The sequence below is a fragment of the Podarcis vaucheri genome (genome assembly GCF_965113315.1).
Source record: "Podarcis vaucheri genome assembly, chromosome: 10".
Taxonomy (NCBI): Eukaryota; Metazoa; Chordata; class Lepidosauria; order Squamata; family Lacertidae; genus Podarcis; species Podarcis vaucheri.
Window position 1 is genome coordinate 34485867 of NC_138748.1, and position 72089 is coordinate 34557955.

Genomic DNA, 72089 nt, shown 5'->3' on the forward strand with positions numbered 1-72089 from the left:
GCCTTTCTGGGAGAGTAGGGGGGGACAATAACTCCATCTCATGCAATGGTTCCACGTATGAAACATGAATGGTATGTGAAAAGCAACAGGTGAATTTTTTGCACTTGTGTTAGATGTGGAAGCTTCACCAGGAGGTTGCAATTCATCTGCCAATAGGCCTTTCGATATACTCTGGATATGGTTCAATATCATTATGGGATGGGAAGCTTGGTTGAATGGTCTCTTGGGGTCCCTTCCAGCTCAGTGGTTGTTGATTCTAAGAGAGAGAGCTAATGGGCCTGAAAGATGCCAGCCACATGTGGCCCAAGTAAATCATCTGACCAAGTCATAACCATTAGATTAGAGTTGATCTCAGAAGGGGCCACCATTGCTGCAATTTTCATCTAATTCTGGCAGAAAATAAAAAAAGAAACTTCTTTTAAAACCGTTCAATATTCACTTAGGGTTAGGGAGCCCTAATATTTACATTTGGATTCATTATTTATAATTAATGTTTTCTCCCCCCCCCCCAACTTTCTCCCATAAGAAGATCTGGCCCAGCAAGTTTAAAGACTCTCTGTGTTTTGCTGCTGCTTATTCCTAAGCTTCCTGTCGATATCTGTCTGTGCTCAGGATGAATGGCAGGCAGATGTCTGGAGGTGCCATTTTCCCTATTACACTATCCTTCCTCACAGGGACCCTCCTATTTAGCTATCCATAATAAGCACAGCCTACTTGCACATCTTCACTCGTGCACATAGCAGTCCACATTGCTAAGGTGATTTCAGTTGGCTGCAAAAAAGGTTAACCGTCAGTGACATGCCAGAGGACACAAAAAACATGCTTGGCAATACTTGTCTTTCACCTACAGCTAGATCACATCTAATAACCATCACTGCTATGGCAGTATCCTCCCACACTGACAGCTGACATATAGAGGACAATGCCATTAATCTAGCAAGACTCGAGTGAAAGTGAAAATCTGAAGTTCTGCAAGGAAACTCTTTCAATGAGAAAGGTGTGCACACACACACACACACAGAGAGAGAGAGAGAGAGAGAGAGAGAGAGAGAGAGAGAGTGTAGAGCAATTTGCTGCACAACCCAGTTTGCCTGAGTAAACCGACATAATCCCATGGCAATCAATATCATATGAATATCATATATAGATTTCCCAAGTTTCTTTTAAATTGTGTCCTGCTTAAGTGTCATATAACTTTGTCCTGATTGCATTCCACTATATTTTCGAAAACGTAACAATAAAAATCTACAATAATGCCTTGCCCCCGCAAAAAAATACCCCTTAGCATGGAAAATGCATCAGTTTGTTAATCACATAAAGATGTGCAGTGCAGATTCTCTTTCCTCCCTATAAGTGTGAAGGAATCTTCCTAGCTAAAGGGAGAACCACAGTACTCTCACCTATTTATAGAGAGAGCTAAGGAATTCACTCCCTTAACCTATGAGCTGAGATGTGTTGATTCCTCTAAGCACAGGGAGCTCACATGTGGAAGAATGAACTACCCAACAGGAAAGTCCTGCCCTAGCAGCATCAGGGGACATTTTGTGACTGCAATGGCTATAGCTTCACTGCTCACATAAGGTCCCAGTACTGCATGACATCGGACTGTGCAGATATTCCCTCTTTTGTAACAATACCATAATTCACGCCAATGTGCTGATGTCAGGGCTCAAGTCAGGCATAGGCCAGTAAGAAAAACAGTGAATCACCTGAAGCCAGTGAACTTAAATCTTTATTCAAGGAAACAAACCACAGCTTGGGTCCAGGGCCATCTTAAGCATATCTGGCGCCATGGTGCAAAGATCCCTCTGGCGCCCCCCCCCTTTCCCAGAGATAACCTTTCTTTAGGGCTGAAGGAAGCGGGAAGCGGGAAGCGGCTGGAGGGTGGCGGAGGCTGGATGCAGCACCTCCTGGCTCAGCTGGCCGCTTTGTGCCACGGTGGCCATGGCAGGCAGCACACCGAGCAAGCAGGCCAGGTGAGAGTCCGGGGAACACCAAATGAGCACCGAGCAAGCGAGGGCGTGTGCGCCGCTCCCGCCAAGAGTCAGCTCGGTTTTTTCCCTTTTAGCCTTCCGGCGCCCCCCCCCCCAAATTCAGTGCCTGCAGGCTAAAAGGGAAAAAACTGAGCCGCAGCTCGGTGGGAGCAGCGCACGCACCCTCGCTCACTCAGTGCGCTCATTCGGTGTTCCCCGGACACTCGCCTGGCGCCCTCCAGAACTTTGCGCCCTGCGCCACTAGCCTCAATGGGTAAGATGGGCCTGAGTGGTCTCCAGCAACTCTTTCTAGGAGGTCTTGCCCTGATGAAGCAGTTGAGAGGACTGATGGTCCCCACCCTCCCATTGCCCACTAGGACTCCTCCTCTCCAGGGTCTTTCCCACACAGTCTCAGGCTGCTGCAGCCTCTTCCGGTTCATGAAACCCTGTCACCTCTCCTGCTGCTGTCACCTCCCCCCCCCCAGTCTGCTTCTTTTGTCTCTGACCACTCATCATCACCGTACCACCAATCCCCTGTCTTGCAGCCTTCTTCCCTTGGGGTTTCCCTAAGGGGTTCTGTGGCCGGTGCCTCCCACCACTGCTTTGCATCCAGCCAGTCCATGGCATCTGATAACCAGAACACATCCTTAGACCCAGCTGCCAATGTTGCTGCTTTACTGCAAGAAACAGATTACAAGCTGGCATCACACAACGGCTATTGCCCTGAAATAGTACCAGTGGCTTTTGGATCAACCAGAACTGCAGAGGCATGCCTTAAGGACAGAGAACTGCAGTGCTGCATTGACCACTGGTCTGACGCAGGACAGCTATTCTTATGCACAAATCTATCTTCTCTTGTTTTCTCATCTCTGTTTCCTCCTTTAATCCCTAGAAATTTGAAAAGACTGCAAAACACAAGTTTGAGAAGCCTGCAAAATCAAACACCCATGAATTAAGCAAAGCGCAGATTATACTTATTATAAATTTGGAATGAAGGTTACTGTTCTGTGACATGGAACTGGGGACACAAATGGATAGTATAAGTGAGCTTCATTCTGGGTTCCACTTATTCTTTTGCAGATATTAGTCATACTTTGAGTAAAGGGAGAATGTGAAATAATGGTTGAAAAGGAGGCAAACTGTTGAAAAGTTGGCCTCCTCAACTCAGTCCACAAGCAGAAGAATGTAGACAAATTCTAAGAAGAGATTCTCAGACCAGCAGCAAGGAAAGACTAGCTTTTCCCAGCATCAGATGACTTGGGAGAACCAATTACTGAAAGATGTGGATATTGGCTAATAAGTTGGAAGGTTGCAGGGTACTCTTTTATCTCTTCCCACCCCAGTCTTCAGCACTTGCCTTTACCTTCAAGATTGTCCCTTCCTACCTCCTAAGCATCTCCTCTCATCATCAACACCTGGGGTGACAAACCATTGGCTCACCAAATGTTTCTAGACCCCAGCTCCCATCAGCACCAGTCAACATGGTCAACTAGCAAGGACGATGGGAGTGAGGAGGGCCTCAGTTTCCCAACACAGATCTACATCTCTGAACATCTGTTTGCATTTGGAAAGCTATGAATCTGGCTTAAGTAACCTTAACTCTGTCCCTTGTCCTAATACTTTGCAAAAGTATTTCCCACCCCCCAGCATCCTGTCTTGTTTTGTTAAGTGATGGCATAGCCAAAGCATTTTGACAGGCAAAGAGCCACCACTTGAAGCAATCATTCACATAATTATAGCCCAGAGTGCCTAATTTGAAAGTACAGAAACCAGCAAGTCAAATTCCAATGTTATTTATTTATCATTGTTTGTCAGCAATTAAACAGTATTTAAAGCTAAGGAAGGTCCACAGGGAATGCCGAGTGAAGCATTTATTTAGATTTGGTAGCATGAAAGGCAGGGAGCCATTATGTGGGACAAGAACAGTTGTACACTTTGCTTCCATTAGCAAAAGGAAAATAGCCTGTGTGGAACATAGTTTGTGAGGTCTTGATTAAAACACACATATGCACACTCACACAAGTGTAAGCTAGAGATTCATTTATGACTGGCAACCTATCATTAAATATGATGTGAAGGAGTGTTATAAATTAAATAGAGATTTGTGATAGTGTTGTTGTTGTTTTTAAACAACAAACAAAAAACAGATGTATAATATGTTAGTACAGTATTGAGACAAAACACATGTAATTTTCTCAGCATGGTGTTTTGGAATGCCCACATGCATATACAAATTTGCATCCTAACTCTGGTCACATTCCCACCATACATTTAAAGTACCATGAAACCAGTTTAAACAGTCATGGCTTCCACCATTGGCAGACTTGGGGTTTTGAAATTTCAGCAGCACCCTGTGGAATGCCAAAATTTGGCACCTCCTTGCCTCTAACCTTCTGTTGTTCATCATTGTTGCAGCGCCCCCCCCCCATGGAACCCTCTTGGCTTGGTGTCCAGTGTGGGTCACACTCCCCTAAATCTTCCACTGCCTCCCCCAAAGGATTCTGGGAGTTGTAGTGTGTTAAAGGTGCTGAGAGTTGTTTGGAGACCTCCCTACTCCCCACAGAGAGCTACAATTCCCAGAGTTTCCTGTTAAAAGAAATGGACTGTTAAACCACTGTTAGGTAGTACAACGTAGTGAGAAGACAAACACTTTTCCTCTTGGTTAAAGAGAGTGAAAAGCAGCTCAGAAAGAATATAGAGAGGGTCAAATCTTGCACATGTGTCCCAAATATGGAATAGGCACACCAATGTGAGAGGATGCCAGGTTTGTGAGAAAGAGTGATATGATGAGCCCTCTATGACTCAGACTGGGGCAGTTAATTGGTTGGGCCCCCTCAGTAACATGGGATTTGCTTACAGAAAAGTGACTTCCACATAGCTAGGGTGATGCTTAAAGCAGGCATGGAGGACTTCAAGCCTGAGGGCTGGATGTGACTCTCCAGACTTCTCTGGCCTTCTGGTTTTAAACACCCTTACAACCTCTAGATACCAGTCCAGCCATACCATTAGCCTGAGCTTGCCTCATTCTGCTAAACAGGACCCCTGCTCCAAAGATTCTGTATTAGGGAAGATGAACTGTCCCTCAGGGATCCCACTGTCCCTCTCTCCTCACATTCTGTTCACAGCCAGCCCCATCTATGGAAGAAACAGCTGTAGAGAAAATTTGGTTTTATCAGCACTCAGATAGTTGGAATTTAATTGGGATTAACTTCTAGTAGTTTCTTACAAGTGAAGCTAGAACTTGCTCTTTCACCTATAAATCCCCCACACTGGCAGTGCTGTATCTCCTTTTTCACAATCGGCAGTTCTTCTCAGCTCTTATTGAATTATGTGGCATCACCTCACTTTGAGCACTGTAAATAAATGCACCAGTTACAGTAACTCACTCTAAAAGTCTGCCTTCTATTATATCTTGCCATCTGGTACATGTCAAAGACTATGTAGTTTTAGTCTTACTATCCAATTACCTGAGCAAAAAGAACTCTGACCAAATTAATTTTCAGCAGAATAATGGCCCTGTCTTTTGCTTCTCATGGCTGAGTTCTTCTTTTTCAACACAGAGGAACAAGCACATCTATAAGACCACGGACAGTGTAATCCAAAGCATGTCTACTCAGGAGTAAGCTGTACTGGGTTCAGTAGAACTTATTTCCAGGTAAGTGTGTACAAGATTTCAGACTAAGTCTCACAGAACCAGCATTCTAATACCTTCTTTTTAATTAGTAGTGATCTAAATTGAGAATGTTACTGTTTTTACATGCATCATTTTACATTTTCAATATACATACATACATGCATACATAATTTTATGTTTATGCCTCCTATCCACAGTTCAAACCATGCTCAAGGCGGGGTGGAAAGGCCTGTGAGGCAGGGAGCAGGTCTTCCAGGACTCACAGCCAGGATGTGATATTATATCACATGTGTTCTTAAATGTTATGTAGTTATTTGCAAACTAATATGTATTTCTTCCATTAATATACATTTATTTGCAAATATTTCTGTACTGTCAGGCTAATATAAGGAATGAAGAATATAAAATCATAAATAAAATTACATCACAAAAAATAAAATCACATCAACAAGTCAGATACTTTAAATCATTTGTTTGCATGTTTGTACACACACAACACTTTATTATGTATGCAGTGCCATACATTTATATTCAATCCTTCAATATTATTTCAACTTCCATTAAGTAGTCCACATTTTAGAAACATGCGTGCTTGGGTTTATTTTGCAAGGTGTGTGTGGGAAAGTTCCATACATCTCATCTGGGTACTTCCCAGACATGAAGAAAAAAACTGGGCGGCTTGTTTCATTGAGGACTGAAATAGTTACATCACTTCTATATCCCATAGTTCCATAGCTTGAACAACTTTAGACTAATGGCACATTTTAAAGCAACTTTCCAAAATGTAAGTTGAAACTGAAACTGAAAAAAATACATTTTGTCCCTTCTGCCCCTGTTCAGTTCTTGTATGGAGAATTCAAAGTATAGAGAATAAGTATTGGACACAGAATAGGTTTTACACAGTGCTACTCAAATACAGTTCTCTTGGTGGATAAAACTGACTCACTAGCAGGCGATTAGCAAGATATACAAACATTATTAATGTAGGCTGTCAGTAAGCCTCTCATGTATTAAAGTATGGGGCACATGTGGTACATGATGTATTTTCTTCTATAATTGTTGTTGGGTTTGAAAAAGTATTGCATGCATAATGGTAACACCCAGTGCTATCGGAATATAATATCACACTGTATTAATGGGACACATCTATTCTGTTTCTTGAATAATCCATGCCAGGAAGTAACTATTCTTATGGGATAAAACAGCTATATATATGGTAGGCAGGCAACAAATGGAATCCATTACCTAGAAGGCTTTAGACTGAATGTTCTGCAGAATGTTTTGTACAGGATACATGATAGGCAGACTACCTCTCTCATGAGCGCACTGGGAATTTTTGAAAGCTGCTTGCATTAATGTGTGAAATGTGGGGCTCAAATAGGCTCTTCCTGTCTACAAAGCAATCTCACCTCTGGAGGGCAAATGTACAGCAATATAAAATGATAACATGCATATTGATGAGACGCATACAGATTAGTAGGTTCAAAAGTAAATGTCTACAGCTAACCTGAAAAACCAAGAACAAATGTTAACAAGTCATTCTGACCAAGATGTACAGAGACAGTCCTCCATCATATTTTAATAGCTAGATATGGGTAATTAATAACAATTAAAAATGTATTTCAGACAGTTCTCAAACCCTGGCGGCATTTAGCAGAGTCAAAGTTCTAAAAGGCTCTTAAATCTAGGTCATGCAGTTAGAAACAGAATATCTGTCATGATTCCTTTGTCTACTAAATGGCTACATCTATGGATGGGGAGGCACATTTTGGCCTTTGAATGATAGAGCAGATCCACACATAATGCCAAATAAGAGCTAAACAAACTATGGCATACTGGGAATGAAGAAGCTTGCTGGTGCATGCTGCCAACATTGCACCCATCCTCTTTTTTTGCTATGCTAGGAAGAAACAAACCAGGATATTGACTTAGTGTAATGTGCTAACAAGGACCTATGGTTTGCTTCTCACCAAACAAACAATGAGAGCCAGCCAGGAACAAACCATTATAGGTTCCCACCCCTCTCGGCTCATTCTAATTATTTGTTTGAAAGTTAGAGCTCTTGTTTCTTCTCTTTCAGTGAGGTTAAGGAGAGGAGGGATGGGAGGGTGCTATCTGCACAGTATGCATCAGCTTACCTGCTCATTCCTGGCAAGCCATCGTTTGTTAAACTACAATTTACCATTACAGGCCATAGTGCTGATACAATGGAACCTCAGTTTTCAAACGTAATCCATTCTGGAAGGCCGTTCGACTTCCAAAACATTCAGAAACAGAAGGATGCATTTCCGGAAGCCTTTACTTACGAAAAACTCAATACAGAAGCCACGTGGCATGCTTGACTTCTGAAAATTGTTCGGAAACCGAAACGTTCGACTTCCAAGATGTTCGAAAACAGAGGTTCTACTGTAGCCCTTTGCATGTTCTACACACAAAAAGTACACCAAAAAAGTAATTCCATGTTCAATTATTTTTTAAAAAGCATTCAGCAATTTGTAAACTATCTTTGGGTAGCCTTGGGAGTAGAGTACAATTTTGCAATTAAGCAAAATGTATATGAACATTTCACTTAAATGCACATCCTGGCCCTACATATTTGCTCTGAAATACCTGCCTACAATGCTGCTACAGAATTCTGTCAATGAAAAATCAGGTTTAGTGATGCCATGTTGAATTCCTAAATACACAGACATTATGTGGAAACTGAATTTTCAAAGCCAGCCCCTGCTTCTCTGCTGAAAAGTCATATCAGGGAGGTGCAATCAGCAGCGGACAAATGATTGGCAGGAAGGTGCTTAATTCCCCCTCCCCTGCTTTCAGCCTGCATGGTTTGAGCTATATGTTTCCAAGTCCTGGGATAGACTGCTGTGTAGTAGTGCCCAATAAAATTCCCTTTGGGAGGACTTGATGGATATAAACATGTCAGAAAATGCCAGAAGCCAGATCCAGAAATGGTATAAATATGTATAGCCAATGAACACAAGGGCTGCCTCTTTCCCGTTGTGAAGTTACTCTTTTTTTAAAAGGCTATTTAAAAGCACACAGTGATTACGACTTTAAAATGTTTGTGTTAGTCAGATATTCCTCTTGTGCCCATTGCTCTCTGTCAATTGCTCCATAGACTAGATGAAACTGCAATTTTGTAATGGGTGAATTGATTTCTGGGTTAATAAAGCATTCTGGAATCAATTGGTCTGGAATGTCTTACATAAATATGAGAGAAAATCTGATTGCACTGGAATAGTTGGGAAATGTCCTGTGATAATTTTAAGGTGAATACAGTATTTGGTTCTTTTTGACAGTTTTGTGAACAACAGCCTAGGTACTTGCAGTGGATGTAGCCCACCTTGATTTCAGCAAGGCATTCGACAAGGTGCCCCATGATATTCTTGTAAAGAAGCTGGTAAAATGCAGTCTTGACTATGCTACCACTCAGTGGATTTGTAACTGGCTGACTGACCGAACCCAAAGGGTGCTCATCAATGGTTCCTCTTCATCCTGGAGAAGAGTGACTAGTGGGGTGCCACAGGGTTCTGTCTTGGGCCCGGTCTTATTCAACATCTTTATCAATGACTTGGATGATGGACTCAAGGGCATCCTGATCAAATTTGAAGATGACACCAAACTGGGAGGGTGGCTAACACCCCAGAGGACAGGATCACACTTCAAAACGACCTTGACAGATTAGAGAACTGGGCCAAAACAAACAAGATGAATTTTAACAGGGAGAAATGTAAAGTATTGCACTTGGGCAAAAAAAATGAGAGGCACAAATACAAGATGGGTGACACCTGGCTTGAGAGCAGTACATGTGAAAAGGATCTAGGAGTCTTGGTTGACCACAAACTTGACATGAGCCAACAGTGTGACGCGGCAGCTAAAAAAGCCAATGCAATTCTGGGCTGCATCAATAGGAGTATAGCATCTAGATCAAGGGAAGTAATAGTGCCACTGTATTCTGCTCTGGTCAGACCACACCTGGAGTACTGTGTCCAGTTCTGGGCACCACAATTCAAGAAGGACACTGACAAACTGGAACGTGTCCAGAAGAGGGCAACCAAAATGGTCAAAGGCCTGGAAACGATGCCTTATGAGGAACGGCTAAGGGAGCTGGGCATGTTTAGCCTGGAGAAGAGGAGGTTAAGGGGTGATATGATAGCCATGTTCAAATATATAAAAGGATGTCACATAGAGGAGGGAGAAAGGTTGTTTTCTACTGCTCCAGAGAAGCGGACACGGAGCAATGGATCCAAACTACAAGAAAGAAGATTCCACCTAAACATTAGGAAGAACTTCCTGGCAGTAAGAGCTGTTCGACAGTGGAATTTGCTGCCAAGAAGTGTGGTGGAGTCTCCTTCTTTGGAGGTCTTTAAGCAGAGGCTTGACAACCATATGTCAGGAGTGCTCTGATGGTGTTTCCTGCTTGGCAGGGGGTTGGACCCTTGTGGTCTATTCCAACTCTATGATTCTAAAAAAATATATAAAAAAATTAAATTACTCAGTTATGTTAAAGCCTTTAAAAATAACAAGCTCATTATCCCTAGATATTATAGATCACAAGCAAGCTGCACAGGAACAGTAAAAACCCTTCAATTCAGGAGAGAGACCTGTGTGTCCAGTGATTGCTGGATCAGGATTTTGAAGCACAGATCAAAGTGCACTTCAGAATGTGCATCCAAGTGAGTTGCTTTCAATGGGATACAAAAATTATTTTCAGCAATGCGATTTTGTGCTACATAGCAATGCTTCTTCTTCTTGGGGACTATCTAAAAAGCCGGGTTTTATGGACAGCTTGAGTGACACAAGGAACTGGAGAAATATGATGACCACTAGGTGGAGTTCTGCATGAGCTGGCTGTTACACAAGAGCTACTCACCAATTGGATACTGCCAGAGTAGGCTATCACTGCACAATAATCTCCAATAAAAGTATCTCCCCACCAAACTCAATGGGACAGTGTTCTGCTTCTTGAGCATGCAATGAGACAACTATTATTTTCTGCATCATTATTTTCTGAGGTCATTCCTATCAGGACACAGTTACAGGCAGCAGTGGAGAGAGCCATGGAACAGAACTGTGCCAGGGAATCAGTGGTTAGGAACCAAGCAAGGAATTGGAGCTGAAGAATGTCAAAGCCAGAGCCATTGTTGGTCAGGCAAAGTCCCAGCCCAAACAGGAAGCTTTTACAGTCCCTCTGGGTGGGTGGGATCAATCCAGAGACTCAGAATACTTTATGTTAAGTTGTGGGTGAACATATCAGACGACACAGTGGTTCTACAAACAGCTCTTGTTTATTCAGGCCAGAACAGAACTGACTGAAGGGCACAGTCAGCCTGCTTATATAGAGCTCCAGTACAACATTACTGTAGCAACTTTCTAAAACTTTCCAATCACTGAATGTCACTTTCGATCCTTCATTTGCATAAAAACTATCCAATCACTGAACGTCACTTTCAATCCTTCATTTGCATAACTATCTACAGTATCCCCCTGCTGGCCCAGGGTGAGAACTTCAGTACATAACACTTTACTACCAAGGAAGATGCTCTAATATGTAGCTAGAGTTGGAAGGTCTCTCAAGGGCTACCGAGACCACTGTCTTGCTGATGCAGAATATTTGCTGCTACAGTATCCCTGATGGGTGGCAAGTCAACTTTTGATTTAAAACTTCTAATGAAGAGCTTCTACCATCTGTGGCAGTCTGGTCCACTGTTGAACAGCCTGTGCCATCATGAAGTACTTCCTTATGTTTAATTAAAATTCCTTTTCTTGCAATTTGAATCTTGATACAGGTCCCACCATATTGATTCAGGTCCTACCATCTAGGCACATTCCAGTTTTTATTGATAGCCTTAGTGGTTCACCGTCTACTCCAGATAAGTTCTGGCAATTCACACCACACTGGTCGGTTGAATACAGACAATGGTTCCCAGTTTAAGCCTTGCGGCTTCTGACAATTTAATTACACCCAGCCATTGGTCATATTAGCTGGAGTTAATGGGAGTTGTAATGCAAAACATTTGGAGGGAAGCAGGATGGTCACCTCTGGGCTAGGGAATTGTGTATACACACCCTCCATTCAGCTTTGCTTCTTTCTATTCTTCAGCACAGATTTCTCTACATGCCAGCAATAATGGATTTCCATGGTATCCTTCCCTGTTATTAACATGGTGCTCTGTGTGTCTGTCTGAGCAATGAACACCTCAGTGGCTTCCTATCACAAACACAATAGATGCCTTCAGTGTAATACTGCAAATACTTGCTTCCTGTCATTTAAAAATAACAGCTGCCTTTCAAGCTTGCTCCAAGAGCTCTGAAAGGTCACAGGGTGGTATTCTGCAATGTCTGGAATGAAAGCAGCTAGTCTTCTAAATCTGCCATGCTCCTTCAAAACTTTCCTCCCCAACTCCCATCCCAACTTGGCTTCTTTTCTTTTCTTGAGTTTTACTAGTTAAAAAAAAAATTCTTAGCTATTTATATAGCAAGACCATTGCACACCTATATTTGATGTAACATCAGTGCAAACAAGAAAACCATCATTAGCAAAAACTGAAGTGAAAAAGGCTATTTAAAAAAACACACAATCAAGTAGTCACAGACCCATCCACAAATCTTGTACCGAGAGAGCAAAGTTTAATCTCTATCAAGAGCATTTCATTAAGCATAAAAACACACAATCAAATCTAATTAGAGCATAACCAATTATTCAGTTTTTATCTGGTCTTACTGGGCCTCGTTGCACACTGAACATCTGTAGCATAAAATGGAAAACTGGCACATGCAATTTCATTGTTTAAAGGCTGACAACTCCATGGAAAATAAAGATGAATAAAATCTCAAGTTGGGGAAGTAGCCAATATGTGACAAGTTGGCTCTCATTTATTCTGAAATCTTCCAGCGTTTTGCATCCGTTCTTGAGGAGAACACTCAGTTATGAGCAATCTCTGTGGCCTTTCCTCCACCCCCAAGTTTGCAGAACCAGAAAACAATATTTAATATGCTTGCTCTGCCAAGCTTTCCATATGTGTAGCTATTTGATATGCAAATACGATGCCCGTTATCAAGGGTCTGTGGAAATCTGTTGCTGCCTGTTAAAGAACCACAACAGTACAAAGGAACTCAGTGGTGAGCCAAGAAAAGCTGAATTGGGCAGAAAACAGCAATTCATGCCAATCACCTCTAATAACAAATCCGTGTCAAAATAACAGCACCTGCTACTATATCTTGCATTTAGGTGGACCTTTCATGATTGAAGAGTTGAATGTCTATATTGTTTGGGTTTTCTTTTTTTTCCCTTTTGCTTGGGCTGAATCAAAAGAACCCGAGAACATATTTGGCAGAATCAAAAAGCATCTACTTTTGATATTTTTTAAACAATTGCTTCAGCGATTTTTTTATCTGCTTAGGAAGCATTAGCCTCACTTGGCATCAACTTTGTTCTGCCCTCTCCCTGAGGTATCATCTAGTCAAAGCTGATTGGCTATCTAGAGTTGTGTTCAGTGGGAGGGACTCTGAGTGATGAAGGTAAGGGGAGAGGAAGATTAGCTGCTGGTCTGGAATGGGGAGTGGAGACAGAAGAATTGTTGGAAGGGCAACAGCAGAGATCATTCCATGTGTAATGGAAGGGTTAATTCTGTTGGTATTACAGTCAGCTAGCTAAGAGCAGGGCAGGTGGAGGTGTTGTTTAACAACCAGACTGAGTGGCATGAAGGACAGATTGTTAAGCAACTCTGGAAATTGTAGCTCTGGCAGAGGAGTGAGGGCCCCTGAAATCTGGCACCAGAAATAACCACAAAGCAACTTGTCTCTGCTTATTTCATGTATGCACCACACCCAAATGTGCCAGTGTGGTGTAGTGGTTAGAAACCAGGGTTTGAATCCCTACTCAGCCATGAGACTCATCGGGTGACCTTGGGCCTCAGCCTAATTTACCTCGCAGGGTTGCTGTGAGGAAAAAGAGGGGATGGGAGAACCATATACACCACTTTGAGCTCCTTGGAAGAAAAGGTGGTAGATGAATGTAATAAATAAAATAGGGCTCATCTTCTCCCATGGAATTTGGACCCAATTGCTGCTTTTTATCCTCATTAAGCATCCAGGACTTGGGACTGGTCCTGAGCCTTCCCCCCTCGCATTTTCATTTTGGTCTTGGTGAAAATTAAAAAAAAAACATTCTCTTCTCAAGTGCTGCACACATAGAAATAGTGGCTCAATTAAAATGCAAATGTATGAGAAACGTGTGGTGGCTGGAGATTAAATAATAGGACGACTGTTACCATAATTCCCTTAGCTATTATAAAGATCAATTGATGAAAGGATTTTCCTTGCACTGGGAATAATGCAACATGCATCTTCAACCATGTTTATTATCAGGCCTCCTCAGGAATTATTAATATAGCTGCTTACTGCTACAGTTTTGGACAATAAATATTCATAAAAAATTAATTAAAGTCTATATTTTTTTCCTCAAGAATCTGTGTTTATGACAGGACACTTGGGAGTTGTTGCCTTGGATTCTGTTGCTCCTGTACTACAAGTGCGACAGGGATACATTTAGCTATTTTACATGTTGCTTCTTTGGCAATTGCTGAGGAAGTTGTTGACAATTGCAGCATAGATTCATATGACTTTATTTGGTAGCACGTAACAGCAAAGACTGTTGTTATTCATTATGCAGCACAAGATTCCCAAACATTTAACTTTCTTAGAATGGAAAAATATTCCACAAGATCACTTTTTCTTCCCCCTGCTTCCATCTTGCAATTTGTATCTTGCAAATACAAGATGGCTCCATCTTTATTCTCTAATGCATGTAGCCGGGGACCTGCATGGTTAAGCTATGTAGGTTTGCATAATGACAATTTCCTTGATGTGCTCAGTAGGAAGCAATAACTGCCTTCTTGCATCTCTTAATTCAGCCTTAATTCAAAGCAGTCCATGGCTTTGCTCACCTTTTTAAATGTTATTAATGATTGCCCTTCGGTTAAGGCCAAGACCTTTGTGGTAGCAGCAGTCACAGTAAGAAGGCATGCCTATAGACACTAAGGGAGGCATCTCCAACAGCCCTCCAGATGTTTTGGCCTACAACTCCCATGATCCCTAGCTAACAGGACCAGTGGTCAGGGATGATGGGAATTGTAGTCCAAAACATCTTGAGGGCAAAAGGTTGGGGGTGCCTGCACTAAGGAATAAGTCCCAGGGACGTACTTTCAAGTAAGAGGCATAGGGTGCATACACTTGATAAGAATTTGGAATATACCGGGGTGATTCTGCAGTGACTTATTTCCTTGTATCTGGTGATGCTGAATATGCTAATAAGAACATAGGATAAGCCCTGCTGCATCAAACCAAAAGTCCATGTCCTCATTTCTCATAGTGGGCAGCCAAGCCTTATGAGGAATGGTTGAGGGAGCTGGGTATGTTTAGCTTGGTTAAGAGGAGACAGAGAGGATATATGATAGCCATCTTCAAATATCTACACTTTAGTTGAGATTCCTGTGTTGCAGGATGTCCCTCAGAGTACCTTCCAACTCTATGATTCTAAGTCCTTCTAGGAATCTCACAAGCAGTGCATTAAGGCAATAGCTCTCCCTCACTGCCACCTCCAGTAATTAGTTTTCTGTGGCATAAACCCTATTAGTTTAGGTCCCCATATCTGAAACTACATTGCTCCCATAACCAACCTGAGGTTATCTTCAGGGGCTCTCCTCCAGGCTGCCGCACCAGGGGCTGGTAAGGGACAAGGACAAAGCCTTCTTAGACACTGGCACCCAGTTCGCTTAATTCTCACCCAATGAAGAACCTCCTGGTATAGGTATTGTTATCTTTTCTGCAATGAAGCTGCACAATGGATAAATACTGCTTGCATTTTTGGGCTTTCCTTCATGGCATGGCTGTGGAGGCTATAATGTTGAGAACCTATAATGTTGAGAACCTATGCATAAACATACACTGCAATGCCATCGATTGCTTTAGTTATCCTTTTCTGCACCTTTTCCTTTGTACCATATTATTGTCCTCAGTAGTTGCATATTGTCATCAAACCAACCTTGAGAGTGGTATGAGAGAGAGAGTTGGCGAGGGGGAGACTATAACACCATAGAAGACACTTGGTGGTATTCATTCAGAAGTTGAAAATGTGAAAAACACTACAGTACAAACTAGATCTCTAGATATTATCAATACTGAAATGAACAGTTGAAGTGAGAGTTTCCATCTGCAGGGAATCTTGAACTAGGGTATTTCAGCTGTAAAAAAAAGAAAAGAAAAGAAAATTGCCACAGGGACAATTGCTGCTTAAGCAGATATTTAGGACTGGAAGGCCAATGTTGTTGTTTAGAATACAATTCGATTAACTACTGGCATATCAATGCGTAGAATCATATCCAGCTAAATCATATTCAGAAACACACCACTAAAACCAATTAATTTAAGTCCATTCATTTCAATGAGTCTACTCTGAGTATGATTGTAATTGGGTATTGCCCATGAGAAATTGACATGTAAAGAAACAGAATCTAATCTAAGTTTCATTCTCAGCTGCTGATAGAATCAGATAAATAGAACACAACAGAAAGTAACAGCTCAGTAGCAAACAAATTCATTATCTTGAAAGAGCAGCCATGTTACAGAAGGATTAAACCATTTAAGTAGCCAAATGAAAAACAAATACAATTATGATTAACTTGGATCATTCCCCAACACTGAGTTCCCCTGAGTGTTTCGTAAATGTTTTTTTGCAATCTGAATATCTTAGCTGCATTAATTTTGTCTTGTCTACCTTTATTATTTCAGTTGCTTGCTGTTCTCAGTTTGATTCTGTTTGCATTGTTTCATCTCTGTCAACAGATTGCTATTTCATTTGGCTAGTTTGCATGTATTGAACGTTTGTCCTTCAGATTAAGCCCCAGCACAACTTGTGCTCTGTAAAGCGTCTCTCAGATGCCTATGGCATGGAAGTGATACTTATCATATAAATGGGTCTCTTTAGTTCTTTAGGATTCCTTTGTTGAAGGGGGAAAGCCAGATCTCAATGAAAGCATACAAGGTAACCTTTTTCTTAACTTGTTGCAAAGAGCATAGAACCACAGAACTGTTATGGGTCACATGCCCATTTATTTATTTCTACATTTGCACCTAAGAATGCTCTGATAAAAGGCTCATGGTAGAGAGAAAGCCTCTTCCAACTCTTGCCTTTTCCCTATATTGTAAGACTGTTAATAATCAAATTGCAGTCTGCTTCAGGTGTTCCTTATCTGTGTAGCATAATCACATAAGGGATGAGTACACCAATTCCACATCCCCTCATTTTTTGTCCAGTCATTGCCCACAATCATGTTTGTCCCCATGCCCCCCTCATGTGATTATATTGCATAAATAACAAGCATTTGAAAAGGGGTTAGGAGTGGAATTTCTTTCCTGCAAGTTTTTCCACATCTTGTATTAAATGTGCATTTTAAAATGCTGTAGAACAGGGTTTCAAAAACTTGGGTCTCCAGATTTTTTTGGACTACTATCATCCCTAGCTAGCAGGACCAGTGATCAAGGATGATGTAAACTGTAATTCAAAAAAAGTTGGAGACCCTAGTTTGGGAAGCCCTGCTCTAGAACAAGGGAGACGGCCTTTTCAGTATTTGGGCCTAGGCCAGGGATCCCCAAACTCAGTCCTCCAGCTGTTTTGGGACTACAATTCCCATCATGCCTGATCACTGGTCCTGTTAGCTAGGGATGATGTAGTTCTAAAACAGCTGGAGGGCCGAGTTTGGGGGTGCCTGGCCTAGGTGGTGGAACTCCTTCCCAAAGAAGGCTCACCTCCCCCACTTTTTTTACTGATTTTCTGCTGGACAGCAAATACTTTTTCATTTCAGGTGACCTATGTACTCTGACACATAAGCCTATGACAGAGCATTGCCTCTTCTCCTTTTGTAACCCATTGCTTAAGGTTGGGAGAAGACAGAAGCTTCCACTTACTCATCCAGACTGTTTCAGCCACTAGCAACAAGTGGAATAGTAAACGTCTGTGCATATACAGCAGATGCTCACTGTCAATAGTGTGCACAAGTTAGCAGTTTCACACCTCAGAGAATCCCTGATGACTGACTACTGCCGCCCACCATAGCTGCAACCTTCAGAGCAAGGGACTTACTAGTGAAACTGTTTATGACATACAGTATCGTTCATATAAATTACTGTGAACAGCATCATCAACAAAACCAGTCAAATAAACTTAATAATTTGGAAGGAGTTTTAACAATTGTTTTAATGCAGTGGTGTCCAAACTTTATTCAAAGAGGGCCAGATTTGATGAAGTGAAGAGCCATGAGGGGCGACCAAAGGACCGACCTTTTTTTTAGGATTGAAGTTGCTGAGTGTTTTTTTTTGGGTTGAGCTTGTTGAGCTTGAAGTTGCTCAGGTTTTTTTAGGATTTTACCTCAGGAAATAAACTGCCACAAGGGCCGGATTAAACCGACCAGCAGGCCAGATTAGGCCCCCAAAGTGGATTTTGGACATGCCTGTTTTAGTGGCATGGACTCAGATTAATCAGACTTCATCTTTACCACAGCTCAAGGAGAGACCACACGATTTGCAAGTGAAAGGTGCATAAAAATAACCCAATCTGGAAGTTACCAGAGCATAGAGTACAGAGTACAGTGGCAAAGTCATTTATGTCCAAAAGCGGCTATAGCTGGCTGGAGCTGGAGACGGGTATTCCTAGCCACTAAGGCCACCTGAAGCTTCAGTGACAGTGTTGAATCTAGGACCATCTTGAAGCGGTGGACCTGCTCTTTCCAGGGGAGTGCAGCGCTGTCCAGAACAGGCCATCTCTCCACCATGGGAACTTAGAACACATAACACCTCTGCCTTTTCAGGATTCAACTTTCTTTTATTGGCTACATCCAGTCCATTTCAACCTCCAAGCACCGCCCTAATGCCTCAATTGTCTCTGCCAATTCAGATGGAACCGAGAGACAGAGCTGGGTGTTATTTGCATTTTGATGGCCGTTCTCCTGACAAAAACTCCCAGGGGCTTCATAGAGATGTTCTTTATAATTTTTAGCAGTGCAGTTAAGTAACATTGACATTTAGGTATTCATCTGAACATAAGCAGGGGTATTCCAAACTAAATCCAATTAATTTCAGTGGGCCTTCCTGCCAGGTAAGTGTTCTCAGAACTGTAGCTTTTATTGCAAATGATCCCGGCTGCTGAATTGTTTGGTGAAATTGATGACAGCAATTAGACCTCCCAATTTGTGCACTCTCACCCCTGTATTCAGTAGATAAGTTTCCAGAAGGAGAAGACAATCAACATTTTCATTAGCTTTATTTAAAACCAAGCCTGATTTCCTTTCTTTACTTCTTAACATTATGACAAAGAGTAATAAGAATTTTTGCAGTCTGCAAAGCGTCTGCTTCCTGTAGCTAATTTTATGCTAGATGTCAAACCCATTTGCAATGCACTTGCTGCTCTAACGGCAAGCTAGTTAGGTTCTTTAACCTTTCTTTAAAAGTAATTTTGCATTTCCCCCTCTAATTACATTTTCAGGCACAACTGTAAATTAAAGTTTGATGGCAAATGTCTTTATATGGGAGTAAATCTTTTGAGTCTTTCAGGAAAGGACACATTTTTAAGCCAATATGGAAGATCAGGATTGCAAAACTATACTCTGTGAAATTGGCAACTTTATTGTCATGATATTCTCAGTTCAGCAGCATTATCAGATCCAGGAATACAAATTTTGGAAAGTTGTTGTTATTTCAAGAGAAATATATAGGATTTTTTTTGGGGGGGAGAACCATAGAAATTCACTTATTTCTATTGTGATTTATTCAGCAATAGATTGTTCAAATCATCTATGGTTTTTTTCCTTCACCACAAGCTGTCTTTCTTTGATAAAATAATTGTAAACCAAATGTAAAGCTATACAAGTTCAGTCCAATCCTTTCTCCAGCTTCAGGTGCTGTGGTGGGAACAGAGATTTGAACCACAAAGAACAAACAAGTAACAGGGCGATGGGGGGTAGCAGTCTTTCCCAACCTGTTGTCTTTCGCATGTTTTGGACTACAGTTCCCATCATCCTTGACTATTGGCCATACTGACTGGGACTGATGGGTGCTGTAGTCCAGAACCTCTGGAGAGTACCTAGTTGGGGAGATTCAGCCTGAGTGATCCAGCTTAGTTCTTCTTTTTTTCATAATGTTTTGAAAAGGAGCTGCTCATGAAATATTCATATCCATACTTGTTCTAGTTAATATGAGTTAAATAGGCTCCTGCTATTAAGCCTGCAACTCTCTGAAATAACGAAGAAACACGAGAGAAAGCCGGCCTGTCACGTATTTGCTACCCGGCATACATCAAAGCAGTGCCTATTTTCAAATGACTTCTTTCACATATTCCTCCCTCCTACTGAGTTCAAGATACATATCTTTTCCACCTTCTCAATGGAATCTCATATCTTAATTACAACCTGGTGGGAAAGTAAATTTCAAGAGCCTACTCCTGATTTGTCGACTTCAGCTACATGACTACTTATATCTGGATTAGCTGAATGTGGCTGCCTTTCATCCACCTGTTTGAGAAAGTAATTTTAAGAATGGGCCCAAATCTGATACTGTGGGCTTTCAAACATAGCCCTTTTACTGCCCAAGGGACTAAGGTTAATAGCGGTAGTCTCGTAATCTGGTGAACCGGGTTCGCGTCTCCGCTCTTCCACATGCAGCTGCTGGGTGACCTTGGGCCAGTCACACTTCTTTGAAGTCTCTCAGCCTCACTCACCTCACAGAGTGTTTGTTGTGGGGGAGGAAGGGAAAGGAGAATGTTAGCCGCTTTGAGACTCCTTAAAGGGAGTGAAAGGCGGGATATCAAATCTAAATCCAAACTCCTCTTCTCCTAACAGGCTGCCAGGCTATGGGGTCAGTTGAGAATAAAATTGATGACTGAAAGGGGGAGCTGTCCAGGGTCCTGAGAGTCCTGTACATAATCAAGTTCCAAGGAAGTTATTTAAGTCTATGAGTAATTGCTCCTGAAAATGATTTTTGGACTGCAGTAATTAAGTTTTACAGCTTGTCCTATTGTATAAATTTCAGAGTAAGTAATTTAATTTGAATTACAAATTTTGGTCTGCTGCTAAAGTAGAAAAGGGTACTCCAAATCTATAGCAGCCTCAGAATAATTCCAGTTTAGCTGTTTTCACATTCTCACAGATTCAGGTAAATAAGTAATTCATTGAGTGGTAGATGTAAAAGTTTCTGGGGAGTCTAGCATAAGTGGTATAACATGGGGGGGCATTCACATCTCTAATTTGGTTTAGCAGTTGTAGGTGGAGATACTGACATAAAAGACCAGCAGCCCTCAATAGTCTTGACATACTTAATGCAGCATCTTGTCTGCATTAAGTTAAGGGTTAAATGTTCTTAATAACTGTGGGAATGTTCAGGGAGTCAGGAGAGGATATATTGTTAAATTATATCCTTCCCAACTTGTGTTAACAAGTTCTACAATTTAGCAGAGTAGCATTCCCCTTTTAAACTTACACAGTGGATAGGTTTGCCAGGCCTGCTTAAGCTTCTAAAATAAGTCTCCTGCTAATTCCTCTTTTATTCCCTCTTTAAAAAGAATATACACAACAGAGTCTTGTATAAAAGTATAAAATAGTTTACTCACTCATTCTGCTCACAGATAGATCCCAGAAGGCAGACTAAAGTTAGAAAATATATATACCAGGAATGCATCCCATAGGGAGATAGTTCCTTTGTCCATCTCAGGCTGATGCTTCTTCAATGAAAGCAAAATGGAGAAGAGAGAGATGTGGTGGCCAGCCCTGTGCTTTTGTTACCTGTACAGGTAAAGTCACGCCCACCTCTGGTCACATGTAGAGGAAGTTTGTCACAGCCCAGGAGGAAACAGGAAGTTTATCTACTGGCTGGACAAACATCCCTCTTCATGTCTAAACATGTCCACTCTAGGAATGTTGTATTTGACTGCTCTGTGTTTCACACCCCACAATAACTAATAACCATGGTAAGTAATAGCTAACAACCATTGGTAAGCATTAGAAAGAACTTTTTGGTGGTAAGAGCTGTTCAACATTGGAAGCAACTGCTGTGGATGGCCCGGGGGTTAACCCGAGCAATGCAGTCCAGGTCCAGTACTGAATCCAAGGATTCTGCGAGGAGTCAGTCCAAAAGGGCCAAGGCAAGTCTCAAGGCAGGAAACCAGGCTAGGTCGGGCACAGGGTCTCAGGCAGCTTCCAGCAAGCAGCAATGTTACTCCCGCAACCTGGGGCAGGGCCCGACAGCCTTTTATCTCTGTCGAGGTAATGGCCGCTCCTGATCCCCGCCCTGTCTCGCCCAAAGGCGAGGACTCCTCCTGCGAGTACTCAGGTCTCTCCTTCTCTCAGACCTGAGCCTCTGCAGCTCGGGAGATGTCGGTGGGTTACTAGACCCAGAGGCCGCCTCAGCCTCACCTGACCCAACTGGTAGTGGAGCAGCTGTACTTGATTGCCCAGCAGAGGGCAACGAGGTAATCCTCGCATCTGGAGCCAGGGCAGGCTCAGGCCCCTGACTCGGCCCAGCTGGTGCTTGTTGCAGGGGAACCTGTGCAGACTGGGGCTCTTCAGAATCAGGCCCCAGACTTGGTTCAGATGCCGCCTGAGGCAGAGGATCCGGTGCAGATTGAGACTCCTCTGGTTCCGAGTCTGAGCCCGGGTCCCAGGCCATCACACTCTTTAGGCTCAGTCTGTGCAACCGTACACAGGAAGGGTGCATGAGAGCCATGAAAAATTAAAACCCAAAGTACAAGATTGGCTCCACTATTATCAAATAATGGAGGTTTTTAAACAAGACAGGAAAATTGGCTTCCAGGTGGAAAAATCAAAACTTGAGACAGAATTGTTAGAACCCAATACTAAGAATTTGTCAAGAATGTATAACTTGCTGTTGAAATGGAATACACAAGACGAAACAGTTAAATCAGTTATGATTAAGTGGGCACAGGACATTGGTCATAATATTATGTCCGCTGACTGGGAAAGGTTGTGGAACACTGGTATTAAATTTACGGCATGTAGTGCTTTAAAGGAAAATGTGATGAAAATGGTCTATAGGTGGTACATGACTCCAGTTAAGCTAGCAAAAATTTACCATTTGCCTGATAACAAATGTTGGAAATGTAAGGAAACTGAAGGTAATTTTTATCATCTTTGGTGGACATGCCCGAAGATTAAGGTTTTCTGGGAGATGATATATAATGAAATGAAAAAGGTATTTAAATATACCTTTCTTAAGAAACCAGAGGCCTTTCTCTTGGGCATTGTCGGCCAACTGGTGCCAAAAAAGGATAGAACTTTTTTCATGTATGCAACAACAGCAGCAAGAATACTGATCGCAAAGTATTGGAAGACACAAGATTTACCCACCTTGGAAGAATGGCAGATGAAAGTGATTGACTATATGACATTGGCGGAAATGACGAGCAGAATTCGTGACCAGGGAAAGGAGACTGCGGAAGAAGACTGGAAGAAATTTAAGATTTATCTTAAGAACTATTATAAACTTGATGAAGTTTAGAATGTCGAGATTTTACAGAGAGAAAGGGTTGCAGTAATATAAGATTAGATTAAGAAAGGACTATGATGAATTAAGATCGGAAAAAACATTTATAAGTTGCTATAAAATTTGGACATGAGGATGCAGAAAGGGGAGGTATGGGGAAGTCCGAGGAAAGAAGTTTATGAAAGGACATTTTGAAATTATATTTGTTTGTTTGTTTGTCTGTTTTTCTTTTATGTTTGTTTGTTATAAAAACTCTTGTAAAACCAATAAAAAAAATTTATAAAAAAAAAAGGAAGGGTGCATGAGAACGATGGGTGTTGCTCAATCTGCTCACTGCTTGCAGGTTCAAACAAAACAGGTAGACAGGCAATATAAGCAAAGAGGAGGGGCAGCATAGTCAGAAGGCTGGGGAGGTTGACAGTGAGCCCCTCCTTTTCTAGTTATAAACTCTGAACTCTATTTTTTCCTCCTCCATCAGTTCCTTATTTTTGTATAGTTTCTGCTTTGCATAATTCTGCTGCAGATATTATATCCCAAGGGTAGAGAACCTCCATTCCTTGGGCCAAATTTGGTTCACTCGCCTCCCCATTTGCCCCTCCCCATGCCATTTTGGTCAAACAACACCCACCTGCCCTTCATCCAATATCATATATGATGTTCCTACATCTGATAAAGTGGCTTTGGCTCTCAAAAGGTTAAGTCAAAGGCTGCAAGGACCCATATGATTGTTTACTGTCATCTTTGCAGTTCCATACTGCACTTAAACATTTTTTAAAGACTCCAGGACATGGCAAAAATCTAACTTAGTGATCTGCTGTGGGTGTGGAGGAAGTTTTCTGTGCACAAGTTCTGCCCTATTCACTTCTCATGATGGAGGCAATCTCCTCCCTACTTGAAATGTGTGTGGAATACTATGTGTGCCTCAACTTGGCATGCTTAGTGCAGTGTATATGAGGCTCTGTTTTAAAGCAGCTGAAATAGTCATTACTATGGCAGAATGCTGCAAAGCTGGATCTAGTCTCCTGGTGTGATTTTCTGCTGTGGGCATAATTTTAGCTTCTTTCTTGTCAGATGTCTCTCCAGAATGCAAGACAGAAATCCAAATTGTGTGCAAATGTATAATTTGACTATATGAGTGAGGACTTATTTGCCATCTTATTGATTATCTAACGTTGCTCTATTTTGAATGCTTTAATTCTAGCTCTTAAATAGTCCCCTGGTGTATTCATTTCTTCTGTCTGTTCTAGCTTGTGACTTGCTGGCAGATGAATTTAATTGGAGCCTTCTATTTTCTTAAGTGCTCCGAAGACAGGAATTTTGTCAAAATAAAGCTATGGAGGGTCCAAGAGAGCAGGAACAAAGAGTGGGGATAGAACATTAGTTTTCTTGCTAAATAGTCTGGGTAATTTTAGCAATGCTATATCAGCAAAAATTGATCAGGAAAGCCCTTTAAAACAGAATTTGACAGGGGCAGCCAATCAGGTTCCCCACCAGATGCTGTTGGACTACAACTCCCACTAGTCTCAGTCAGCATGCCCAATGGCTGGGAATGATGGGAGTTGTAGTCCAGTAACAGATACAGGTCTCTCAGTCTAGATGATGGAAATGAAGCACTTTCTGGTCTGTGAACATTCACAATTTCCTGTAAAATACCATGATATGATGGAGTAAATTTCAGAATTTTTGAAATCTATGAAGACTAGAGATACCATATTAAAGATTAATAAGATTTATTTTAAGAACATTTCTGGGTTACTCCTTCTATGTTTCTACCACTTGTGTGATTCACCTTAGCAAGTTATCCCCAGGCCCTTTTTGTTGTGGGATGAGTTTAGGCAATAAGAGCAGATAAGCCAAGGTGGCCCACTATTAGGCTTTGCTGTTATATGTCTGAGTTGATTATCCAACTTGGTTATGGACTCCAGCAATTTCACAATTCTTGACTTCATTTTTTATTTCTTAAACGTGGGGAAAAATAGTAACATGCTTCACCTTGCTATGTTGTGAAAATGAATCAGGCTCCATATGCCTTATACATTTAAAGCAATATCATCCCACTTCAAGCAGCTATGGCTTCTTGCAAAGAATCTTGGGACTTGCAATTTGTTAAGAGTGCTGGGAGTTGTTATGAGACCCCCTCACAAAACTACAATTCCCGGGGTTCCTTAGGAAGAGGGATTGCCTATTAGATCACTCTGAGAATCGTGACTCTTGTGGGGGGGGACAGGGGTCTCCTAACAGCACTCAGTACTTTTAACAAACTACAGTTCCCATATTCTTTGGGAGAAACCATGGTTGCAGTGGCGTAGCGTGGGGGGTGCCAGGGGGGCCGGCCGCACCGGGCGCAACATCTGGGGGGGCGCGCTCGCTGCCTCCGGAGTCGCCGAAGAGCCTCCGGCGCAGGCTGTAGCAGAGCCCCATGTCTCGCGGAACCGACGAGCTGTGCGCGCGCCCGGGCTGAAGACGTCCGGCAGGCAGCGGCTCTCAGCCCCGCGCGTCAGGGCCGTGGAGGACGCGCCAGGCAGCCCCTCCTCACAGCCCCGCCTCCGCCACTGCTGCGCCATGTTGCATTTTCCTCGCCTCTCTGCCCCCCTCCTCCTCCAGGCAAGCGGCGTGGTTTGGGCGGCAGCGCCAGCGGCAACTCGCCTCAGATCGGCAGGTTAGGGGTTAGGGGGGGCGCAAATTACTTGCCTTGCCCCGGGTTAGGGGGCGCAAATTACTTGCCTTGCCCCGGGTGCTGACAACTCACGCTACGCTGCTGCATGGTTGTTTAAAGTGGTGTGAATGTATAAATGTACAGTACAGATGGGGCCTTAGATCAATATAATAAATCACTTTCTATATTAAAATTTCTATATCGCTCATTCATAATGAAAACACAGTCATCCTTTTCATACATATTATGTCCCGATCATTACAATGAGCTCTTTTGTCTCATCCTCACTCCACCCAATCACTGATAAGACTGATTTTTTTTCATTGTTCCTTACAGTTCCTTGCCTTCTGAAGAAAGATCTCTCTCATTTCTTCCTTGTTTGGAGGGGGGGTTGTTCCTTGATTCTCTCGCCCTTGGATTCTTTTATGCTACTTTGGGCACAATAATAATCATGCTAGCTACATTTATAAAACAGCCTAGCATTTTGTAGGCTTGCCAGCAATGTCATGGCTACCATGGTATTCTATGAACACTGGAGCATACAAAGGTAAATGGGAATTGCAATGTGAATCACACTTAGCACTGCAGAATGAAGCTTGACGGGAAAACTACATCTGACCCCACTATATTATTACAGGGTCCTCCCTCTCCCCCTCCTGGTAAGCAAAAGTGACCCACCTGCTAGGAAGCTAGCATAGCAGTTCCACCTCACCCAGCAAGCCACTTCTGAATGCAATAATTTCACATGGCTGCAATAACCAGCAATATACTTGACCGACAGACAAATTTGAGTATGCCTCTATGCTACTTTCAGATCCACAACATTTACAAGGCAGTTTCTCCTTTTTTAAAAAAGCATCCTGTCTTCATATATCACTTTCCCCTCCTGAACATGGATATTCATTTTCAGTTGCTTTGTTGATAACCAGTAATTTCCTCAAGATGCTCCCTTTCTCTCATTTGTGGATTTCTAATTGCTGGTGCATCTGCTCCCTTCAAAAGGAGCCAGTCTTGCCTTTGGGCTCCTCCTTTGTCTTTTCTGGGATATTTCATACGTTACTTTCAAAAAAATTCCATTTAGGGAGATATTTGATGGACGGCGTAAATGTTTAATATGCCATAAGCCTTGCATGCAGTGGCTTCCAACGGGTCTAATTGCAGTGGGGAAATGGCACTAATGTATCTCACCTTTCAAATGAGACAATCTATGCCTGTTTCCAGAGATTATTTCAGATTTGGAAACACAGAGCATATCAAGCTGTCCTTACCCACACTTTGTGGTGCTGTCAAGGCAGGACTGTGAGGCAGAAGTCCAAGATCCCACCCAGCAAAACTAGCAAGAGGGCTTTAAAATGTGGGCTAGCTTACCACATTTTGAAGCGAATCTAGCGCACACAACTGCCTAAAGATTCTCCCTCGCACGCACACCCCAATTAAGTATAGAGTCTAAAATTATGTAACTGCTCCACTATGCACACACTTATTTGTCACTGATAACTTTGCTACTTTGCACTCACCCTAAAAGCTTGGGGGCTGCCCTAAAGTACACATTTCTCAGACTGTAAAGGGCTATTTCAGAAAGTAGCATGCAGATAGTCAACGGGAAAATGTAATTAGCCCAATTTAAAAACTGGAACTGCTAATCACATTAAAACCATCTGGGTAAAAAAATTAATTAAAAATTAAATCACAGATTATTTTGATTTAACAAGAAAGCAGTGATGAATGGAGGGCGCCGAAGAAAAGAAAATGCCTGTTCCAATTTTAGAATACTGACATCAATGTCTTCCAGAGTCATCCCACACAATCTGTCAGCTGGCAGAGTCATACATTGGAGGATCAGAGTTGCGTAAGGTCACAGTTCTGCCGCCAGCCATTCTGCGCGCACGCATCCCTCTGAGACAAACACTGTAAGCAGCTCTTTGCGCAAGGGGTAAGGCAGCCGATCAATCATCTGAACCAATTCTATCCCAGTCAGCATGTAATGGGGGTTTCCCTCCTCCTCTAGAGAGGTAGAGCCATGTTAGCCTTCTGAAGCCAAAACAACAGTCTTGCAGCACCTTAAAAAACTTAACACTTATTACAGCATAAGCTTCAATGGGCTAAAGCAGTAGTGGCTGGTGTGGTGGAACATCACTGCTCACCTGACCTCTAGTTGGATGCACCTCTGCATTATCCTCAACTGGGAAGTATATAAGCATGTTCATGAAGATGGGGAAAGCCGTGGTGACCATCAGGAGTGCCAGCTTGGCCCTGCGACCATGGGTTGCTAGGGCCAAGGGTGCTATGAAGCGTGCCTGGCCCTGGCACTGAAATTTGTGGGTGCCCGGCCCCTTCATGGGGAATTTTGTGAGTGCTCAGGCACCCAGGTTCCCAGGAAGCTGGCACCTATGGTGACCAGTGAAGTCAGATGGTAATAAAATACAAAAACAGTGCTATGGGGCAATACAGTTAAATGGCCTTTCACAACAGCAGTAGTATGGGGTAACCCTATCATCCTAGCACTGTTATGTAGATAGACATCTGTAGCCTGGCAGGAAGCCACTGTCCCTCCTCATGCCTAGAAGGATGGAATCAAATCTCCTGATATGTTTTTATTTAGTGTTTTCACACTGGAGTCTCTCCCTCTTGTAATTCTTCCACAGTACTTTCTGGAGTTTGTTTTCTGTGAGGGATTTCAGTAGTCAGAGTGGAGAACACCTTTACAATAGCAATGGTTTAAAACAGGGGTCAGCAAACTTTTTCAGCAGGGGGCCAGTCCACTGTCCCTCAAACCTTGTGGGGGGCTGGATTATATTTTTGGGGGGAAATGAACGAATTCCTATGCCCCACAAATAACCCAGAGATGCATTTTAAATAAAAGCACACATTCTACTCATGTAAAAACACCAGGCAGGCCCCACAAATAACCCAGAGATGCATTTTAAATTAAAGGACACATTCTATTCATGAAAAAACACACTGATTCCTGGACAGTCTGCGGGCCGGATTTAGAAGGTGATTGCGCCAGATCTGGCCCCCGGGCCTTAGTTTGCCTACCCATAGTTTAAAAGGCTTTGGATGAAATCTGTTCAGTGGTGCACTTAGGTAATTAGACTTAATAGCCTTATGTCCCTCCCTCAGCATTTAAATGGCAATGTGCATTTTGCTACTTACTTCAACATGTAGTACGTCAACCCTGCTCCGTCTAGCAGGTCCCAGCTCATCCTTGACAACATCTGCCCCAAAGTCTTGCCCTGATAGCACCACTGAATCTGGAATAACTGTTCATTAACACCTCCTCATTTAACACCATTGCTTTATTGCTGCTTCTGCTCTGGTTTTCTTATTTAGGGTGATTTACTGTGTTTTATTTGCTTGCTTTGCATTGTTGCTATGCCGGCCTTGTGGATCTTGATGGATGGAAAGATGGCGCAGAAATATTTTTAAACCCACCTGCCTCCAATACTGCCACTTTCACACTACCAATTGAAATAAATGAGAGTTGTACATGAGCTTTCATTTTATTTCAAGTCACAGAAGGTTGATGGCGGTTTGGGCACTAGGTTTAGCACAGTCTCAGGCTCCAGTGTATACACAGTCATCTGAGAGTAAGTCTCAGTGAACTCAGTGGTGCTTACTTCTGAGTAGACACATAGAAGACTGTGCTGCAAGTGATTTAAACGTGCTTCTTTAATGGGGGAATAGAAAGGGTGTATTTTGAGTGGTGTACAAAAGAGGAGGCAGAGGAAAATGCTCCCTAATAATGTGCCACACACCTGAAAGCTTCTTTCAGAAAGAAGGCTGTTTAGCATAACTAAGACACTTTGGAGTGAAGTGGCAGTCACATAGTTCATCTAAAAGGCTGCTATAAAGCAGGAATCAAAGGTGTAATCCAAAGCTTTTACAGCCTTAAGAGAAGAAAAGTGCAAATATTTCCTGTCCATTTTTTAAAAGTCATTGTTATTATGCAAACTTTCAGGAATTGGCTCACTTGCCAATATTCAACCTCTGTACCAAGTAAATCCTTCAGTGAAAAACTATCAACACAGCAAAGAGAGGCTGAATGGTGTAGGTAGAAATCCCCATTCAGCTTTGAAGTTCATGAGGAGACTGTGGCAGTCATTGACATGGTTTCCACATCATGGTAAACTGAACGATAGCTACAGATCATGGTTAAGGAGGTGAGATGGCATGTTGAAGCATGGTTTAAACCTCTTTTTTGTTGGCCTATCTTGGGAGTGACAATGGAAGAGTGTACCTTCAAGGGTGAAGTCAAACCACTGGAGAGTTACAGCAGCTGCTGTGGCTGTAGAGCCATGCAGTGGCCTAAAACGTCTGTGGAAGAGCAAAGAGGGAGAGAGCTCCTCCTCAGAAGCCAGTGGAATTGAGCATTCAAGCTAAGCCATGGTTTGGCTTCGTATTATGTGCTAACACAGCCATAGACCCTCAGCTGAATTTACCTCACAGGGTTACAGGGAAGATACAGTAGGAAGGGGAGAACCAAGCACACCATCCTGAGGTCCTATGGGAAAGTTGGAACATCAATGTAATAATAAATAAATTAATAAAATTGGGCATTTGGCTTCTTCAAAACCAATAACAGGATTTATATACCACTTACGTGCCATTTATATACAACTTAATCATCAAAACCTCTAAGCAGTTTACATAAAATACATTATGTATACATTAAAAATGCTGTAAAAAAATCAAATGTTAAAAACACACTGACTTCGAATTTTCCAAAACATAAATGAGTTAAAATATGTGGTTAATAATAATAATAATAATAAGTAGTAGTAGTTACATAATATGTAGTTACATATTAAAATAGTTACATACATAAACTACAAATAGTTTTAATATGTAGTTACATATTAAAATAACTTCAAGGCCGTATCTAAAATAAGTTCTGAAACAATGCCTGCTCCATTTTTAATAAATATCTGTCAGAGTTCAAAAAGCAATCTACCCCTAAACAGTAACACCGAAAAATGCTAGCAATATGAAAGCTCACAGCCACCAACTCTTTTGCTCAATGTAGCACTCTCTAAAGGTAGCACTCTCAACAATTTGGGTTAGTGGAAAGAATATTAAGGTGTGGAGTAGTGCCAAACATCAAACCCCTTTCATTGAAACTTTCTGATCCTCCTGGCATGTTACTGACGGGTTTAAGTGACCTGGCAGGGCAAGCAGAACCACATTGCGTTGGCCTCATTCAGTCTTCTTTGACAGACCCCAGAGAATTCCCCTTCTGAGCTGCATGAACATTTGTTTTGTCAGTCACATTCACATATTGATAAAATAAAAACCATTGTATTTGTACCCATCTCTGGAATGAGTATAACAGTTCAAAATAGAAACTTCAAAAATTCTTTAAAAGAATAAAGTCAGAATATAATTGTGTAAATGTTATCATTTATAAACAATAAGCCTGGCTCTGTCAATAATTTTTTTGTCCAAAAAATGATCACAAATTATTCCTCTTGGTAATATTATTAACCAGCATATGTTATTTATTCTTACTAGGTATCCCAAAACATTTACCATGTTTAGGGAAGTTTTTAATGACTGATGTTTTAATGTATTTTTAATCTTTTGTTGGAAACCGCCCAGAGTAGCTGGGGAGACCCAGCCAGAAAGGCGAGGTAGAAATAAATTATTGTTATTATTATTATTATTATTATTATTATTATTATTATTATTGTTATTATTATTATTAGTGTTGTCAATATCAATTATTGAGTCTGTTATCTCTAGATGTCCTTCAATTATGCATCTAGTTATGCATCATTGATTGGCACCTACATCCTTTTTCTTTCGTTCCATGCTTTAGGACTAAGAGTGGCAGAAAGTTCTATCTCAGAATCAGGTGGAGAGACTTTCACACTTAGGTTCTGAGGCCTGGGATCAGCCAGATGCAGTTCTGGGAGCACCTAATCAGGCCTGTTAGGACTCTCCATTTGACCTGCAAGGCTGTACCAGCCAAGCCACACCCACTTTCTCTACAGGTGAAAGTATTGATGCAGCATTGGAGAGCAGTGCATCAGCTCAATGGACGTGTTGCTGCCGTGCAGATGCTATAGTCATATTGACTGGCACATGGTTAAAGCATTTGCAGTCGTACCTCTTGTTACATCAGTCTCTGGCTGCATTTTTTCAGGATGCAAACGGGGGAAACCCAAAGTGTAGACTTCTGGGTTTCACCGTGCGCGCATGCGCAGAAGTACTCTATCGCACTGTGTGTGTGCGCAGAGGTGGCTCTCTAGCTGCGGACTTTTTGGGGTGCGAATGGCACCCCGGAACGGATCGAGTCCGTAACTAGAGGTACCACTGTAAATGAGACACTTCTGGCCTTCCCCAGTTAATTGTGAAGAACTTGAACTCACAGCTCCAGTTCTGCGAAAAGCTGCAATGCATAATCATATTGGTACATAAGTCATGAGTTATAGGATTCAGCACATTCATGAGGCTGGATGCATTGCTAATCTCAGAGTAATGCATTGTTCCAACAAGCAACACACCCCCTGCACCTTTCCTTTGAAGGGAGGAGAAGAGTTCTGAGATGAGCAAGCAAACAGACATTCCTTTGAGTCAGCTGCCTCTGCAAAGCTCATTTGTCCTGGTGTCTCTCCAATGGAATGCAGCAATGGAAGCAGGAACAGGGCTGGTCCAGCATTAGAATTACTTTCACATTCACAGGGGACAAAGGCTTCTGAGTGATAGGAGGAGGCTTAAGGTGGTGGTGGGTCAGGACTGCCTCCACCCAGAGCCCTCTGAATCAGGACATTTTGGCTCAGGACACGGCTGAATCTGGTGCACAGCCCTACAGCACAGCTGAAAACTGTCAGCTCTCCAGTGTGCTAGATGAGAAAGATTCTTCCAACGAATTGTACATATTGGTGACAGGTGCCAAAATAAACTTGTCTAGTGTTGTAGTTTTCAAAAAACTGCAAGTGACTCGAGCACAAAAATAGTCCTTCAAGTCAGCGAAAAGCCAAAAGAAAACAAACAACCCTTGCAGTTTTCTGCCAATGTCCCATTAATTCAAAATCGCTAGGTAGCTCAGGACTAACTTTTGAATGAAATGCTGCATCTGATGGGTAACTCTGCATGCCATGAAGCATCACAAAATAAATTAACGTGGTTAATTATGAAGTCTCCAGTAGGAGAATTAAAAAAGAAATGCTGACAAGCCGTTCAAGGCAGCAGTGCATCCAGATGCTCAGAAATGGCCTTACAGTGGTGCACAGTGCATGTAGAACAGGGTAAATGGTTACAACATTGTCTTAGGACAGGGGTAGGCAACCTAAGGCTTGTGGGCCGGATGCGGCCCAATCGCCTTCTCAATCCAGCCTGTGGACAGTCCAGGAATCAGCGTCTTTTTACATTAGTAGAATGTGTACTTTTATTTAAAATGCATCTCTGGGGTATTTGTGGGGCATAGGAATTCGTTCATTTCCCCCAAAAAATATAGTCCAGCCCACCACATGGTCTCAGGGACAGTGGACTAGCCTACAGCTGAAAAAGGTTGCTGACCCCTGTCTTAGGTTGTGCCCAAGTCCAGCACTCTCAGCATATTTCAACAGTTCTGAAACAAATCTTTCTGTGTTTCCAGTACATACAGAATGCGTGTTTCTCTCCCATAATCTTAACCCTGGTATTTTTCACCTTAAAACACACCATGCTGAGACACTCTACAACAGGGGATGGCAGCACAGTGCCCCTGGGCACCAGCGTGCCCACCAGTACCTCCTATGGCACCCACAAAAGTCTCAGTGATTATCCCCTCAAAAATCCACAGTGCATGAGAGACTGTTTACTCTTCTTGCTCAGTTCCTATTTGCATTGGCTCATGCTCTCCTGACATACCCCCATGGCAGTCATTTTGCATTATGCCACGCGCCCAGTGTCAGCCATTTTGTGACTGGTTTCCACAGCACTTTCTCAAAATTCCAAACATGCTTACTGGCCCAGAAAAGTTGATAAGCCCTGTTCTATATCACGTCCCCCAGCAAAATGATCAATTCTCAACACACTGTGGTTACCAAGTCACTGAGAGATGATTACAAAGTGCCTTGCCCTTCTGCTCCTCAGGGACTCACTGGACCAGTCCTCTAATAGTGGACCAGGACCACCAGTTGCCTTCCATCTTAAATGAGGATGGAACTGGTCAATGAGACCTGATGGGCTGGGAGAGGCAGGATGTGTTACTGTCTCTAAGCAGTCTCCACATAAGGTGGGAAAGTACTAAGATATAAGCCTGTTCCTTTGATGTCAGGTCCACAAAAATGTTACACCCGTTTTATAGGTTCCCTTTGGTTTCTAAGCATATAGCAGTTATGTTAACCTTCTCATATTTTTTGAAAACTATTCTACCCGGATCATATATGGAATATAATTTCTGTGAATGAACCAGAAATGAATTTTTCATAGAGGAACCACCTTTAGTCTCATCCTTGTCACATCTCTCACATCGCTCTAGTTCTATGCGCTGCATATGGATGGGGAGAAATGACTTTGACTGACATTTAAAGCAAACCTACCTAATTCACACTGTCCAAACCAAAATGAAAACTACAGCTTTCTTGAGAAATTCTCACTTCTCTGATTTTTGTTATTTATCGTCAACCAAATAATGGATACAAAAATTTGTGCACAGCAAAATGCATGTATTAGTGAAAACAATTCAGTTAGGAAAATTGCTTGCAATAATGTGTACAAGCATTCCATGCAAACATGCATATGTCAGGAGAAATGTGTGTGGGATTTTCTTGCAGGGTTTAGAAAAATCTGAACACTGATGTGGAAATGGGACAGACTGAAGAAACTTAAATGAACAAATTCATCCACCCCTAGTCATGCAGTTGAGGTCAGACAGGGCCACTCCCTACTGAACATCCAGCCTATTTTGTTGTTGTTTAGTCGTTTAGTCATGTCCGACTCTTCGTGACCCCATGGACCAGAGCACACCAGGCACTTCTGTCCTCCACTGCCTCCCGCAGTTTGGTCAAACTCATGCTGGTAGCTTCGAGAACACTGTCCAACCATCTCGTCCTCTGTCGTCCCCTTCTCCTTTTTTTTTTTTTATAAAATTTTTTATTGGTTTTACAAGAGTTTTTATAACAAACAAACATAAAAGAAAAACAGACAAACAAACGAATATAATTTCAAAATGTCCTTTCATAAACTTCTTTCCTCGGACTTCCCCATACCTCCCCTTTCTGCATCCTCATGTCCAAATTTTATAGCAACTTATAAATGTTTTTTCCGATCTTAATTCATCATAGTCCTTTCTTAATCTAATCTTATATTACTGCAACCCTTTCTCTCTGTAAAATCTCGACATTCTAAACTTCATCAAGTTTATAGTAGTCCTTAAGATAAATCTTAAATTTCTTCCAGTCTTCTTCCGCAGTCTCCTTTCCCTGGTCACGAATTCTGCTCGTCATTTCCGCCAATGTCATATAGTCAATCACTTTCATCTGCCATTCTTCCAAGGTGGGTAAATCTTGTGTCTTCCAATACTTTGCGATCAGTATTCTTGCTGCTGTTGTAGCATACATGAAAAAAGTTCTATCCTTTTTTGGCACCAATTGGCCGACAATGCCCAAGAGAAAGGCCTCTGGTTTCTTAAGGAAGGTATATTTAAATACCTTTTTCATTTCATTATATATCATCTCCCAGAAAACCTTAATCTTCGGGCATGTCCACCAAAGATGATAAAAAGTACCTTCAGTTTCCTTACATTTCCAACATTTGTTATCAGGCAAATGGTAAATTTTTGCTAGCTTAACTGGGGTCATGTACCACCTATAAACCATTTTCATCACATTTTCCTTTAAAGCACTACATGCCGTAAATTTAATACCGGTGTTCCACAACCTTTCCCAGTCAGCAGACATAATATTATGACCAATGTCCTGTGCCCACTTAATCATAACTGATTTAACTGTTTCGTCTTGTGTATTCCATTTCAACAGCAAGTTATACATTCTTGACAAATTCTTAGTATTGGGTTCTAACAATTCTGTCTCAAGTTTTGATTTTTCCACCTGGAAGCCAATTTTCCTGTCTTGTTTAAAAACCTCCATTATTTGATAATAGTGGAGCCAATCTTGTACTTTGGGTTTTAATTTTTCATGGCTCTTTAATTTCAGTTTCTCTCCATCCTGTTCTAAGATCTCACAATACTTTGGCCATCCGACCTCCATATTAACTTTCTTGTGGGCCTTAGCCTCTAAGGGTGACAACCATCTAGGGGTTTTGTTTTCCAACAGATCTTTATATCTCATCCAAACATTAAACAACGCTTTCCTTACAATATGATTTTTAAAGGCACTATGCACTTTGATTTTGTCATACCATAGATATGCATGCCAGCCAAATGCATTATTGAAACCTTCTAAGTCCAAGATATCTGTATTCTCGAGGAGCATCCACTCTTTCAGCCAGCAGAATGCTGCTGCTTCATAGTACAATTTTAAGTCCGGCAGGGCAAATCCCCCTCTTTCTTTTGCATCTGTTAAAATTTTATATTTTATTCTGGGCTTTTTGCCCTGCCAGACAAATTTCGCAATGTCTTTCTGCCACCTCTTGAAACAGTCCATCTTGTCAATAATCTGCAAAGTTTGAAATAAGAATAACATTCTAGGCAATACATTCATCTTAATCACTGCAATTCGGCCTAACATTGACAATCTCAGATTTGACCATATTTCTAAATCTTTTTTAATTTCTGACCAACATTTTTCATAATTGTCCTTATACAGATTCAAATTTTTAGATGTTAAATTAACCCCTAGATATTTCACCTTCTTAACCACCGTCAGACCTGTCTCTTCTTGAAACTTATTCTTTTCCATATCTGTTAGGTTTTTCCCTAAGACTTTAGTTTTTTGTTTATTCAATTTAAATCCAGCTACCTGTCCAAATTGTTGGATTATTTCCAACACTCTTTTTGTACTAGTGTTTGGCTCCTGCAAGGTCAAAACAAGGTCATCTGCGAACGCTCTTAACTTATAGTGTTTGGTTCCGACCTTTACACCTTTAACCTGCTGGTCGTCTCTAATCATGTTCAGCAACACCTCCAGGACCGAAATAAAAAGCAATGGGGAAATTGGGCACCCCTGTCGTGTTCCTTTTTCTATCTTAAGTTCCTCAGTTATTACATTATTTACAATCAACTTAGCTTTTTGTTCGGAATATATTGCACCCATACCATTCTCAAATCCTTGTCCTACCCCCATCCCATGAAGATTCTTTTTCATAAAACTCCACGAAATATTGTCAAAGGCTTTCTCCGCATCCACAAATATCAAAACTGCTTTAGTATTTATGTTCACCTCTAATTTTTCCAAAATGTCTATTATATTCCTAACATTGTCTGAGAGGTGTCTTTTTGGGAGAAAGCCTGCTTGGTCTCTGTGAATCTTCTCCATCAATACTCTTTTAAATCTTTTTGCTAAAATGTCTGCAAAAATTTTGTAATCCACATTCAATAACGAAATTGGGCGGTAGTTCTTCAGTTGAGTCTTTTCAGTCTCTGTCTTTGGTATGAGTGAGATATATGCTTCTTTCCACGATTCGGGTGCCTTTTTTCCCTCTAAGATCTCGTTACAAACTTCCTTTAACGGTTGTATCAGCCATTCCTTTAAAGATTTGTAATATCTGGAAGTCAGTCCATCTGGCCCTGGAGATTTGCCCAATTGCATGTCCTGAATGGCACCCTCTATCTCTTGTTCTGTTATTCTCTGGTTTAGATCCACCTTGCTATGATGAGAGATTTTTTGTAATCCATATTTATTAAGGAATTTATCTATGTCCTCTTCATTTTGTAATCCTTGGGAATAAAGTTTTTTAAAATAACTCACAAAACAATTTCTTATCTCGTTGGGTTTAGATATATTTTTTCCATCCACTTCTAGACTTGTGACTGTATTTAATTTCTGTCTTTTCTTAAGTTGCCATGCCAGAAGTTTACCACATTTGTCTGCCGACTCAAATGTCTTTTGTTTCATTTGCTTTATTTTCCATTCTATCTCTTGGTTCATCAATTCCATATATTGTGTTTGATACAACTTAATCTCCCTCAAAATCTCCTGGGACTTTGGTTTTGATCTTAATTTTTTCTCTCCTTCTTTTATCTTTTCCAAAATTTTTTCCTTTTTCTCATTCTGTTTTCTCTTCTTTATTGAATTTTGTTGAATCAAAAATCCTCGCATCACAGCTTTACTTGCGTCCCAGATCACTCTTTTTTCCACATCGCCCTTTAGATTGATTTCAAAATAGTCCTTTAGAGTTTTTTGGGCCTTCATGTGGATCTCTCTATCTCGGAATAGGGTGTCATTCATTCTCCATCTAAACTGACCAGTTGTTGTAAATTTCATTTCCATCTTCACGGCGTTATGGTCGGAACAGGTTTTTGGGCAGATTTCTACCTTCTTAATCTTCGGAGCCATTCCACTAGTAACCCATATTTGGTCGATTCTGGTCCAGGTCATCTTTGCATGGGAGAAAAAGGTTCCCTCTCTTTCAAGAGGGTTCCTTGTTCTCCAAATGTCTATTAAGTCCATATTTTCAGTCATTTCAAAGAAAGTCTTCGGGAGTCTCCCTTCTTTAGTAAGTGTCAGTCTTTGTGTCTTGTCCATGTTTGTAGAAACTACACCATTCATATCTCCCATGATTATCATATTGTATTCCAAATAATCCATCAAAGTTTCATGGAGTTTTTTGAAGAATTCTGCTTTACCTTCATTTGGTGCATAGATCCCAATTATCAAAAATTTTTCTCCTTGTACCTGAATCTCCACCGCTAAATATCTTCCTTGTTCATCTTTGAACATCATTTTTGGAGCCCACTTCTCTTTTACATAAATCACAACTCCTCTTTTTTTCACTTTGTCCGACGAAATAAATTCTTGTCCCAATTTTTTATTCATAAGCAATCTCCTGTGTGCTCTAGTTATATGAGTTTCCTGCAAGCAAATCAAGTCCAATTGTTCTCTATACAAAATATGGAATACTTGTCGTCTCTTCAAAGGACTGTTCATCCCATTACAATTCCAGCTAAGGAATTGCAGGGCCATCTTGTTACTTCTCTGGTATTCCTCCAACAGCTCCCAATTGTTGTTCCTCCTCTGTTGGTGGTGGAAGATTCTGTCCAAACGAAAGGTTCAGGATGTCTATTACACTCTTTTGCTCAGCAATTGGGTCTACAGTTCCTTTCTGTAAATCTTCTTGATTTCTTTGCAGGAACCTGTCTTTATCCTGTATCGTCTTTATTTTCACCTTCTTCCCCCTATAGTCAAAAGACAGTCCCTGTGGAAATTCCCACCTGAAGAGAATGGTGTTCTTCTTCAACAGGTAAACCAAATCCTTATAAGAAGCTCTCAAGTCCAAAATATATTTAGGAATGTCTTTAAAGATCTGTATCGGTGAGTTCCCAATTTGTAAGGCCTTTTCAAAGTGCAGTCTTAGAATTTTGTCTCTTTCCTCCTTCGATCTCAAGGTAATCAGACAGTCTCTCGGCGCCTTTCTGTTCTGTCTTCTGCCCAGTCTAAATGCTGTTGTAATTTTGAATTCGTCTTCCTCTAGATCTTCCCAGGAATCAGCAAACTCTTTCGTTAAAAAGTCCGTAAGATTGTCTCCTTCGTCCTCTGGAATTGATCGTAGTTTCAAATTCCTTTCTTTTCTTTGTAGTTCCCACAATGCCAGAGTTGCGTCGTGGTCACAGACCTTCCTGGCAATCGGTTCTAATTTTTCCTGGGTCTCTCCAGCAATAGTTCTGGCTTCCTCTGCAATTTGACGTGTGGCAGAATTTTCTTGTGTAAGCCTGTTTATAGATTCTGTATTCAGGTCAAGTCTTGTTGTTAAATCTGTCAATTTCTGTGAATTCTCTGTCAATTTCTTGGTATTTTCAGCCGTCTGCTTTGTTAGATTCTCCAGAGACTGGTTTATCTTAAGAAGGGCTTGCGACACTGCTTCCATGGAGACTGCTGTACCTTTTTCTTGTCCTGTTGTCACTATAGGGGTTATGCCTGAGATCGAGCCTCTTTTCTTGTGTTGCTGTAGCTGTTGTTGATATTGCCTTGTCTTGACTCTCGTGCTTATCTCATCTGCTGGGCCACTCATATCTCAAGGTCGTTTCCCACGAGAGCCTTCTCCTAAAGGAAAATTCCACTGTCCCAAAGCGTAGCAACTTTTAATTTACCCTCTAGAGGGAGCAAATCAAAATGACCGCAAACAAAGACAAAGAGTAATTAAGAAGCAAATTTATCGGGAGGCTTCTATATGTATATTGCAACACTTTCCCAATAGATAGAGTCCCAGCCTTCCCTGATATATTGTATCCACAGAGTCCCAAAACTTTGTAACAAATAAGCAATGAGACTTCCACTTTGTTACTTTCACAGGAGTCTAAAGTCAGTTCAGTGTTCCTTTGTTTTAATAACAGTTTGTGCCAGGTTGAAGGCTGCAGAGAGTTCCCTTTCCTTTAAGTTGGTCATGCAGCTTATAAAATCACTTATTCCTCCCCTCTGCCCTGCAAGCTAGAGGGGATAATCAAAGTCCAAATGTCGGATTCAAGCAGTTAAAGACAATATCCCATATGGATGCAGCTCAGTAACTTTTGTTGCTTTAGTTGTCATGCAGTCGGGGGAAGGCAGACTTCCTTAATTTTCGCCTTTCCCGTTTTCAGCCTAATTTCAAGTAGTTTTGACACGAATAGAAGTTCAATCTTACTCACGGGTCTTTTTTGTCCAGATTATTCAGGAAGGGAATCGGCGCTCTCCACTAATGGCGACGCGGCTTCACCCTGCGGGCTGGGTAGCGATTCTCAGCACCGCGCTCCCCGTTGTCGTTCCGGAGCCTTTAAAAAGGCTCCTTCTGCGGTAAAGGGGGGCGCTTCAGGTGCCCACCGAATCTCCTTGTTCACAGGCTCCGTTCCTGTGATTTTAGGGGTCCCCCGCTTGCCGTAGCGGGTCAGACCCGAACTCGCAGAGCCGTCCTCTCTCCGGAGCTCGGAGAGGGAGCAGCCATTAGCGCTGGCGCCGAACCGGAAGTCTGTCGTCCCCTTCTCCTTGTGCCCTCCATCTTTCCCAGTATCAGGGTCTTTTCCAGGGAGTCTTCTCTTCTCATGAGGTGGCCAAAGTATTGGAGCCTCAGCTTCACGATCTGTCCTTCCAGTGAGCACTCAGGGCTGATTTCTTTAAGAATGAAGATCTTTTCATCCCAGCAGGCATCCACTATGCTACTACAACTCTTGTGTAGTGTCAGCTACACATGCTCCTTCATCTGAGTGAAATTCCAGACAAATTGTGATTCCGGAATAGAGGCACATCTTAAGCCAGCAGAGCTGGTGTTGACACTTAACCCTGGACGTTTGTTTGCTGACACGGTGACTCATAAGATTGGGCCATTGAGATAAAAGGGATATGAAATTGCTTTATTTCTGTTGGAGCAAATTGATGTGCAACCCAGTACCATAGCATTACATTTGTTCACTTGCTGCCATCCCACTGGTGTTAAAGCTGCTGACTTTCAGGTAGTTTGTGGATCACAGTTTAATCTCTCTTGCTTGAGTTAAAGCAACTCTGCCCATGATGAGTTCCTTTAATAATTCCAGCTTGCTTCAAAGCAAGGAGCTGTTTAACCTGGCTTTCATAATGCTTTTGACTCTAAAAATACGGCTGGTTTGTGAAAAACCGAACCTATTAACACAGGGTAGGTGGGGGAAATATGAATGCAAAGAAGTTTAAAGACAGTATAAACAATGAAGTGCCCTCAGCATGAAATCAGGCAAAGCATGATAATATTTTATAACCCTCTAAAAACCATTGCCAAACATTTTGAAAGCATTACATAATATCAGTGTTTTGGGTGTGGGTTAATCATGTTGAGCTCAGAAAGAGGAGAGAGCATAAATATTAGATGGCACAGCACACTTTGAAGGGTGTGATGCCTCTAAAACATTTTGAGATCCTGCAACGAAAAAGGTGAGTAAAGATCTCAAACTCTATTAATGAATTATTCAAGATGCAGAACTTGGTTTTGGGAAATGTGACATTTCTGTAAGCAGTCTTATCTTCATTCCAGTGCCACCCCAAACAATAATCATCCCCGGCTATCTCAATGTATAAAGTGCTCTACAATTCTAATCTCCTTTTATCGTCACAACTCTGTAGAGCAGATAAAGCTATTTGCCTGCAGTTGTGAGTTTCACTTCTGAGCTTCCAGGCCATTGAGTATCAATAGCAAGCAATGCAGTGGCTGAGTACCTGAACTGCAACAAGGACTCTCATTGCCCACTGTGGAGCATTTTGCATACAGAGATCCTCAAAAATATGAAGAAGGATATAAACAGCTGCCATATGCCTGCTAACACTGGTTCTCTCTCCTGCCCTGTACTGAAGGGCAGCAGGTCTCTGGAGTTTTGATCTGAAGTCTTCTATGTGCTTTGTTAACAAAGGTCCTCTACAGATGGCAGCACTTGAACCCTGGACTTTTTGCATAAAGGTAGCAATGTAAACAAGGAGATGAAGATGTAGTTCAAAAGACAGAATTCACAATTTCCTGCATGCAAGCCCATTCCTTTAGTATCTACACCACATGATCAGTCCTCACAACTTTAAGCTTTATATATTAATTTTCAGAATAAATTATTATTATTATTATTATTATTATTATTATTATTATTAGAGTTTGGATTTGATATCCCGCTTTATCACTACCCGAAGGAGTCTCAAAGTAGCTAAAATTCTCCTTTCCCTTCCTCCCCCACAACAAACACTCTGTGAAGTGAGTGGGGCTGAGAGACTTCAGAGAAGTGTGACTAGCCCAAGGTCACCCAGCAGCTGCATGTGGAGGAGCGGAGACGTGAACCCGGTTCCCCAGATTACAAGACTCTTAACCACTACACCACACTGGCTCCCTATTATTATTATTATTATTATTATTATTATTATTATTATTGACAAACTAGAGCATCTGCAGAGAAGGGTGGCCAAGATACTTGAGGATCTGGAAACCAAGCCACATGAGGAATGGTTGAGGGAGTTGGGCATGTTTAGCCTGTTTAAGAGGAGACTGAGAGGAGATATGAAAGCCATCTTCAAATATGGCTGTCACATGGAAAATGGAGGAAGCTTCTTTTCTCTGGCTCTAGAAGGTAGGATCTGAACCAATGGATTCAAGTTACAAGAAAGGTAGATTCTGACTAAATATCAGGAAGAATCTTTGGATGGTAAGAGCTGTTCAACAGTGAAATGGACTCCCTCGGAAGTTGGTGGACTCTCCTTTACTGGAGGTTTTTAAGCAAAGGTTGGATGGCCATCTGCTATGCATACTTTAGTCGAGATTCCTGCATTGCTGAGGGTTGGCCTGGATGACCCTCAGGATCCCTTCCAATTCTACAATTCTATTATTCTGCTTTTCAGGTCTGCTTTGATAGACATTGTCCATTCACTCCAAAATTATGCATAGGATGTTGTATATAATGGAACAGACCACTCAGTCACTAAATTGGCTGAATCCTGTTAGGTTAAAAAGGGAGCACCTTTCCCCTTCTATACAGTTTGTCATCTCTTTTCCAGCAGATGAGAGCATATCTTCAACAAACAGGATTGGGGATGAGTAATTGAATTCCCTTTCATTTGTTCTGCTCACTCTTTCAGAAATGATATTATGTGACACGGAAAGCTACATTCAACCCCATATTTTGTTAAAATAAAAGACAACTTCCCAGAAGAATGACACATTTCTGCAAGTGGATAGATTGAAATGCACAGCTGATAAGAAACTGGATTCCATTTTTCCTCTCCAAAAGCCTTATGCACTCCCAACATCAAAGTGCCTTCTTAAGGATTCTTTTCTGGCAGTTCATTAGAGTTGATGCCAGGGCAGCAAATCACTGTCAGTTGTCCTTTAGACTTCTTACCAATCACCCAGTGTAATAATGCAGAGACTTCGTAAGGCACCAAGGAACATTAAATAAAATAAAGATTACGGAGATCACAAAGGGCATTCTGTGTTGATATTTTGTCCTCAAATGTCCATTCCTTTGAAAATATTATGCAATATTGATATGGTATTAGAAATTGAGAAAGAGCAACACATTCCAAATCCACCTTGTGCTGGGTTGTGGCTAAGCTGGCATCTCCAACATCACTACCCACAACTCACAAATCCTCAGCCATACCTAAGAAAGTAGCTACATCTGTCTGTCACTGCCCACTACCATATTCAATGGGCTTGGGTTAAAACATATCTCAAGGGGTGCAATCCAAACATGTATACCGTTAGCAAACTCATTTTCCAAGCATCAGTCTTCATGCTTCAGGGAACCCCAAGATTTGCAGAAGTACAAAAAACAAAACAACAAAATACAACCACCCTGCAAGGGTAAAATCCAAATCCTACAGGGTGGAACCCAAAAGTAGCATGGTGAATACTGAGCTTCCTGAGTGAAAACAGAATGCTCAGTGTTTGGAGGAGGGTAAGGAAAACTGGGGATTAGAGTACCCTTGCTGGAATCCTGAACAAAGGTCCTATTTGTAACTTGTAAGATGCTCTAGTTTAAATGCACACAAAAAGGGCAGGGTATCCAGGCATCCTTACTTCATTTCCCCCAGCTAGTAAGAGCTGTCTTAGGATGCAGTCCAACTAGACTTGTATAGTCTTGACCTTCACAAAAAGTGTATGTGGCTGGACAAGAAGGCAGTGGTTATCATTGCCCAAATACTGGCACCACCAGTCCTGTTAAATGTGTCATTGAAATGGTGAAGCTTAAAAAACAGTAGTAGAGAGCTTGGAGGGAAGTATAAATAAATACTTTTGAAATTAATGGGTCCTTCTTTCCCTTTATTATTTCATAGTTAGCCACCTTATACATCAAGTAGCAGAAAAACACACAAAGAGGAAGAGATATAAAGAAAATAGTCAGGGAAAATATTGCATACAATCTTTTGGCCTGGAGCAACTATCGAAACATACTTTCAGTGTTACAATAAATCAGCAGGAAGAAGAGGTTTTTTGTTTTGCTTTTAAGAATGCTTGTGGGCACTTTAACTTCCATTCTAGCCATTCATGTACAGTCTGTGTGCTACTATCATTTTTGTGTTCAATGAACAATAAAGGCAGGGGGCTTAAGTTGTTTGGCAAATTATCTGAGCATACTTCATGTGCAAGCTTGTCTCTTCACCAGCCCTCCCGCCCAACAACCTAAAGATCACTGAGTGCAGGAGAAACCAGTCAAAATGGTGGCAAATCAGACCCGTTCAAAATGGCAAATTCAAGCAGCATTTCATTTGACCAAAAAATGGTTTTCACAATTCTGTGAAATGGTGCAGGGGGGGGGGGTTCATCTTGCTACTGATATGAAGTAAAGAAAGTGAGAAAGATTTCTGAAGAGACAGGGGACTCCCCTGAGAAGGAGGCTAGTTCACCAACACAGGAGCCAGATATATGGAGAAACGTGACTCAAAGAAGTAGGAGGCCCAGGGTTCACTCTGATTGTTTAGAAATACACAATCGCTTTGAGGTCCTCTCCCCTAGCATGGAAGACGAAGAGCAGACTCCATTTGAGGATCTCTCCCTCATTACAGTCGATCAGGTATATGAAGACGAGCAGCAAAGTCAGTCCTCAGGGAATGTGCAGGCGACCTTGGAACGGACAGCTCACGGAAGAACCCCGACCAAACCCAAGAGGAGGCGTGTAGTGGTGATAGGGGATTCCCTACTGAGGGGAACAGAAGCAGTGATCTGTGGGCCTGACAAGATGTCTCGGGAAGTGTGCTGTCTCCCCGGGGCTAAGATCCAAGATGTAACTGAACGACTGCAAGGAATCATAAAACCCACTGACGAATACCCCTTCCTCTTGGTTCATGTGGGAACCAATGACACTGCAAGCAATAGCCTCCAGAAGATCAAAAGAGACTACGAGGCTCTCGGCAGGAAATTGAAGCAACTAAATGCACAAATTGTCATCTCGTCTGTCCTCCCAGTTGAACGACGTGGCCCAGGGAGAGAGGGGAAAATAGTGGAAGTGAACAGCTGGCTTCGCAAATGGTGTAAACAGGAACGGTTTGGATTCTTAGATCACGGACTGCAGTTTCTTGAAGATGGACTTCTGGCAAGTGATGGGCTGCACCTCACAACGGTTGGGAGAAATGTTTTTGCCAAAAATCTCAGAAACCTCATCAGGAGGGCTTTAAACTGACTAATGTGGGGGAGGGAGACAGTGCTCCTGAAGGTAGGAGTCTATCAATTAATGAAGATGATCATCCAAATGTCATAGACCAAATGGAGCAAACAGCACGCGGACCTAGTGGAGGGAGGAAAAAATCCTTAAATAAGAGACACGGGGGAATGATTAATGGACTTCAATGTCTGTACACTAATGCGCAAAGCATGGGAAATAAACAAGATGAGCTTGAGCTCTTGGTACAGCAAACTAAATATGACATAATAGGCATCACTGAAACCTGGTGGGATAAGTCCCACGATTGGAATGTAATAATGGAGGGATACAATCTATTTCAGAGAAACAGACCAGACAAGAAAGGAGGAGGAGTGGCGTTATATGTCAGGGGTGTGTATACCTGTGAAGAGATCCAAGATTTAGAACCTCAAAGCCAAAGTGAGAGCATTTGGGTCAAAATTCAGGGAGAGAAGAATAACAGAGACCTCATTGTGGGAGTTTACTATAGATCCCCAAGCCAAACGGAGGACATAGATGATGCCTTCCTGGAACAGATGGCCAAGCATGCAAAAGGAAGGGAGATAGTAGTAATGGGGGACTTCAATTACCCGGATATTTGTTGGACGTCAAACTCAGCCAAGAGCATAAGGTCAAACAGATTCCTCACTGGCCTTGCAGACAACTTCATTGTCCAGAAAGTGGGAGAAGCAACAAGAGGAACAGCCATTTTAGACCTGGTCCTAACCAATGTTGATGACCTGGTTAGTGGGGTAGATGTGGAAGGATCATTAGGCGCGAGTGATCATGCTCTTCTGAAGTTTACTATACAGCGGAAAGTAGCAGCCAAGCATACTAGGACTCAATTTCTTGACTTTAAGAAAGCCGACTTCATAAAACTTAGGGAAGTGCTGGGTGAGATCCCATGGACAGCAATACTAAAAGGAAAGAGAGTTCATGATGGCTGGGAGTTTGTTAAGACGGAGATAGTAAAAGCACAACGTCAGGCAATACCAATGAGACGAAAACATGGAAGGTGCCTAAAGAAACCAGGGTGGCTATCTAAAGAACTTTTAACTGAATTAAGATTAAAAAAGGATGTGTACAAAAAATGGAAAAGGGGGGAAACCACCAAAGAGGAATTCAAACAAATAGCCAGCACGTGTAGACACAAAGTCAGAAAAGCTAAAGCACAGAATGAACTCAGGCTTGCTAGAGAGGTTAAAAGCAACAAAAAAGGCTTTTATGGGTATGTTCGTAGCAAAAGGAAGAACAAAGAAACAGTGGGGTCACTCAGAGGAGAAGATGGTGAAATGCAAACAGGGGACACAGAAAGGGCTGAACTCCTCAATGCCTTCTTTGCCTCAGTCTTCTCCGATAAAGAAGACAATGCCCGACCTGAAGAATTTGAAGCAAATGATTCAGCAAAGGAAACACAGCCCAGAATAACTAAGGAGATAGTACAAGAATATTTGGCTAGATTAGATGTATTCAAGTCTCCAGGGCCAGATGAACTGCATCCAAGAGTATTAAAAGAACTGGCAGATGTGATCTCAGAACCACTGGCAGTCATCTTTGAGAATTCCTGGAGAACAGGCGAAGTCCCGGCAGACTGGAGGAGGGCAAATGTTGTCCCTATTTTCAAAAAGGGGAAAAGAGAGGACCCAAATAATTACCGCCCAGTCAGTCTGACATCAATAGCAGGGAAGATTCTGGAGCAGATCATTAAGCAAACAGTCTGTGAGCACCTAGAAAGGAATGCTGTGATCACCAATAGTCAGCATGGATTTCTGAAAAATAAGTCATGTCAGACTAACCTGATCTCGTTTTTTGACAGAATTACAAGCCTGGTAGATGAAGGGAATGCAGTGGATGTAGCCTACCTTGATTTCAGCAAAGCATTTGACAAGGTGCCCCATGATATTCTTGTAAAGAAGCTGGTAAAATGCGGTCTTGACTATGCTACCACTCAGTGGATTTGTAACTGGCTGACTGACTGAACCCAAAGGGTGCTCATCAATGGTTCCTCTTCATCCTGGAGAAGAGTGACTAGTGGGGTGCCACAGGGTTCTGTCTTGGGCCCGGTCTTATTCAACATCTTTATCAACGACTTGGATGATGGACTCAAGGGCATCCTGATCAAATTTGCAGATGACACCAAACTGGGAGGGGTGGCTAACACCCCAGAGGACAGGATCACACTTCAAAACAACCTTGACAGATTAGAGAACTGGGCAAAAACAAACAAGATGAATTTTAACAGGGAGAAATGTAAAGTATTGCACTTGGGCAAAAAAAATGAGAGGCACAAATACAAGATGGGTGACACCTGGCTTGAGAGCAGTACATGTGAAAAGGATCTAGGAGTCTTGGTTGACCACAAACTTGACATGAGCCAACAGTGTGACGCGGCAGCTAAAAAAGCCAATGCAATTCTGGGCTGCATCAATAGGAGTATAGCATCTAGATCAAGGGAAGTAATAGTGCCACTGTATTCTGCTCTGGTCAGACCACACCTGGAGTACTGTGTCCAGTTCTGGGCACCACAATTCAAGAAGGACACTGACAAACTGGAACGTGTCCAGAAGAGGGCAACCAAAATGGTCAAAGGCCTGGAAACGATGCCTTATGAGGAACGGCTAAGGGAGCTGGGCATGTTTAGCCTGGAGAAGAGGAGGTTAAGGGGTGATATGATAGCCATGTTCAAATATATAAAAGGATGTCACATAGAGGAGGGAGAAAGGTTGTTTTCTACTGCTCCAGAGAAGCGGACACGGAGCAATGGATCCAAACTACAAGAAAGAAGATTCCACCTAAACATTAGGAAGAACTTCCTGACAGTAAGAGCTGTTCGACAGTGGAACTTGCTGCCAAGGAGTGTGGTGGAGTCTCCTACTTTGGAGGTCTTTAAGCAGAGGCTTGACAACCATATGTCAGGAGTGCTCTAATGGTGTTTCCTGCTTGGCAGGGGGTTGGACTCGATGGCCCTTGTGGTCTCTTCCAACTCTATGATTCTATGATTCTATGAAAGCAGGGGGGGACTTTAGCAACTTTCTACAAGCACACATGTACATAGGTTTCTTGTTGTTAACATGAGTGTATTTTGATTCATGATTATTCATAAGCATCAGCTATGAACTGCATAAGTTGGCCTTTACCTGGTGGTGCATCTGGAATGAGGGAGAAAATAGCAGCAATGGGGCTCAGTTACGTGTTGTGAAGGTTTCAGGTTTCACTGCGGGAAGAAGAAGCATGAAATGCCTGTCAACCTATCTCTAGAGATATAAAATCCAGCTGCCACCCAGGACTATCTCCACCTTTGGTGAAACACATAGGTCCCTTGGTCCATGGAGAGCATGGTGGAATCCTTGGAGATAATGTACTTAAAAATGAGGGGAAGGTGTTATACTGTGGTTTTATATGAGCAATATATGGTGGGCAAGAAGCATTATCATGACAATGACATGCTTAAAGTTATTAATCAAAGGTTACCAGGGCTCGAATTTCATGGCTCAAATTTTTGAAGCTTGTGTGAATCAGCATATGATGAAATGAGTCATGCTCATTCGGTGCATTGTCCCAAAGGGTACATAAAAGCAGCCATCAATATACTGTTCAAGGTTTTTCTGCCACTCAACATGACAGTTTGTGCTTTGGTTTGAGGAGATGGGTACTAAAAGGGACTTGTTGAAGATATGGCATTCCTGTATGCACAGGAATGCTTGTATTTCTAGTTTGGCTTACTGTAGATAAGAGCACAGGTTTTCATGTAGCTCTAAAGCATTACGTCTTAGGAAGGAGGAAAATGCAAAATTCTACATCCTAGAGAGCATTTCCATTTCAGAAAGCCTATCCCCGTTTCTGTCTTCAAGGTAAAGGATCTGCAGCTCAGTGGTAGAACCTTGCTTTGAATGCAGAAGGTCCAAGGTGCAATTCTCAGCATCTCCAGGTAAAGCTGAGGGATAACACTGTTTGAAATCCTGGAGAGCTGCTCCAGTCAGTGTAGACAATACTGAAGTAGAAGGGGCAAATGATCTGATACAGTAGCAGGCAGCTTCCTATGCTCCTCTGAAAGGTAAACAGACTCTTCTGATCTGAAATAAAAACTAAGTGCCATGACCTAAAGCAGGATTAACCCTGCCACGGCATCTTTCAGAGTCATGAAATGATAGCATTTAATTTCCAGCATCCAGGTTGTTTACCCATGGCCATATGAAATCTATACCTGCAAATAAGCATGAGCATAGATTCCAAACCTTTCCCTGTCTAATTTACTTACCCACTTTGCATGCAAAAGTTGCGCTGTAAATTCCAGGACAGCATGGGATTTTAAATGACTTCATTACAATGTTCAAAGGCAATGTTTTATTCCTTTAGTCCTAGATTCTATTTGTGTTCGCCACCAAGGATAAAATGGGAGATGGCACTGTATGCATCTTAAAAAGTAGAGACATCACCTTGCCAACAAAGGTCCATATAGTAAAAGCTATGGTTTTCCCAGTAATGATGTATGGAAGTGAAAGCTGGACCATAAAGAAGGCTGATTGCCAAAGAATTGATGCTTTTGAATTATGGTGCTGGAGAAGACTCTTGAGAGTCCCATGGACTGCAAGAAGATCAAACCTCTCCGTTCTTAAGGAAATCAGCCCTGAGTGCTCACTGGAAGGACAGATCATGAAGCTGAGGCTCCAATACTTTGGCCACCTCATGAGAAGAGAAGACTCCCTGGAAAGGACCCTGATGTTGGAAAGATGGAGGGCACAAGGAGAAGGGGACGACAGAGAATGAGATGGTTGGATGGTGTTCTTGAAGCTACTAGCATGAGTTTGATCAAACTGCGGGAGGCAGTGGAGGACAGAAGTGCCTGGCGTGCTCTGGTCCATGGGGTCACGAAGAGTCGGACACGACTAAACGACTAAACAACAACAACAACAACAACAACAACAACAACTGTATGCCAACAAGTCATTCTTCCTCTGGCAGCTTCTAAAGGTCCAATTCTCAACTGTTATTTGGCGTTTATCTCCGGGATTTTGAACCCATAGTTTCCACCTATCCCACCAGCTTGGGGTAGTTTACAATGTGAGACCACCTACTAAAAATAAGCAAATAAAATGCAAGCTAAATAAAGCATGTACTTGTTTCTTCATACCTACCAAAGCTTCCTGATCTGACGAGCCTCTCTAATTGACTCTACTACCACCAAGGATGATCTTCAGTGGCAAGAGGAAAGCATGCACAGACATCCCTTAGCCTGCCATGTTTCTGAGGGTTTTTTGTTGGGGTGGGGAGGAGTCTAAGTCTCTCTCTCTCTCTCTCTCTGTGGTTATGTATATGTGATAGTTTCAAATCAACATGGTTCAGGAGCAACCAGTGTGGAAGGTTATTGTTGAACACCTTGCATATTATGCCAGAAAGACTGGGGTACCCAGGCCAGTTACAGAAACTTTTGGCTCTTGTCTAGAAGTTCTGGGAGTCTCCTGGACAGCTCCTCTGCTCTTCAGCACTTGACCCACTGACTTGTGTTAATCTTGCTGAAACTGCTGGACAGCTCCCCTGGCTCCCCTGGAAATATGGGGAGGACAGACTGGAAGAGAAGTCTAATGATATTTAGTTAGGATCAAATTTAGGGTACACAATAGACCCTTAGCATATAGAATGTAGTATATAGAATGTAGTTGAAGTCATGCCCCAAACTAGAAGTCGGGGTATACTTGAGGACAGAGTTTGTGAGCAAAGAAAACACAAATACATTGAAATGGATTTAAGTCTGCAGTGTTGCTAGGATGTTTTCTGGGCAGTAAGGGGGATGCTTTTTAGAACATGAAGGCTTGTGTATTTGTTTCTGCTCCATCACAACCCCTTACTACTGAAGTTGCATATGTGCAGATTAAATGGCTTGTTCCAATTCTTCCAATGACAAAAGAAATTTCTTTCTCTGTAATGGCTGCCCAGAAATTCCAACAACTCAGTGAATCAGGAAAAATGAAACAATGTCTATTAGTGTATTTAAAAAGAAGATAGTGGAATTGATGTTTTGAAACTCAGTACATTAAACTGAAACTCTTTCTGGATAATATAAGCATAGAAAAGCAAATGCATACAGTAAATGCATATTATTGTTCTGAATACTATAACATTCCACTCAAATGTATTACAGTGGATTGCCCTAGCACATGAGAATAGGAAAAGTCACTTCAGGATTCCAATCAGTAGAGAGAAAAGCTGTCTGGCAAAATCAGTCGGCCAGCTACTACAGCATCTCCGTTCTATTTATAGAAAGCCTTTCAAAGCAAGCTCTGCTGCTGTCTGTATCATGTAGCAAAATTACAACTGCAGGACAAGCATTTTGTAGTATCTGTGGCACTTGGCAGAAGTAAGAATTGGTTCCCAGCCAAGACCCCCAAAAAATTGATATAACTGATTATGATTGAGGGAGTGAGTGGAATTATGCAAAGGTAGTCACTGGAGTAGCTTCCGAAGGAACATTAGGCAAAGGCTTTTGATGATCCCAAGAATGTGCTTTGCTGCTGGGCTGGAATTGATGCAGACTTCATGAGAAAGATATGGGATAAGTGCACCGTCAGGCCTCTACAATTCGCGACCCATCATGCTGACCCACTATATTTTGTGGCCTCTTCAAAGCTTAACAGTCCAGAGCAAAAGCAAGAGACATTTATTGAGTATCTCCTGAGCAACCCTTTCCTGCTTAGTGGCTTCATTCTGCAGGCTTCACATATATTCTCAGCAGGAAAAATGCTCACAGAACACTTGCGCTGGGCAAGGAATTGATGCTATTTTAAAATGTATGGGGATGCTCTTCTCCTGCAGTCGATTGGATGTTTGGCCTTTTAGAAACGAAAAGAGGGCAGGTATATTGTCAGCATCTCTCCCTAAATAGAAATGCAATGCTTAGCCCTGTGACTACTTCTTGCCACAGCTGGACTCCATATCCTTCATCAGAACTGTATTGAATACCGATTTTCTGTACTGAATGTCTAAATATAGACAGCCTGTGTGTGCTGAGAAAGATTTGGAGTGGTGAACTTTGCATGTTTGGATGAATGCACATAGAATCCTCTACATCAGGGTGAAGTGCCTCCAGCCCAGAGGCTCAGAGGTTAGGCAGCACAACCATTTTGTGCAAACCACATCCACCTGACATGTGATACCTGGCACAGAAAAATTCAAGCTGTGGCTGCAAAGGAAGAATCGGGAATGTGCTCCTGATTCATCCTTTGAAGTCAAAATTTGAATTTGCAAATAGCTTTCCTTTGCAGCCATGCCAGCTTGAAATTTTTTTATTTATTTAAAAAATGGTGAATTCAAGTTAGAGATGCAGAAGCAGAATCTTCATCTGCAGCCATGGGTGGCACTGAACAGCCATGCCTCCCCCCGGTCAAAGTGGCCTATTGAGGGTCAAGCCCTCTCCTTGATCACTTTTAGATCAGAGTTGCTGATCACATCACAAATCCCAAGCACATTCAGCCAGATGTACAAAGATCTGTGCTCATGGTACAAAGGGTTAAGGCAGGGGTCAGCAAACATTTTCAGCAGGGGGCCGGTCCACTGTCCCTCAGACCTTGCGGGGGGGCCAGACTATTTTTTTGGGGGGGGGTGAACGAATTCCTATGCCCCACAAATAACCCAGAGATGCATTTTAAATAAAAGGACACATTCTGCTCTTGTAAAAACACGCTGATTCCCGGACCGTCTGTGGGCTGGATTTAGAAGGCAATTGGGCTGGATCTGGCCCCCGGCCTTAGTTTGCCTACCCATGGGTTAAGGCTTCAGCCAACAGGGACAGGGGTGTAGGGAGTGTGGCTCTCCTAGTCAATAATAGCAAAGAGGATGAAAGTTAAGAGACACTTGCCACTAACCAAAATGGCAATTGTATCGGCTGAAAGCATCAGGAATGAGACCAATGGATTTATGTATGTGGCACTTCATTAGAAATTTGCTGTGTGAGTGGTGCAGGATTTCTAGTGGAGGACTGCTGAACCATCTAAAATGTATTTTCAATAAATCTCAGAAAAGTGGTACCCAGAAGTAGTCTGAAGTTGGGTAAAAGGGATTGAGAGATGAAAGCTTTGGGGGGGGGGTGGAATTAAAAACCCTGTAGCAATCACAATGTTTCAAAGAGAGCGTCCCCTGACATGTTAATGCCTTTCCCAGAGTGGCTGGGGAAATCCAGCCAGATTTTTTTTGGGGGGGGGAGGGTTAAATAATAAATTATAATTTTATATTATATATTATATTATATTATAATTATCATTATAATACCTATGAGTGACACAGGTTACAATTTATGTTAATGACTGCAAGTACAGAATGTTTTCAAAGTTATTCTAGGTAGATGAATGTGGAATCCAATGATTAGGACTGGGTGATAACTGGTCTTCAACTTCACCAGCTAAACATCACCAGCTAAACATCACGATATACCAATTTATCACAATGTCTGAAATAAGGATGGTGCATTGGCTGGCTTCATGGTTTTTCCCACATTGTGATTTTTGCATAATAGTGCACACACACACATCCATCATGATTCACAATATATTGCCAGGTCAAAAATTATGAAACCAATATCATGATATGGACATCAAACTGGTTTTGGAAGGGGCATTATATTGAGTGTGTGTATGGTAGAGAAGGAGCTTGCCATCAGAGATGGATTTAGGGAACATGACCAGTTCAGTTGCACTGGGTGTGGGGCCTGGGAGGACTGTAAGAGGGGGTGCTGCAACTGTGATGTAAAATGGAAGACAAGAGGTGGGGGGCACTGAATTTTGGTGTTGCATAGAACGTTGCTGAAATTTTTGACCCCCAAGGTCCGCCTCTGCTGCCTTGCCATACAAATGGCATTTCCCCTGTAGATCTGTTAATTTAATTTTCATATCTGCAAAGAACTGCTGTCTATTTGGTGTCAGGCTACATTGGCCCAAGGGCTATATCCCCTTCTAGGCATCATTCTGGAGGCCAAATGCCAGTGGTGGGCAAAAGTGGGTGGAGCAACGGATATAAATGTTGTCTTTGTAGAATAGGCTAGTTCCTACTCACTCATCCCTCTCTATCCTTTATTCAGGCAAGCAAGATGCATTATCAAAGTTCAATTATGTGTTTTAGCCAGGCAAAAGCACTCAAAGAGAGTGCCCAGTAGGTTTGATGATTGGTATGCCCTGGGGAGAAGGAGTGTGGCCTGAGGAGGAGTCTCAAAAGGCCATACAGAGAGGCCTGGAGATCTGCATTTATGCACCAGGCCTGAGGTTTCGCATTGCTGGGCTACAGTATCTGAGCATCCACACTTAACTGGATGACTCCAGTGGAACTCAGAGCAGGATTTCACAACCAGTATCAGACTCTTTAAATGGCTTACACATGCCCCCCCCCGCCAAATTTGGCTAAAGCCAAAAACGTGTTGACTTGACCGATCAAACAGAATGATGTGATATGAGTTATATAGAGCAAGTTATACATACGTAATTGGGTGGTTACAATGGACTCAGATGTGATTTAGTGGAGAGATGACAGGCAATGCTGTAATAATTGAGTAATATAGATGGGTCTATAGGCTAAGGCCATGATTTGATAGCGGTCCTTTGCTTAAACGGAAGATAGTGGTGTATGTCAAAAGAGTTCAAGAGAAAGATCTTTACATAGTTTATGCTGTGTAGTAACCGTGCCAATATCTGCAGTGTGAGATCAGAGCATTGTCATGGCAACAGTTGTAACACACAAAAAACAGGTACGTAAATTATGGATGCATCCAAGTAGCTAATCATTTGAAGCGTCTTATGCTCAAATGTGATGATTTCTAAAATACATAATTCTATGAATTAAAGAGAGCAAACCACAGCTTTATTTATATTTATTTACTACTACAGCATAAAAAAAATATCAAAGTGGTTTAAAACAATCTGAGATAGCATATAACACAAAACATCTTAGATTTTACTTTAGAAATATCTTCTATTGCAGCAGCCTTAGTTAAAAGTACATGGTATAAAGCTTGATGAACAGGAAAGTCTTCAGTGGGGTTATAATTTTCTTTGTTCTATTTTGCTAGCTTCAATATACTTGAAATATGTTTATGCTTTGTATAGCTTTCTCCTGAGCCCGGTAAGCAAATCTGCCACCCTTATCGCTTCCACCCCTTTTAAGCTCCGTAGGGGATCAGTCATTTTTCTCTGAAGGATTTCAGGGTTGCTTGTGCTGCCAAATGGGACATGACAGAGACAATATCTTCTGAATCATATTATAAAAATTGTCATCTTGACACTGTCAGGGTCTAAGGGGAAATGACATAAATTTTACTCATAGAGCTGGAAATTCTAATCAAAACTGATTCTGCTCTTAAAACATTGGCAGGACTGTTCAAATAACTTAGAAGGTTACTTGTTATCCTGTCAAGTAAATACATGGAAATATACACCTCTAATGATGAGGTATGCTATAAACATAGACAAGTGTCCTTTCCTTACTTTGGAGAGTATTTAAATGCACTGCATGGTTCCCTGAACTTGGAATGACAGGCGTTCTGAACATGGCTCACAGCCAGAATGGGGAACCTGTGGCCCTGCAGATGTTGTTAGACTCATAACTCCTCTCAGCCCCAGTAAGCATGATCAATGGTCAACACCGATGGGGAGTAGTCTGACTTAAATCAATATTCAAGGTGCAAGAAATATGGATGTACACGCTTTTCACTATTGCCCTCTGCATGTTCCAGGGCAATGATCTGCACTGGAGAAGCCTGTTCTACACATGGAGGCTTCCTTACATTTTGGAACCCTGGATATCTAGATTCCAAAATATGTGAGAGTCTCCATGTGTACAGGTGGTTTCCTTGCTACAAAGCTAGTACACCTGCACATACTCTCCAGTCCTTGTCTGTTGTGGGTGAAGTAGAAAATAAAACTACATGATCTCATCTGGGGCCCCTGGAGGGAGAACTCAGGAAGACCTCCCTACTTTTAGGGAAAGGGGTGATATGAAAAACTACCCATCTCCTTGGGCAGAGACAAGGCCATTTGCTTGGGGAATCCATTGAGTCATTTACTTCTGTGGGTCAGCTGTAAATGAATAAATGTGGATCTAATTCAGCCCACTTACCTCTTTATTTCCAGCTTCAGGGTCAATGCAGGAATGGTCTCCGCTGCTGTTTTCCACACGCTCCTTTCTCACAATCTTTCCTCATAGCAAAGCAATAGACAAAAACAGAAGCACAGCTGTCCTTGTAGCCTATGCAACAAAGCTTCTCTGCGTGCATCACCCAATTTACAACTTTTAAACAGGATGCACATCTAGATATTAATTCCCATCCATGTATTCATGCATAGAAATATTCATCTTTTTGAAAGCAGGGTAAAGAAAACACATTTGCACTCCAGAGGGCCTACAGATGTGCATCTGATTTACACCTCTAATCTAGAATTTTGTATATTCATCTCCTTAGCTAATGTGTGGCAAAGAAGCACAGGACCTTCCCCCCCCACCATTTTTTTTTAATCCCACACAACAAATATAACAAAAGAAGATCATTACTTACAACCCACAACATTTCCCCCCACGGGCCTTCATTTGTCGCAGCTTGTCGTGTAGCTTGCTGGCTTTTTATTGGTTAGAAGTTTAGACTACCTGTTATATTGGCTCTAAAGAGTTTTGTAACAGCAAGTCTAGTAGTTGAAGGACAAGAAAATATCTCTCACTCTCTCTCTATTGTGTGGTTTTTAATACTTCAATCGTTGTCATGGCACTGCAGATGCATTAATGTTGAATCTGGTCATACAATGTCTCTTAGTGTCCTTTTATAACCATTATGATACTTGACTTCAATTGGCACTTTCATGACTAAGGAAGAATATCTTGATATTTCTTTGTCTTGGAAAATGTTGGCTTCATTGTATTAAAATTACAGGCTTGGGGTCTTGCGGTGGAGGAGCGATAGTGCTTCCATCCTACACAAAGAAAGATCTGTGTTCTCAAAATCTTGTGACTTGCTTGAAATGTAGTAATTTGTATCCCAACAACTCATCTGGTATTCTCATATCTTATTCCCCCAAACAAAGTTCCTCTTTCTCCGTAAGCTCGGTTTATCTTTCGACTTTTCAAATGAAATTGAGCTTTGCTTACAAATGAGAACTTTTTAAATACCTTCCTCTAATCTAATGGTAACCTTTTCAGTTCTAACATTGCCGTTGTTACACAAGACACCTTCACGCATGCTCGTCTATACTGTATTGTGCTTGTGGTGGTGAAACCTCTGGCACTCACTGGCTGAATGGGTGTTATAATTCAGAATGTTCATTTGTTCATGGAACAAAGCAGTTTACAGACTGGCTTCTGTGAGGAATGGAAAAGCCGTCAGCATGGCTGGGATAAAAGCACAGGGGACAGCTGGAGAAGAGGCAAAGAAATGAAGGAAAGCTAATAGATTGGGAGCTCAGAGGCATGGTGCAATTTGGGAATATGTGCAAAATTACACTAACAGCTTTGTTTGTGTCTTTAGTTACCCTTCCCCTGTGTCTGATTTCTGTTCAGAGTTGAGATGCTAGCTGTAGTGGGCATTTTGAAACAGCTCAAGACTACAGGCCTCTGGCATGACTCACCCACCCACCCCCACCCTTTTTCCAATGAATGTGGGTATGTGCATTGGCAGGTATAAAGCCAAGGCTAGATTCAGCAGTGATGTGGGAGGGGGTTGGTGATGATGGTAGAGCTCTCTTCAAGCTTGGATCTCTTGATATACAGGTTGCTGTACTTATTGGAGATTGCCGCCCACACACTTCTATTGCGCTTGCTGCTGGTGTGGTGGCTCCTCTGTAAAACCTCTTTAAACAGCTTGCAGCAGAGTTTCTTCCTGGTGGCAGAAGAAAAGGGACTAAGAGACTTGTGCAAAATACTCAGTCAAGAGTTACTTTATTTCTTGGCTGGTTCACAAGCGACTATTTACATACGGTACATACAGTATAAACTCACAGCATGTGGGTACTCTTTCCTCATTCAGGCAAATGCAACCTGCAACTTCCTCTTTTTTATTTTCATCCCAAGCTATAACCAATCAGCCTAGATTGTCACTCCTAACTATTAAAGAAAACTTCTTTAGAAGAAAAAGAAGAGTTTGGACTTGATATCCCGCCTTTCACTCCCCTTAAGGAGTCTCAGAGCAGCTAACATTCTCCTTTCCCTTCCTCCCCCACAACAAACACTCTGTGAGGTGAGTGGGGCTGAGAGACTTCAGAGAAGTGTGACTGGCCCAAGGTCACCCAGCAGCTGCAGGTGGAGGAGCGGAGACGCGAACCCGGTTACCCAGATTACGTGACTACCGCTCTTAACCACTACACCACACTGGCTCTCTTTAAAGTACAAACACCTTTTTCTGTTTCTTTGAAGAATGACTTCCTAACAGTACTTAGTAGTATAGTTTATGATGCAGCAGCATATCTTGACTTTATGTACATCATGTGTTCGAATTGTCTTGTGTCTTGAGGCAATAAAACACTTTACACTGAACTGGGTGGGCAAGGAGTATTCCTCACTATCTACTCTGGAAAGGCTGACAATGAGACAGGAGAAGATTCTGAAACTTTGCTTGACTATTCTGCTGGTGATGCGCAACTCTGCTAATCATACTAGTATAGGTGTGATATCAAAACACAGTCAAAGGAGGATTAAGGAAGGGTGCAGAGTAGACAATGAACCAAGTTTGGGCATTAAAATGTAGGGATGCTTTAGGACACAATCTCTATGAATTCCAGTGTGGTTAGATCCATGCCTCCTCCACTAAAATGCAGATTGGAAGGTCATTATCCTTCAGATTTTGCACTTCTCTGAATTTTGCAGCAAAGTTCCTGGCTCAAAAAAAGTACCAAAATGCATTTTAAATGTGTCTTTTAGAATGTCATCTATTTTAGAAATATATAAACTGGAATAAAAGATGTAATTAAATACATATTTGGGGATGAAATACATTTTTACATACAAATGTTCATGCATTAATCAGAGATTAATCAGAGATTAATGCAGAGGTGGGACAGTACAGAACTATGAATGAACATATGGAAAACTGGCATGGACTGGGAATGGGATGCAATTAATTAAATGCAAACAAAACCTCCGTGGCAAGCAGTGCTCTGAAAAACAGGCCTCTTTTAACTGACTCCTATACTGTACTGTGGGACTGTAACTCAGCGTCTTTGCAGTTCCCCGTAGCTAGCTGCTTAATCTATTACCTCACTAATGCAGAGGTGGAAATAAAATGAATTTGGCTCACCTGAACAGCCTTGCATCCTAATTAGAAGGGATGATAAGCTAATGAGTTTGCATGTTCTCTGGTCCTATTATGGTTTTCTTTGAGGGCCATATCATATTCCAACGGGGGTTGAGTTTGCAGCTCTGCATTGATACACTCTGGTACAGGGGTCTGCAACCCATGGCTCCGGAGCCGCATGTGGCTCTTTTACACCTTTGCCGCGGCTCCGGGGCGGATACTAGCGAGGGGAGGAGGTGCATTGTGCGCCCCAACACTCCCCACTGTGGCAGGCGCTGTACTGGCTGTGACGTCGCACGGGGGCGGTGCGTGCGTTAGTCATGCACCGTCCCGACGTCACCTTCCCGCCCGCTGTCAGATTAAGGTAAGAAACAATATATGCAGTGTTATATTTGTTTTAAATGTCGCAATGGTTTTGTGGCTCCCAGTTTTTTTTTCTTCGGAAACGGGTCCAAATGGCTCTTTTTGTCTTAAAGGTTGCAGACCCCTGCTCTGGTAGAAGAAGAAGAAGAGTTTGGATTTGATATCCCGCTTTATCACTACCCGAAGGAGTCTCAAAGTGGCTAACATTCTTCTTTCCCTTCCTCCCCCACAACAAACACTCTGTGAGGTGAGTGGGGCTGAGAGACTTCAGAGAAGTGTGACTAGCCCAAGGTCACCCAGCAGCTGCATGTGGAGGAGCGGGGAGCGAACCCGGTTCACCAGATTACGAGTCCACTGCTCTTAACCACTACACCACACTGGCCCTCTTTTTAAGTATACTTTTTGGAGAAATAGTGTGATGCTAGTTTCCCACAGGCATCTGGGAAGAGGATGCTGGACTAGAGGGTCCATTGGCTTCATCTTCTTATATTCTTATGTTGCTGGTTTCAACAACTGATCTACCACTTAAGATGCAAGTTTCATGTGGTATACAGTAAGATTACAAAACACACACACACAGTGGATAAAATCAATTAAAATAAATCATAATAACAGAAAACCTACTTCACTTTAAATGCCCGTTGAGGTGGCCTGTCTGATCTCAGCCAAGAAGACGTTCCACAGAATCAGACCCACAATACTGAATGCCCACCTCCTGGTGGATACAAGCCATTCATCTGAGTCAGATAGGTCCATGAATAGAGACTCTACCCAAGGTCCCATGATTGGGCATGGATTTAAGGAGTTTCTACATGCTAAGACCCTTAGACCAAGCTGAAATCTGCCTCTAGTTAGGAGATATACCCCTAGAGGATTAGTTCATAGTATATCTCTATAGGTTTAATACCCTGCTCTTTCTCCTTATCTCCTAATGTTTCTTCTTATGCCCTCAAGTCCCTTTCTCTTGATGCTTATCAAAGCCCCTTTTCACATTCATATCTCAGATTTGCATTTCAAATAAGAAACCCAAGGAATGAAGTAGCACATCAAAATGCAGCAGAGACTAAAAAGCACGCACCACATTTTATGAATGTTAACTAAAGCCTCTAGGTTCTTCCTGTGGCTAATATCACATGTGTAACAATTCTGCGGACACTGTAGCTCAGCCAAATGTGTATCAGCAAAGAACCAGTTGCTTGGGAACAGCAACAGAAGAGCACTCCTGCCCTCCTTTCCTGCTTGTTGGCATCTGATTGGATACTGTGGGAAACGGGATGCTAGACTATGTAGACCTTTGGTGTGATCCAGCAGAGCTATTCTTATGTTCGACTGAATGACATGATGTTCGATCAGTGGCCCAGTTCAGAATTATTTCTGACAGGCAACAGCTCTCCATGGTCTGAGACAGGTTTGCTCCCCCACCCCAGATGTTACCTGAAGTCCTTTATGTAGAAATACCACATTTGATACCTGCAGAGAATTTGCTCTACCACTGCACTGATCCTCATCTTCATGTGGGAAACCATGACAAATGCTCTCTTCTCCTGCAGTTTAATGGTGCTGCAAGGCCAACGAAAGAGGCTATTCCTACCACCTACCAGCAACAAAAGTATCACACTTCACTCACAGCCTTTCATAAAACCTCATTATCCTTTGCAAAGCTGCATCATCATCATCATCATCACCTGAGGCCCTTCTCTGTGTGTGCCCCCTTCATGAGAGGTCCAGAGGATGACAACATGAGAATGGGCCTGTTCTGTGGTGGTTCCTCATTTGTGGAATGCTCTCTCCAGGGCATTCATTACATACACCAGGTGAAAGCATTCTTATTCTCCTAGAGCTTTGGCTAATTAAACAATCTATGGCCGTTTAACATGTGTGGGAGGAGGGGTATTGTTTTGTATTGTGTATTTTTGTGCTTTTAAATTGCCCTGTGATCCTTGGATGAAGGGAGGTAGAATTAAATAAATAAGTAAATAAATAATCTTTGTATGCTCAGTGGTGAAAGTCTGCTTGCCCCTACCTTTGCCCCTACTTTTGAAACCTGCGGTAGTGCAGTCACACTAGACACAGAATTGTGCATGCATGTAGCAGCTTTACAAAGGCTCATAACATGGAGAGATTACATTTTTACGTCTTCACAACACTTCTCTAATAAACAGGTGGAGTCCTGAAATCATTTTAGAAGTCACTAAGCAATGCATTTAAAAATCAAAACAGTTTCAAACGATTATGAAAAACTCAGAAAAATAGCCCACATTCAACATAAGGATTAAATTGTGACTGTTTTGCAGCTTTCCCCAAAGGTCACTTGATGCTTACAGGGTGGGGGTTTTTTGGTACACATGGCTCAGGGTGGGAAAACACTTAAAATGTGAAATGAAAAAATGACTAATCTGCAAATGCTAAGGGCAGATTGCCCAGATTCAGGGGAGCCCTGCAGGTATGTCATCTTGTCTATGTTATCATTCATTAATCCAAGAAAGAATCATGAGCTCACTTGTGGAGGGAAATGGATGTGTACGCTAATTATAGCACCCATAGTGAGTGGGACCTTAGGTTTATTTCCATTCCTTCAAATGTTTATTATTTTGAAATGTGATCCGAGTATTTAAGTGTTGCAGGAATCCAATGTGCTTGAGAGTTAAAGCACTATTTGGATTCTATAACAGCCGTAAGTAAAAATCTCTTAGGATCTGGTGGATCATCCATGGTTCAGAAAGGCCATGTTTGCGTTCTCTCTCTCTCTCTCTCTCTCTCTCTCTCTCTCTCAGATGCATTGCAAGCTAAAAAACGGTATCACAAAGAACTTCATTTGGTCTTCATTTCATGCCTACAAACATATATTTGTCATGCAAGAAACTTAATTAGTTCTGTTCTCATAAGTCTTCTGCACTTTTCTTTGCCTCTTACATAAAGCCACTTGGGCAAATCTATCCCTGACTGGTGTCCATAATGGGTGGGTGGGGTTTTGGGGCGGAGGGGAATAACCATACTCTATTCTCTACATCTAATAGACATATTTTCTTTTTCCAGCCATTGCAAATTCCTGCAGCAGTTTAACTCCTACTTAGTATTTTAAGGTTCAGAATATCTTGCAACTTTTTTTTAACACATCAATTAATAAGGAGACCTTCTGTTTCTACGACAGTTTCTCAGGTGTCAAGTGGACTTGAGTCCTATTATAAAGTCATAGGCAATATCCAAAGAAGGAAAGAATCGCAGGGTATTAAAAATTGCTTACAATATACGACTGGTGATAAAAATCGCATACAGCGAAAACAGCTTAATATATACCCTGCTACATTTGGCTGACAAAGGGCTTGAGTAAAACCTTTGCTCTTGCCAAAATATTAACACTTATTTAAATAAAATTCAGCTTCAATCACCAGACTGCAGAAGCTAGAAATCCATAGCTATCAGACAAGATCACGGTTTGTAAATTCAATTTGCTGCCACTTTTCTGGGTAACTGGAAGCACCCAGAAGGTCCGAATTGGCTCCCAGGTGGTAGGGGAAAATACTTTTGGTGCCTTGAATTGTATTGCACAGTTAAGCCTATCACACTGGAAGGTAGAGAAATGTCAAGCTGATCAGCACTTTGCATTTCAACCACAGCATCCAATGGAACATAAGATGCTGCTTTATACTAGGTTAAACTATTTATCCACTTAGCCCAATATATGTCTGCTTTGACTAGTGGAGTGCCTTCATGATTTCAGGAAAAGCCAGCCTCTCCTTTTAGCTAGAGATGCTTGAACTTGGGACCTTGTGCATGCAAAACACCTGTTTTCTCTACCAATGAGCTATGGCCCATCCCATGGGATAGGAAGAAGAAACCAGTTCACACTTATTGCTGGGAACTAACAGAGAATTCTCAGCCTCCTGATAAAACCACCATGCCCAGGATTTTCTGGAGGAAGCTGTGCCAGTTAAACTGGCATAAAAAACAACATAGGGGCACAATGACATCCTAGAGTAAAGCCAACCCATGCCCAGCAGACATAGTCCTGACATGAGGTTTCAGTCAAGGCCAGGCATAGGCCAACTTGGCCCTCCAGATGTTTTGGGACTACAACTCCTATCATCCCTGACCACTGGTCCTGTTAGCTAGGGATGATGGAAGTTGTAGTCCCAAAACATCAGGAGGGCCGTGTTTGTCTATGCCTGGTCAAGGCCTCTCAGGCAAAGACATCCAGAGGACCTGCCAAGCTGATATGCAAATACAGTGGTACCTCGGGTTACAGACGCTTCAGGTTACAGACTCCACTAACCCAGAAATAGTACATTGGGTTAAGAACTTTGCTTCAGGATGAAAACAGAAATTGGGTAGCAGCAGTGGGAGGCCCCATTATCTAAAGGACCTCCAGAATGAATTAAGTTCTTAACCCGAGGTACCACTGTATCCCCTTCATGGATCACTGCCTTGCCGTGGCGAAGGGGCTTGAATAACTCAGAGAAGCTATGAGGTATGCCGTGCAGGGCCACCCAAGATGGACAGGTCATAGTGGAGAGTTTTGACCAAACGTGATCCACCTGGAGCAGGAACCAGCAAGCCACTCCAGTATCCCTGCCAAGAAAACTCCATGGACAAAGGCAACAGGCATATAAAAGTTATGATGCTGGAAAATGAGCCCCTCTGGTCGGAAGGCATCCAACATGCTACTGAGGAAGAGCGGAGGACAAGTACAAGTAGATTCAGAGCTGATGAAGTGGCTGGGCCAAAGCCGAAAGGACGCTCAGTTGCGGATATGCCTGGAAGCGAAAGGAAAGTCCAATGCTGTAAAGAAAAATATTGCATAGGAACCTGGAATGTAAGAACCATGAACCTTGGTAAGTTGGATGTGGTCAAAAATGAGATGGCAAGAATAAATATTGACATCCTGGGCATCAGTGAACTAAAATGGACGGGAATGGGCGAATTAAGTTCGGATGACCATCATATCTACTACTGTGGGCAAGAATCCCATAAAAGAATCAGCCTTCTTTATCAGGGCCCTGCAGGATCTGATTTCTTTCCGCAGGGCCTGTAAGACAGAGTTGTTCCGCCTGGCCTTTGGCTTGGAGCCAATTTGATTCCCTCCCTCTCTTTCTTTTTTCTTTTCCTTCTCCTCCTGCGAGGAGGCTACATTTTAATATTTTAATGTTGTATTTCAATTTTGTTTTTAAGTTGTAATCATTCAACTTGTTTTTATTATTGCTTGTAAGCCGCTCTGAGCCCGGCCTTGGCTGGGGAGGGCGGGGTATAAATAAAAATTATTATTATTATTATTATTATTATTATTATTATTATTATTATTAATGGAAGTGAGAGCTGGACCATAAAGAAGGCTGATCGCCGAAGAATTGATGCTTTTGAATTATGGTGCTGGAGGAGACTCGTGAGAGTCCCATGGAGTGCAAGAAGATCAAACCTATCCATTCTTAAGGAAATCAGCCCTGAGTGCTCACTGGAAGGGCAGATCCTGAAACTGAGAGCCAGTGTGGTGTAATGGTTAAGAGCGGTAGTCTCGTAATCTGGGGAACCGGGTTCGCGTCTCCGCTCCTCCACATGCAGCTGCTGGGTGACCTTGGGCTAGTCACACTTCTTTGAAGTCTCTCAGCCCCACTCACCTCACAGAGTGTTTGTTGTGGGGGAGGAAGAGAAAGGAGATTGTTAGCCGCTTTGAGACTCCTTAAAGGGAGTGAAAGGCAGGATATCAAATCCAAACTCCTCCTCCTGAGGCTCCAATACTTTGGCCACCTCATGAGAAGAGAAGACTCCCTGTAAAAGTCCCTGATGTTGGGAAAGATGGAGGGCACAAGGAGAAGGGGACGACAGAGGACGAGGTGGTTGGATAGTGTTCTCGAAGCTACCAGCATGAGTCTGACCAAACTGCGGGAGGCAGTGGAAGACAGGAGTGCCTGGCGTGCTCTGGTCTATGGGGTCACGAAGAGTCGGACACGACTAAATGACTAAACAACAACAACCACTGTATATTCTGCAGGTCAAAGAAAACAAGTCCAGAAATTACAAGCTCATTAAAAGCAAACGGAAAGTGCAGCATCTTAGTTCATCAAGCACTTTTGCCATCTGATCCCAGCAGCCATACTGTGGAAAGCAGTAATAAAAGAAAGACACATGCAGGTCTGCATCAACCCAAAGGAAATTGTCCCTGCCTAATGAGGGTCGATTTGGCTTTATGTGCCTCATCACAATAGCAGTTACCAAATACACCAAGGCAGCTGCTAGTGTCAAAGCTGAGGTTGGATGGTTACAAGAGAATATGAAGCATCATTTGTTTTCCCTGAGCAAATGAGAGCATCATATATTATATATCAACATTGTAGGCAGTGGATGTTCTTCCTTCGCTTAGTGGTTTTTAATTCTCAGGGAGTGTTTTCATGAAAGATAAGCATACATTGCTTGATTTATTTGTCTGTAGGAGTATTCAAGAGGTGATGCACAGTTACTTCTGTACAGTGTAGGAGTCAATGATCCTGCTCTTCCCACCCCCTTGGAAGATAATGTTTTCTGACACAATGTGAGATTCTTAGCTGCGCTTCCTAGAGTGGAAGCTACCATATTCTCTGCTGTAGATCCAAACGCCTGGGTTAGAGAGCTATATGGCTACAACGTTCTGGTGAATTTACTCTTTGGAAATAAGACTGTTTCTTTGCTTTAAAAACTGAATTGCTTCTCACTTTCAAACATCTCTCAGAACCACTGATGACACCCACATTACAAAACTCTCCCACGTGACCACCACAGAAAGCATATGGGTTGCTTCTTGTTTAGAAGGCCCCATGCCATGTGATTCAATCTCCCCAAAATGCGAAGCTCACAAATCAAACATAAGGTGATATTATGGCAGTGAACAAAGCTGTACTGTAATTTTTGAATAAATGTTTTTTTAATTAAAAAAAAAAGATAAGATGTTCTAGTATCCCTGTGCATTTCAGTTGGTTATCAGTGAGAAGAGCACAATAATTCAAGAGTGTTAAGGAGTTGGAATCCATAAACTATTTGGAAGTGTTTAATTCTGGCTGTCTTTGAGTGGGACCCAGCCTAAATGAAACACTTTCAGGTACCATTAATTTAAATGAGCAATGGGGAGAGAAATGCTTTCCTGTGACTGGATTACACCATTAAGGCATTTGTGCAACTGAATTGTGTCTGGTTATGTGAACATGGCCAGAGATGTGATCATGGGAGAAGCACGTGGATACAGAAAGTTGCACTTTTCTGATCAATGAAGATCTGCAAGGGCCATACTGTCTAGGGCTACTGAGGAGTGGAGTCCAACTAGAGCTGGAGGGTTTCTCATTCTTGATATAAAACAGTTAACAGAATTCATTGCCACAGGACATCATGATTGTATTCAATGCTGTTTCCCAAGGATGAGGAGCTGGCTTCCAGCACCAGGCCAGTTGGCAGGCCAACACTGTGTTGCAAAGACGTCTGCAGACATGACATGACATGTGGGAATCCCTTGCAGATGACCCCAGTGCCTGGAGACAGGCAGTCAAGTCATGTATCCATAGCAATGACCAGAGCAGAAATGGCCGCTAGGAGGAACACAGAGAGAAGAAACGCCATAGGACATTTGCAGCAGCACAACTAGATACCTTCACATGCTCCAGCTGCAAAAAAACATGTCTCTCCCATGTCTATATCTATAGCCACAGCAGGCGCTGCAACCGTCCAACAGTTTGACCTCACCCTCCAAAGGCACACTCCCCCATTGTCTCTCAAGACAGATGGATGCCAGCATCTAATGCTGTGCCACCAGAGTACCGCTGGTGCAATGAGGCTGTCATTCACTCGGCTTACCATGCACAAACCCCAAAAATTTGCTCTGGAGAGCCCCCCAACCCTTCAAAAGTTTGGGAGACTGGAAGAAACAGGAGAAAAAGTTCCATTGCACACAGAGAGATCCCTTGCACCAATGGAGCTACAGAGGTGGATGCAGCCCATCAACAGCTTTTTGGAAAAAAGATGAGACAAATTCACAGGGATGTTGTTTACCAGCAACTATTAACTAAGGTGGCTCAAAGTAGAACATCCATGTGCAGAAGCAGGGCACCTTAGAATTACTGAAGCCTAGGGGAGAGGAGGGGAAATGGCTCTCCCCGTAATGTCCTTTTTATGAGCATTCTGAGATGCACTATTGTTGAAGGTAGAGCAGTGAACCAAATGTATCTTTGATCTGATCCAACAAGGCAATTCTTACATTTTTATGTTCTCCAAATGAATGAGCAGCTAGTTCATGTGGCATGCCCCCAACAAAACAAAACAAACAAACAAACAAACAAACAAACAAACAGGGAGGGAGGAAGCTACCCGGGAGTAAAAGTAGATACAGAATGCATTGCAGTCATCAAAAATCCTCATTCTTCTCTTCATCTGAAAACATGAGCAGAAATGCTTATCTTTCTTGCAAATCAGACATAAATAAGACTGAGAAATTGCTCTTAGAGCACACCGGGGAGTTTAAAAAGAAAGCACGTGAACCTGCTTGGAAAACAGGATGGGAAAGCATCAACACAAAACAAGATAAATCTTTTCCCATGTTGCTACTGCTAAAGACTGAACATAGGAGTCCCAGTACAACTTGTAAGGGATGAAAATCAGGAGGAAAAATGCTGCAGACCAGTCCACATTTGTTGTTGCCTAATTCTAATGTAGGGACGTGGGTGGCCACAGAGCCTAGGACTTGACAATCAGAAAGTCGGACTTGACAATCAGAAAGTCGGCAGTTCGAATCCCACGACAGGGTGAGCTCCCATTGCTCGATCCCTGCTCCTGCCAACCTAGCAGTTCGAAAGCACATCAAAGTGCAAGTAGATAAATAGGTACTGCTCTGGCGGGAAGGTAAACGGCATTTCCGTGTGCTGCTCTGGTTCGCCAGAAGCGGCTTAGTCATGCTGGCCACATGACCCGGAAGCTGTACAATAAAGCGAGATGAGTGCCACAACCCCAGAGTCAGCTATGACTGGACCTAATGGTCAGGGGTCCCTTTACCTTTACCTTTAATTCTAATGTAAAGACTGAAATCAGTTTCTTTCTCATTTTTTTGACTTTCTAGTTTTTAGACTCTTGTAGCGATTTAAGCATGCCATTTCAGAAAAGAAAAGGTCGAGACACTTGCCTAGTCTGATTAACCCAGAAATCAAAATCCCTATCACAGGGTGGGGAACCTGTGGCCCCTTTCCATCAATATTGCCAGTGGTCAGGAAGGGTTGGCATTCCTTGTCAAAGTTGACAACTTCCTTGATAATTTCCTTGTCAAGGTTGCCTGGAAATAACTAAGAACTCCATCCAAGCTTGAATCAATCATGAGTATAAATTTATATGAGGGACAATGTGCTGTAAATGTGCTCAAGCATTCCTGAACAAATTCCATTTCAAAAGAAAGTGTGCCACACACACATACCTTAAAATCAACCCCCTTGTAGCTGTGGGAATGTTCTGGGGTGCAGGAGAGGATATATTGACTAATTATATCCTTATCCAACTTGTGCTAACAAGTTCCCAAAATATCAGCAGAGTTTATAGACATTCCCCTTTAAGTTCGCAACGGTAACGTGTGCACAGGTTCGCTAGAACCTCTATAATAATTACTCTGGTAATTTCCCCTTTGTTCCCTCTTAAAATACAAGACACAACACAGTCTTCATAAAAGTATAAAAGAGTTTAATCACGTTCTGTTCACAATATGATCCCAGAAGGCAGACAGGCTTAAAAAAGGTTACATACATTTAGAATCTATCTTGTAGCAAGATAGTCCTTATCTCCTCTCTTGGCTGGGAGCCAAGAGAGCATCTTTAGATGCTTCCTCATCGAAGGAAAATGGCAGAGAGAGAGAGATGGCTGCCTGCCCTGTGCTTTTGTCATTACCTGCACAGGTGAGGCCACACCCACCTCTGGTCACATGCGGAGGAAGTCCGTCCCCAGGAAGTTTACCTGCTTGCTGGACAGACATCCCTCCCCATGTTCTAACATGTACACTCTAGGAATGTTGTCATTGACTGCTCCTGTGTTTACATCCCACAGTAGCCACTTCTCAGGAGCATCTGAGGAACGACTCCTTGTTTATCTCTTCTTCTGGAGAAGGCTGCAAAAATTATGACAATGATATGACATTGTGCGAGCAGAGAAAACCTCTCATGACCTTTTGGAGCAGGCTCCCTTTGCTTTGTTAACATTCATCATATTACAGATGTCTGACTTTGCGAATCCATATTGGACGACATCTGCCTACAAAACCCCAGGAAACCTGTTGTTTGCAACACTGCGGGGAAGTATCAGTACACCACCTCCTCATAAATATTTTTGAGCTCGCATGAGTCACAGGAGAAGCGAGCTCGTTTTTTTAAATAGCTCCAGTGCTGTGGCAACTCTCCTCCATTCATGCGCACTATAACTAGCAGCCTCCAAGGTTATTACTATTTCCATTAAGTTAGATATCCATGTGGAACTAAATTACCTGAGATACCTGTAGGTACAGGATGGAAAGCAGGAGAAAGATGAAACTCCCCAAGGGCACATAGAAATTGGCCAAGGTGGTTTGAATTAAAATTCTTCTTCAGGAGAAATGCAAAAAAGAGCAATGAACACTGGGATGCCACAGAAGGTGCTTTAAACCAGCACAGGCTTCTGTGAATGAATGGAAGGAGGAGGGAGACCATATTTTGCAAATCCCCCTTTTCACCTGCAGCCATCCCCCCCATGCTATTCCAAAGGGGGCCCCCAACCCTCTGGAGCAGATGTTGAGAGGGGTGTGAGCAGGGCTTTTTTAAGCCAGAATCCGCCAGAACTCAGTTCTTGCACCTAGTGGGCTCCATGCCATTCTAAGAGAATGAGCAAGGTGTTTATGGTGAGTTCTGGCACCTCTTTTTTTTTGAAATATAGCTCTGGGTATATGGAAAAGGGAACACCATGGAGAATTTCCTTCCTCGCTTTCCTGTACTGACTCCTCCACTGGATTAAAGAGCCTCCTGGTGAATGGAAGGAAGCACAATTGAATAAGACCTTTGTACAAAGTATAATACCGTACTTTCTGCAGAGTATTTATACCTCACAATATAAGGGTAAAGCGAATGTCAATAAAAGAGATAGAAGATGATAAAGCCCTTACATAACAATTGTAACACAGATGTTAAAAACATATAAATGTTCCTCAATACAAATAGGAGTGGAACAAAATGAAGGTCAGAACTACCAGATGCCAAAAGCCTTGAAAAGCAGCCCCCAGTGTTCTCTAGGGAGTTTTATCAGCAAATGGATTTGAGGTCCAGCTGCAAGTACCACTTTTAGGCATCAAGCAGCGTACACATCACACTTGTACAGAGCTGCAAAGGAAAAATCAATCATTTAATTATATTTCCGGGTCTCTACCAAATGGGGAAAGTGTGTAATCACGAAAAATGGATGTAAATCTGAGAGAAATGAAAAAGTGTTGGGGGGGGGCCAAAACAGTTATC

General features: G+C 42.2%; 1 long non-coding RNA gene across 1 annotated transcript; it reads right to left on the reverse strand.

The window, feature by feature from the left end:
• Positions 1 to 15775: 15775 nt before the first annotated feature.
• On the reverse strand, positions 15776 to 55599 carry LOC309542323. The gene is made up of 3 exons (XR_014224200.1): positions 55472 to 55599; positions 49148 to 49224; positions 15776 to 15854 (listed from the first exon to the last, which is right to left on the reverse strand). It is a non-coding gene; the product is annotated as an uncharacterized lncRNA (long non-coding RNA).
• Positions 55600 to 72089: the final 16490 nt, after the last annotated feature.